Here is a 72,089-nt window from a genome sequence, read left to right as displayed (position 1 = left end):
ATACCAATGCAATCTACTCAATTAACCACCAATGGGAACTGACGGAACACTTGGCTGACCGAATCTGCTTCACTCTTATTGACCAGTGGATGTCTACAGGATTACATTAAGTAAATGAAACAATGGCTGATAGTTGCAGTGTCATAACCAGGAAATGCTCTGGTCTGGGTCCTCTGCTGTGAGGGTTGATGAGGGTAACTGGGAGTAGATACACACACACGCACATGCACACACACACATCACAGTAATTAGGGCAGCAGACTCATCAAGTCTGTGTCCCAGTTCCAAATGGCATTCTAGTCCCAATGGAATGCACTACCTTTGACCAGGGCCCATAGGGTAGTGCCAGTAGTGCACTATATAGGGAATAATGTGCCATTTGGGATGCATGCCAAGCCTTATCCATATTCATGAGGTGTGGGGGTAACGCAACGCATCACCCACCAAGCTTATTTTAATTGCAAATCCAGCTGGACAAAGCAGACTTTAATTGAACTATTCTTCAGTGTGTCGCTACAGACTTATCTGTGACCAGACACAGTTTGCAGTAGGAGGGGCGGGCGGGTGTGTGTGTATGTGTGAGTGTGTGTGTGTACTAATGTTGGAACGTTAGCTGAAACTGTACACTGAACAAAGGGACTGTTTGGGTCCTACAGAGATTGTATAGATTCTCCAGACAGACTCTACGAACAGCATAATGGACAGCAGCCAGCCCTGTTGACTCCAACACCAATCCTAGACAAGAATCTGTCTGTCTGTCTCTCTCAATTCAAGGGGCTTTATTAGCATGGGAAACGTGTTAACATTGCCAAAGCAAGTGAAATAAACAATAAACAAAAGTGAGCAGACACAAAACAATATCAACAAAAAATGATTAGAATTACTCAAAAAGTTTTAAAATGATAGACAAGTGTTATATTATCACCTATGTACGGCATTTTAGAAATGTACCTCTCTCTCTCTCTCTCTCTCTATGTGTATATATATATATATATATATAGTTGTCTTACCGTCTTTGCCCTCGTCTTTGTTGTGTTTCTTCAGCCACTCAATGTTCTTCCTGATGGCTTCCAAGTAGATCTCAGACTTGCCTGGGTGATCTATAACAGAGAGGGAGGTAACAGTTTGAAATGTTCATTCAAATTGTTCAACTGAAATGGTTACTCTGGTAACATGTTCACTGCAAACACAATCCTTCTTGAACTGGCCTCTGGTCTCAGTGGACGGCGCTTCTTCCTTGGTTGAGTCTTTCAGGTTCTCATACTCCTTCTGCATCTTGGCCGCCTCTGCCTTGGTGTTGTCATCGTCCTCTGGGGTCTTCCCTGCAACACAGGCACAACAACAGACAGTTACCACCAACCAAACTCAACCCGACTGAACCCAACTCAACTCAACCCCACCCCACCCCACCCCACTACACCCAACCCAACCACACCCAACACAACCACACCACACACAACCTAACCCACCACACCACACCCGACCCAACCTAATCCCACCCAACCCAACCCAACCTAACCTAACCTAACCTAACCAAACCAAACCTCACCCAACCCCACCCCACCCCAACCCAACCCAACCCAATCCAACCACACCCAACACAACCACACCACACACAACCTAACCTAACCCCACCACACCACGGCCAACCACACCCAACCCAACCTAATCCCACCCAACCTAACCTAACCTAACTCCACCACACCCAACCCAACCCAACCCCACCCCCCCACACCCAACCCAAACCCCACCACACACAACCCAACCACACCACACCCAACAACACCCAACCCTTAAAGGGGAAGTTCAGTATTACACAACCTGTCTGAGCAAAGTACCTTAACCTTACATTTACCTTTACCATAACCATCCATAAAAATAAACACATCCAGAAGGGAATAATGAAAAGTACAGTGACTGTAGATTTACCTGACACTAGTCACAGAACCACCGCAAGGTCAATCAGGTGGAATGATATGAAAATAGTGACTGGGTGATATTTACCTGTAGGAGGGATGATGCCAGGGATCCCCACTGACTGGGTGATATTTACCTGTATGAGGGATGATGCTAGGGATCCCCACTGACTGGGTGATATTTACCTGTAGGAGGGATGATGCCAGGGATCCCCACTGACTGGGTGATATTTACCTGTAGCAGGGATGATGCCAGGGATCCCCACTGACTGGGTGATATTTACCTGTAGGAGGGATGATGCCAGGGATCCCCAGTGTTTTCCCCAGCTTATTCTTGGTCTGCAGAGCGATCATAGCATCCAGGTTCTCTACAGGAGCATAGACATATAGAGGTTAGACAGGTCTCCACAACACCACTCATTCTGTGTACAATCTATATTTTCTATTTATACATTCCACTTTTTCCTTCCTTCTAGCTCTCCCCTGCTCTACCTCTCACCTCTTTTTCCACAGCACTACCCATTATTTACTATATTATCCATTTCTGTTCCTCTCTTTCTTTCCTATCTCTTCTACACTCCCCTTTCTCTACCGTTCCCTCTCTCTTTCCTCTTTTTCATTGAGGAACACCACTCATTATACTATGAGGGTCCTGATTCCAGAACACCACTCATTATAATATGAGGGTCCTGATTCCAGAACACCACTCATTATACTATGAGGGTCCTGATTCCAGAACACCCCTCATTATACTATGAGGGTCCTGATTCCAGAACACCAGTCATTATACTATGAGGGTTCTGATTCCAGAACACCACTCATTATACTATGAGGGTCCTGATTCCAGAACACCACTCATTATACTATGAGGGTCCTGATTCCAGAACACCAGTCATTATACTATGAGGGTTCTGATTCCAGAACACCACTCATTATACTATGAGGGTCCTGATTCCAGAACACCACTCATTATACTATGAGGGTCCTGATTCCAGAACACCACTCATTATACTATGAGGGTCCTGATTCCAGAACACCAGTCATTATACTATGAGGGTACTGATTCCAGAACATTATACTATGAGGGTACTGATTCTATCATTATACTATGAGGGTACTGATTCCAGAACACCAGTCATTCATTATACTATGAGGGTTCTGATTCCAGAACACCAGTCATTAGAATATGAGGGTTCTGATTCCAAAACACCACTCATTATACTATGAGGGTTCTGATTCCAGACTCATTATACTATGAGGGTCCTGATTCCAGAACACCAGTCATTATACTATGAGGGTACTGATTCCAGAACACCAGTCATTATACTATGAGGGTCCTGATTCCAGAACGCCACTCATTATACTATGAGGGTTCTGATTCCAGAACACCACTCATTATACTATGAGGGTCCTGATTCCAGAACACCAGTCATTATACTGTGAGGGCCCTGATTCCAGAACACCACTCATTATACTATGAGGGTCCTGATTCCAGAACACCACTCATTATACTATGAGGGTTCTGATTCCAGAACACCACTCATTATACTATGAGGGTCCTGATTCCAGAACACCACTCATTATACTATGAGGGTCCTGATTCCAGAACACCACTCATTATACTATGAGGGTCCTGATTCCAGAACACCACTCATTATACTATGAGGGCCCTGATTCCAGAACACCACTCATTATACTATGAGGGCCCTGATTCCAGAACACCACTCATTATACTATGAGGGTCCTGATTCCAGAACACCACTCATTATACTGTGAGGGTCCTGATTCCAGAACACCAGTTATTATACTATGAGGGTTCTGATCCATGTTTTGAACAGACTCTGCATGTCTAGGAGCCAGCTGAACTGTCTAGTTGGTACTGAAGACAGCTGTGCTGTTCTGTGAAACTGCCAGTTCAGAGAGCTTTCTCATTGTCTCTTTCACTTCCATCCTCTCACTCCCTCTCCCTCCCTCTCTACTGTAGAGATGACGCCGTGTCCTGCTGTTTGTGACCTTTACCCCCTCCCTCCCTCTATCTCTATCTTTCTTGCTCTCTCACTATTTCTTTATCCCTTATCTCCCTAAGGCAGATCAGTTGTGTGTAATAGAGGTGACTCATCCCTATCCACAATCTCGGGTCACTGAGGACACAATGGCCCGTTGCATGGCAACCCGAAATTCCATCCCCACGTCTCCGCGGAACCTAAACATAATGTCGTCGGGGTTGCCAAGGAAACCCCTGTCTATTATGTCATGTATTCAATTTAGTCGTTATTATCGTTGTGTGTTACACTTACACTTATCTTTGTCCTATTGTCTAAACGATACTAGTCACTGAGCCACCATGAAGTCAATCAAGTGGAAGGATATGAAAAGGACATGTCACTCCATAGCAACACATGTAGATACATCGCAACATGACGCACCAAGGTAAAGTAGAGCCATATATAGCTGGAGATCTCAACACATAACTGGTGATTTTCTGACGAACATTAGCGGTGTAATGAATGTAAAGAGGTCTTCATAAATGTTGTGATGACAGTAAATGAGGTGGTATCTGAGTATTGGTGATGTTGGTGCTGTGTGAGGTTCTCAGCAGGAAGTCAATAGGAAGTATTAATTGGTTATGTTAAATCTTGTATGTATGGAACTGGTTGGTCAGGAGCTGTTATTGTGGTGGGGCACGCACACACACACACGCACAAACCCACACACAGACTCACGCACGAACCCCCCCCCCCCCCCCCCCACACACACACACACACAATCTAGATTATCCTCACTTTTACAGCTTTATGAGGGTCACGCACACACGCAAACACACACACACACACACACACACACACACACACACACACACACACACACACACACATACACACAAACAGACACGCAAACAAACTATCTACCTAGCATTACAAATCACTGAAAGAAAACTTAAATGTCTGTCCGTCTGTAGTAGGTAAATCACAGAATGTCACAGAAAGGTAAGAAAAAGATGGAAACCCCCAGAACATCACTATGCTTCAAGTGTATGTCTGAGCACAGTGGTGTGTGTGTGTGTGTATGTGTGTATGTGTGTGTGTGTGTGTGTGCGTGTGCGTGTGTGTGCGTGTGTGTGCGCGCGCGTGTGTGTGTGCGTGCGTGACCCTCATAAAGCTGTAAAAGTGAGGGTCATCCCTGTGACATTATCTGTCTGAAAAGAAGCACAATGCTCCACTGGACAAACAGATCACACCCCCCCCCCCCCCCCCCCCCCCCCACCACCAGTCACCTCCTGGATATAACCTGTACTATACATAACAAAACAGATAACACCCCCCCCCACCTACCCACCACCAGTCACATCCTGGATATAAACTGTACTATAGATAATAAACTGTGTCTTACCAAGGTAGTATATACATGTTATTATATAGATAATAAACTGTGTCTTATCAAGGTAGTATATACATGTTATTATATAGATAATAAACTGTGTCTTACCAAGGTAGTATATACATGTTATTATATAGATAATAAACTGTGTCTTACCAAGATAGTATATACATGTTATTATATAGATAATAAACTGTGTCTTATCAAGGTAGTATATACATGTTATTATATAGATAATAAACGGTGTCTTACCAAGGTAGTATATACATGTTAATATATAGATAATAAACTGTGTCTTACCAAGGTAGTATATACATGTTATTATATAGATAATAAACTGTGTCTTACCAAGGTAGTATATACATGTTATTAAATCGTTCTGTTAGGTGACCTAAACTGGGATATGCTTAACACACCGGCAGTCCTACAATCTAAGCTAGATGCACTCAATCTCACACAAATCATCAAGGAACCCACCAGGTACAACCCTAAATCCGTAAACATGGGCACCCTCATAGACATTATCCTGACCAACTTGCCCTCCAAATACACCTCCGCTGTCTTCAACCAGGATCTCAGCGATCATTGCCTGTATCCGCTATGGGTCCGCGGTCAAACGACCACCCCTCATCACTGTCAAACGCTCCCTAAAACACTTCTGCGAGCAGGCCTTTCTAATCGACCTGGCCCGGGTATCCTTGAAGGATATTGACCTCATCTCATCAGTCGAGGATGCCTGGTCATTCTTTAAAAGTAATTTCCTCACCATCTTAGATAAGCATGCCCCTTTCAAAAAATGTAGAACTAAGAACAGATATAGCCCTTGGTTCACTCCAGACCTGACTGCCCTTGACCAGCACAAACATATCCTGTGGCGGACTGCCATAGCATCGAATAGTCCCCACGATATGCAACGTAGCACACGTTCCAGCAGGTATATCTCACTGATCATCCCCAAAGCCAACACCTCATTTGGCCACCTTTCCTTCCAGTTCTCTGCTGCCAGTGACTGGAACGAATTGCAAAAATTGCTGAAGTTGGAGACTTTTATTTCCCTCACCCACTTTAAACATCAACTATCTGAGCAGCTAACCAATCACTGCAGCTGTACATAGTCCATCTGTAAATAGCCCACCCAATCTACCTACCTCATCCCCATACTGTTTTTTGTTTTATTTACTTTTCTGCTCTTTTGCACACCAGTATCTCTACTTGCACATCATCATCTGCTCATTTATCACTCCTGTGTTAATCTGCTAAATTGTAATTATTCGCTCCTATGGCCTATTTATTGCCTACCTCAATATGCCTTTTGCACACACTGTATATAGACTTTCTTTTCTCTACTTTGTCACTGACTTGTTTGTGTTATTGGCTTGTTTATTGTGTACTCCATGTGTAACTCTGTGTTGTTGTCTGTGTCACGCTGCTTTGCTTTATCTTTTCAGGTCGCAGTTGCAAATGAGAACTTGATCTCAACTAGCCTACCTGGTTAAATAAAGGTGAAATAAAAATAGATAATAAACTGTGTCTTACCAAGGTAGTATATACATGTTATTATATAGATAATAAACTGTGTCTTATCAAGGTAGTATATACATGTTATTATATAGATAATAAACTGTGTCTTACCAAGGTAGTATATACATGTTATTATATAGATAATAAACTGTGTCTTACCAAGGTAGTATATACATGTTATTATATAGATAATAAACTGTGTCTTACCAAGGTAGTATATACATGTTATTATATAGATAATAAACTGTGTCTTACCAAGGTAGTATATACATGTTATTATATAGATAATAAACTGTGTCTTACCAAGGTAGTATATACATGTTATTATATAGATAATAAACTGTGTCTTACCAAGGTAGTATATACATGTTATTATATAGATAATAAACTGTGTCTTACCAAGGTGGTATATACATGTTATTATATAGATAATAAACTGTGTCTTGCCAAGGTAGGAGACTCCCTCTTCAGGTGTGATGGTTCCATATTTCACCATCATCTTGACAAAGTCAATCAGAGTCTTCATGATAGTGATCAGAGTCTCTCTCTCCTGGGCGTCTTGCTCTGGAAACATCACACACACACACACACGCACACACACAGGTGTTTATTTGTTTGTGTGTGCATGTGATGTGTGTGTGTGTGTGTGTGAGAGAGAGAGCTTGCATGCTTGGATATGTTTGTGTGTGTGTGCATGTGCATGCGTGTGTGCGTGTATGCACGTGTGTGCATGTGTGTGTATGTGTGCATGTGTGTGTGTGTGTATGTGTGTGCGTGTGTATGTGTGTGTATATATATATATGTGTGTGTTTGTGTGTGTGTGTGTGTGGATATGTGTGTGCGTGTGTGTGTATGTGTGTGTATGTGTGTGTGTGCGTGCGTGTGTGTATGTGTGTGCGTGTGTGCGTGTGTGCGCGTGTGTGTGTGTGCGTGTGTACGTGTGTGCATGTGTGTATGTGTGTGTGTGTGTGTGTGTGTGTGTGTGTATTCCTACCTGAGTCTAGACTCTTTAGCAGACGGTAGAAGTTGGGGAAGTACTGAAGGTCCTGAAGACCATCCTCTGGGCTCAACTCGTTTCCCTCATCTCTCTCTCCTTCACTCCTCTCCTCCTCCTCCCCTTCTCCCTCACTCTCTCTATCCCAGGTGTTATCCACTGTGTCATCCCCCTCTCCTCTGTCCACGTCGTCATCAATGGCCGCCTGATCTTCATCATCATCTTCTTCATCGTACCGACGGTTGGGGGAACCAGTAACATCCTGGGAGGAGAGAGGAAGAGAGTGAGACAGCCCCATCATCACCATCATCACCATTGTCATCGTCACCATCGTCATCACCATCATCATCATCATCCTCATCACAGCAGTGTCTGATGGGAGGCATGCAGAGATTTTCATGCTAAGAATCCAAAAATGCTCAAATGTTAAATGTAATTGAATTTAGCCTTCTCCCAGATTGTACCATGCTAGCGTCGGGATTCTGGTCATCCTGGTCACCCCGGGTCACGGGATAGTCCTCTCCCAGGTCCTCGATCTCATTGTTCTTTGCGTTCTTAGTGATGAGGTCCTGAAGAGCTTCGGCTACCTCGTACTCCAGACTGTCTGCCTGGCTGTCTGTTATCTAGTGGAGGGACGGAGGGTGAGAGGGAGGGAGGGATAGAGAGAGAGAGAGCGAGAGAGAGAGGGAGAGGGAAAGAGAGAGAGAGGGAGAGAGTGGGAGAGAAAGAGAGAGACAGAGACAGAGAGAGAGAGAGAGAGAGACACAGAGAGAGAGAGAGAGAGAGAGAGGGGGGGGGGAGCGAGACAGAGAGGGAAAGAGAGAGGAGAGAGGGAGAGAGAAAGAGAGAGAGAGAGAGAGAGAGAGAGAGAGAAAGCGAGAGAGAGGGAGAGAGTGGGAGAGAAAGAGAGAGAGACAGAGAGAGAGAGAGAGGGAGATAGAGAAAGAAAGAAAGAGAGAGAGAGAGAGAGGGAGATAGAGAAAGAAAGAAAGAAAGAGAGAGAGAAAGAAAGAAAGAGAGAGAGAGAGAGAGGGAGATAGAGAAAGAAAGAAAGAAAGAGAGAGAGAAAGAAAGAAAGAGAGAGAGAGAGAGAGGGAGATAGAGAAAGAAAGAAAGAAAGAGAGAGAGAAAGAAAGAAAGAAAGAAAGAGAGAGAGAGAGAGAGAGAGAGAGAGAGAGAGAGAGAGAGAGAGAGAGAGAGAGAGAGAGAGAGAGAGAGAGAGAGAGAGAGAGAGAGAGAGAGAGAGAGAGAGAGAGAGAGAGAGAGAGAGAGAGAGAGAGAGAGAAAAAGGTAAGTGCATCACTCACTATAAGAGGGGAATTCCATGAATCAACCCCACTGTGAACTGTTAATCATGGTCTCTGACTCACACAACTACACAACTACACACAAACACCAGAAACAGGCTGGACAAAGGAAAGTTCAGGATATACCAGTTGGGCTCATCCATCTAAATTGGGTTTTCTTTTGGCATAATTATTATTATTTGACTAATAATGGGGGCCTTGAGGGAAACAATGTGCTATGTTAGTAATGCCCAGGCAGATTTATGGTCCCAGTCTGTCCCTGACTTGCATAGTGTCCATCAGGATTGGGATCATTAAATGTTTTATCCAGTCAATTCAAGCAGTAAACAAAAAAATGTCATTCCAATTCCATTTGGGAGCCATTTCTGTGTTGTGTCTTTACCAGACAGCTGGACCTACCAGGCCCAGTCTGAGCAGCTTGGAGACGATCCTGTCAAATACACCTCTGTCGTCCTCCTCGTATATCTTAGTAGCGATCTTCTGGACGATGTCTTCAGCCGTTAGAGGGGTACCATCCACCTGCCTGAAGCTCTCTGGGTCATCTGCAATCACAACCAAGGACACAACAATGTAACAACACTTGTGTGGTTGTGTGTCCCACTGGGTGTAGCATAGATCATACTCCCCTCCCCTCCCCTCTCCTCCCCTCTCATCTCCTCTCCTCTCCTCTCCTCTCCTCTCCCCCTCTCTTAAATATTTCTCAGCTCACTAGGTTTATCCCTGTGCCAGTATATGACTCTTATGTAACAAACTAAAACGCTGAGACTTAAGGCTGTACACCAGGAGACAGATGGCCAGCACACACACACACACACACACACACACACACACACACACACACATTGTAAATGGTCCAACAGCAACAACTCTCTAGTAATGAAACAGACAATAACTTAACCATGTTCAGCTGAATGGTCAATACGTTAACATCACAGAACCTACTTACCTTAGTTTCACTACAGTACAGTACAGTACAGTACACTACAGAGAATCTGGTCTAACTGATGAGGTGCCTTTGTTTCACTACAGTATTGGCTGCTATTAGCTGCTGCCAAGGCAGCAGATACTCTTCCTGAGGTCCGGCAGAATTAAGGCAGTTATACAATTTAAAAAACATTATAAAACATTTGTTACAGAATTCAAAACAAACTAAGTGTGTGCCCTCAGGCCTATACTCCACTACCACATATCCATAACACAAAATCCAAGTGTACGTTCGTGTATAGTGCGTATGTTATCATGTGTGTGTATTCATGTGTCTGTGCTGTGCCCATGTCTGTGTTACTTGACAGAGCCCGCCGTTCCACAAGGTGTATTTTTACCTGCTTTTTAAATCTGATTCTACTGCTTGCATCAGTTACAGTACACTACAGTAGAGTACAGTAGAGTACAGTACACTAGAGTACAGTAGAGTACAGTACACTAAAGTACAGTAGAGTACAGTACAGTACACTAGAGTACAGTATAGTATAGTACACTACAGTACACTAGAGTACAGTAGAGTACAGTACACAAGAGTACAGCACAGTACACCAGAGTACAGTAGAGTACAGTACACTAGAGTACAGTAGAGTACAGCACAGTACACTAGAGTACAGTACAGTACAGTACAGTACACTAGAGTGCAGTAGAGTACAGCACAGTACACTAGAGTACAGTAGAGTACAATACAGTACAGTAGAGTATGGTAGAGTACAGCACAGTACACTAGAGTACAGTAGAGTACTATGCAGTACAGTACACTAGAGTACAGTAGAGTACAGTACACTAGAGCACAGTGCAGTAGAGTACAGTGCAGTAGAGTACAGTAGAGTACAGAACAGTAGAGTACAGCACAGTACAGTACAGTAGAATACAGTACAATAGAGTACAGTAGAATACAGTGCAGTAGTTGAGTACAGTAGAGTAGAGTACAGTACAATACAGTACAGTAGAGTACAGTAGCATAGAGTACAGTACAATAGCAGAGTACAGTAGAATACAGTGCAGTATAGTTGAGTACAGTACAGTACAGTGCAGTAGAGTACAGTATAGTATAGTACAGTACAGTACAGTAGAGTACATTAGCGTAGAGTACAGTACAGTAGAGCAGAGTACATTACAGTATAGTAGAGTACAGTACAGTAGAGTATAGTAGAGTAAAGTACAGTACTTTAGAGTACAGTAGAGTGCAGTACAGTAGAGTGCAGTAGAGTTGAGTACAGTACAGTATAATACAGTACACAGCTGTAGAGTACAGTACAGTAGAGTTGATTACAGTATAGTAGAATACAGTACAGTACAGTGAAGTGGAGTACAGTACAGTCGAGTTGAGTACAGTACAGTAGAATACAGTGCAGTAGAGTACAGTACAGTACAGTACAGTACAGTACAGTACAGTACAGTAGAGTTGAGTAAAGTACAGTAAAGTACAGTACAGTACAGTACAGTGCAGTACAGTAGAGTACAGTACAGTTCAGTAGAGTACAGTAGAGTACAGTAGCATAGAGTACAGTAGAATACAGTGCAGTAGAGTTGAGTACAGTATAGTACAGTACAGTGCAGTAGAGTTTAATACAGTACAGGGCTGTAGAGTACAGTACAGTAGAGTTGATTACAGTACAGTAGAGTACAGTACAGTGCAGTAGAGTACAGTACAGTACAGTACAGTGCAATAGAGCACAGTACAGTAGAGTTGAGTACAATACAGTTCAGTACAGTGCAGTAAAGTACAGTACAGTGCAGTACAGTGCAATAGAGTACAGTACAGTAGAGTACAGTACAGTAGAGTTGATTACAGTACAGTAGAGTACAGTACAGTGCAGTAAAGTACAGTACAGTGCAGTACAGTGTAGTAGAGTACAGTACAGTGCAGTAGAGTACAGTACAGTACAGAACAGTACATCGGCAGTCATGCAAACACACATACAATCACGCACACAGACACACATAAATATTGAAAGAATTAAACATATATGAGCGGTGTTAGACTGAATGTGTCGTGTCACACAAAGCAATCAATTATTCTCCTGAATAACTCCCTCCGACCATATGGGGATGTTTTTCATACACTAAGAATATAACCTTGACCCAGATCCTGAGAGGAGAGACTTGGCGTCAGACCATAATGCCTCTATTCACTTTATAGTGCGCTACTCTTGACTAGGGCTCATAGGGCTCTGGTCAAAAGTAGTGCACTACATAGGAAATAGGTTGCCATTTGGGACACATCCCATCAGTTCCTCTGAGAGGATCAAGAGGAGCCACCTGATTGAATACTTCACATGAATCCTTCCTTATAGAAACCATGTACTGGGGCCTTTGCTTTCACCTGCCCAGCCATGTTAGATCAGTGATTAGGTCAAGGAAGGGAAGAAGGAAGGATTCAAGATGTATTTGAACAAGACCCTTTTCTTTTTTATGGTACCTGACATTTGACCCCAAGTCTAATACAGCAGTTAACTGTTTCCCTGGAACTAGGTCGAGATGAAATACTGGGTCTGTGAGAGACAGGGGCTGTGTCCCAAATAGCACACTATTCCCTATATAGTGCCCTAGTGGTGAACTAGTAGTCCACTATATAGAGGATAGGGTGCCATTTGTGATGTACTAAGTGTCTATAGTATCTTGTAGGGATGGAGGAAGAGGATTTAAGGCTTGTAGCTTAGCCTTAGCACTTCCACTGTCTCATCCGACCGCCTGAGGAGAGACAATCCCCCCTCTCTCTCTCTCTCTCTCACAGCAGCGCAGGGCCTCAGACCTGACCTCCCTAGAGGGATCAGACACCCCTATCAGACACACAGGCTCAGAGCCAAAAGGCCCGGACAGGACAGGAACAAAGACAGGGACTCTTTGTCTACCTGGAACTACCAGAACAGCTTTGTTTATAAACATTCTGATTTGCTCTATACGTCAACCATAGTTATATACAGTAGAGACAGTCTGTCCAAGAGTTGGTCCAAGAGGCCATTATTGTAACATTCTGTCTGGTTAGTCTGTCCAAGAGTTGGTCCAAGAGGCCATTAATGTAACATTCTGTCTGGTTAGTCTTTCCAAGAGGCCATTATTGTAACATTCTGTCTGGTTAGTCTGTCCAAGAGGCCGTTATTGTAATCAGACTAAAATAGATACCTTGGTACTTGCTGTAGTATAAACAGACTAAACTAAACTCAGCAAAAAAAGAAACGGCCCTTTTTCAGGACCCTGTCTATCAAAGATAATTCCTAAAAATCCAAATAACTTCATAGATCTTATTTTAAAGGGTTTAAACGCTGTTTCCCATGCTTGTTCAATGATCCTTAAACAATTAATGAACATGCACCTGTTAGAATGGTCGTTAAGACACTAACAGCTTACAGACGGTAGTCAATTAAGGTCACAGTTATGAAAACTTAGGACACAAAAGAGGCCTTTCTACTGACTTTGAAAAACACCAACATGAAGATGCCCAGGGTTCCTGTTCATCGCATGAACGTGCTGCAAGGAGGGATGAGGACTGCAGATGTGGTAAGGGCAAAAAATTGCAATGTCTATACTGTGACACGCCCAAGATAGCGCTACAGGGAGACAGGACGGACAGCTAATTGTCCTCGCAGTGGCAGACAACGTGTAACAACACCTGCACAGGATCGGTACGTCCGAACATCACACCTGCGGAATAGGTACAGGATGGCAACAACAACTGGAGTGGGATCGATTTGGAGGTGGATGGTCCGTTATGGTCTGGGGAGGTGTGTCACAGCATCATTGGACTGAGCTGGTTGTCATTGCAGGCAATCTCAACGCTGTGCGTTACAGGGAAGACATCCTCCCTCATGTGATACCTTCCTGCAGGCTCATCCAGACATGACCCTCTAGCATGACAATGCCACCAGCCATACTGCTCGTTCTGTGCGTGATTTCCTGCAAGACAGGAATGTCAGTGTTCTGCCATGGCCAGTGAAGAGCCCGGATCTCAATCCCATTGAGCACGTCTGGGACCTGTTGGATCGGAGGGTGAGGGCTAGGGCCATTCCCATTAGGAAATGTCCGGGAACTTGCAGGTGCCTTGGTAGAAGAGTGGGGTAACATCTCACAGCAAGAACTGGCAAATCTGGTGCAGTCCATGAGGAGGAGATGCACTGCAGGACTTAATGCAGCGGGTGGCCACACCAGATACTGACTGTTACTTTTGATTTTGAACCTCCCTTTGTTCAGGGACACATTATTCAATTTCTGTTAGTCACATGTCCGTGGAACTTTTCAGTTGTTGAATCTTGTTATGTTCATACAAATATTTACACATATTAAGTTTGCTGAAAATAAATGCAGTTGACAGTGAGAGGACATGTATTTTTTTGCTGAGTTTAGATACCTTGGTACTTGCTGTAGTATAAACAGACTAAACTAGATACATTGGTACTTGCTGTAGTATAAACAGACTAAACTAGATACCTTGGTACTTGCCGTTTTCCATCTTTGTTGAGTCATAGTCTTCGACTAGCCGGCGGTTCTTGGTGGAATCTGATTCGTCTGGAAAGTAAGGCTCCTTCTCCAGGCTCTCTCTGACCGGCGTCTCATTGGTCTCTTTTGACCTTTGACCTTCGGCCAGGGACTTGAGCAGAGTGAAGTCATCGTTCTCTTGTTCTGGTTCTGCCTCTTTCACCTCTTTAGGCTCCACAGCAGGTTTGGTGTCTGAGGGGGAGAGGGAAATATTTAAGAGGCTATATGAAGCTTCTGCCTCTGGGGGTGCTCCTCTTGAGCCAAAATGAGTCCACTCTATGGAGAGAAATATTGTCCAGAAAGGGCACACCTACCTTCACCCATAAATTGTTAGCCTAAAACTGAGGATTTGTGTGTTTTCATCAACTAAACTTCCATAGTGTATCTTTAAATAGAGAAGCCAGCCACCAAACCACCTTGTATCACTCTGCTGTCTTTCCTCTGCAGCTAAACAGTGTTGGGCCTGGCTGGTTTTACACTGCAGCTAAATAGCGTTGGGCCTGGCTGGCTTTCCACTGCAGCTAAGGAGGGTTTGGCCTGGCTGATTTTCCTCTGCAGCTAAGCAGGGTTGGGCCTGGCTGATTTTCCTCTGCAGCTAAACAGGGTTGGGCCTGACTGGTTTTCCTCTGCAGCTAAGCAGGGTTTGGCCTGGCTGGTTTTCCTCTGCAGCAAAACAGGGTTGGGCCTGGCTGGTTTTCCTCTGCAGCTAAGCAGGGTTGGGCCTGGCTGGTTTCCCTCTACAGCTAAGCAGGGTTTGGCCTGGCTGGTTTCCCTCTGCAGCTAAGCAGGGTTTGGCCTGGCTGGTTTTCCACTGCAGCTAAGTAGGGTTGGGCCTGGCTGGTTTTCCTCTGCAGCTAAACAGGGTTGGGCCTGGCTGGGTTTCCTCTGCAGCTAAGCAGGGTTTGGCCTGGCTGGTTTTCCACTGCAGCTAAGCAGGGTTTGGCCTGGCTGGTTTTCCTCTGCAGCTAAGCAGGGTTTGGCCTGGCTGGTTTTCCTCTGCAGCTAAGCAGGGTTTGGCCTGGCTGGTTTTCCTCTGCAGCTAAGCAGGGTTTGGCCTGGCTGGTTTTCCACTGCAGCTAAGCAGGGTTGGGCCTGGCTGGTTTTCCACTGCAGCTAAACAGTGTTGGGCCTGGCTGATTTTCCTCTGCAGCTAAACAGTGTTGGGCCTGGCTGGTTTTCCTCTGCAGCTAAACAGTGTTGGGCCTGAGGTGCTTTATGAATACGGAGCCAGAGCCATGGGCTGCAGTAGGTGGTCTTGGAACCGGGGATTTTGTTATGATCCCTATTAGCTGTTGCACATGAAACAGCTACTCTTCCTGGGGTCCACACAAAACATGACACAGCTACTCTTCCTGGGGTCCATACAAAACATGACACAGCTACTCTTCCTGGGATCCATACAAAACATGAAACAGCTACTCTTCCTGGGGTCCATACAAAACATGACACAGCTACTCTTCCTGGGGTCCATACAAAACATGACACAGCTACTCTTCCTGGGATCCACACAAAACATGAAACAGCTACTCTTCCTGGGGTCCATACAAAATATGAAACAGCTACTCTTCCTGGGGTCCACACAAAACATGAAACAGCTACTCTTCCTGGGATCCATACAAAACATGACACAGCTACTCTTCCTGGGGTCCACACAAAACATGAAACAGCTACTCTTCCTGGGATCCATACAAAACATGACACAGCTACTCTTCCTGGGGTCCACACAAAACATGAAACAGCTACTCTTCCTGGGATCCACACAAAACATGAAACAGCTACTCTTCCTGGGGTCCACACAAAACATGAAACAGCTACTCTTCCTGGGATCCATACAAAACATGAAACAGCTACTCTTCCTGGGGTCCACACAAAACATGACACAGCTACTCTTCCTGGGGTCCATACAAAACATGACACAGCTACTCTTCCTGGGATCCATACAAAACATGAAACAGCTACTCTTCCTGGGGTCCATACAAAACATGACACAGCTACTCTTCCTGGGGTCCATACAAAACATGACACAGCTACTCTTCCTGGGATCCACACAAAACATGAAACAGCTACTCTTCCTGGGGTCCATACAAAATATGAAACAGCTACTCTTCCTGGGGTCCACACAAAACATGAAACAGCTACTCTTCCTGGGATCCATACAAAACATGACACAGCTACTCTTCCTGGGGTCCACACAAAACATGAAACAGCTACTCTTCCTGGGATCCATACAAAACATGACACAGCTACTCTTCCTGGGGTCCACACAAAACATGAAACAGCTACTCTTCCTGGGATCCACACAAAACATGAAACAGCTACTCTTCCTGGGGTCCACACAAAACATGAAACAGCTACTCTTCCTGGGATCCATACAAAACATGAAACAGCTACTCTTCCTGGGGTTCACACAAAACACACAATACGTGTATAGGGTGTCCAATCAAAAACACAATTTTTTATATGTTAACTGTAGATAATTGTCTAAGAAAACCAATGGTCCAAACGTCATGTCTCTATAATAATCCTGTAAAAGGTTATTGGAGTTTTTACCCTTGGAGGACGACTAAAATGAGTGTGACTGAAACAATAGAGGCCAGAGAAAGAGGCCAGGAAATGGCATTGTGTCAGCTAGACTGGATTCTGTGCATGAATTAAGGCTACAGGCGACATGACATCTCACTTTACTGTTGAACTAGTCATCTTTCTTCTCCAATCCGCAGGATATAAAATAATATAGAGCTAAGATGATAACGACATGACGTAGTATTTTCATATTTTAGTATACGCTTTTCATATTCATTCAAAATTATTGTTCTTTTTCGAAGATTTCTCACAAAAACAAGCATATCTCTGTGAAATATCAATGAAGCACTGAGCGTATACCAAGCTTTTTCCCCCAAGCCGTTTACAGTGAATTCAGCTCGTGTCGTGTCATGCTAATTTAGCCTTTTGTGACCGATGGAAATAAGTTTCCAGACAACGAACACAAACTGTTAAATACTGTCCGCCCCACAGCTTGGAAACCACTGTGTTAGAGAAAGACCCCACTGAACGAATAATCATATTTGTCATGGTAAAAAAATAAATAATAATTACATAAGGAAGTTACATTTTGTTAGCTAAGTGCGTTTTCACCAACTCTTGGTAGTGTGGGTGGACACCCTACACAGTACAGAACAGTTAAAGACAAGAACAACACAAGACCATACTGCATTGAAATAAGATAAAAACAGTTATATATTGTGAAGACATCCAAGAGACAACAAAAATAATTATTCGACACTATTCACATCCATATTAAAATGTATGTAATAACAATATTGATTGATTGCCTGAGAAGTATCCACTTACCTGCAGACTCCACTGCTGCTTTCACATCATCTGCCTCTGCAATCTGTGGAAAAGAACATGAACAGTGTAAACATTTCTCTGTTAATCATCTTCACCATAATAGCTTTGCTTGTTTACTGTTGCTCCAGTCTGGTTTGATATGATGTGGTTGATGTTTGAGAACTCTCCCTTCCACAAAGTCTATTTGACATGATATTAGTCTGGAGATAGCACAGCGGATAGTTTAGGGAGAGAGAGAGAGAGAAGGAGAGAGAGAGAAAGAAAGAGATAGTTTACCTGCTCCTGGATTGGTCTCTCCTCAGTCAGTCGTCTGTTGTAAACTACAGCTTTATCTGCAGGGAAAATAAAACCACATAATATTAATACTACTAATCACCTTTATTATTATGGTCCGCAGCAATGTCATCGTCATAATCAACATCATCATCCGCATCATCATTGTTATCATCATCCTCATCGTCTTCATCATCATCACCACCATCACCACCATTCACTATCACATCATCTGAGACATCTAAAACGTGTAATTTAGGTAGAAACAAATGTAGGACCAGCTAACCTGACTGTTTCAAATCATAGCCTTAAAAAACTTAAATCAGTTTTAGAATAAACTTTCTCCTATGAACGACAGAGAAAGACATTGACTTGAATTTGAGGGGTCCAACATCATCAGGGTATTTTTAAGATATGCCTGCTTGGTCATGTGGGCCAAGTGTGGTTTTGGTTAATGTGGTTTATTGATGAGAAAGAGGGTAACAGTCTAGGGCTACAGTGAGTCCCAACTCCCGACCCGACGGGACACAGCAGCGTCATAATCGGTTTAACAAACAAAAGATAAACTGCGTTGGAAATAGAACGCAATCGGCCTTACATCGCATGCAAACGACCAACGTCACAAACTATTTGTTTATTTGTTATTTCCTGCTCTATTTTAACTTGAATTGGCTTGTTTTGTATATAATGTTTAAATATATTTTTAAAATGTGAAAAGGGTTATAAATATAGCCTGGCCTAGTTAAAATGTACTTTAAAAGTGGGCTATAGGCCTAGCGAACTAAAACATATTCACACTGAAACCAGTCATCAAAGATGTAGGCTACCAGCAGGCCATGTACTCACCATCCTCGGCAGGTGTGGGAAAAGCAGAAATCTGGGAGACAGTCACAGCAAAAATCCCGAGCAGAAGGAGAACTCCCATTCCTTTGGACGCCATTCTGAAATAAAATATCCACTCAATCGGTGGCTGTAGGCTATTTTCCGCTAGATTACTCCCGGTTATAGCTGTCTTGGGGGTGTTGTGTTGTGTGGATGATCCAACCGAGGATAGCGGTCACAAACTGCTGGATGTTTGGACAGCTCTGCTCTTCCTTGCTGGTGGTGCTGAAACTGACAACAGGGCTGCGCTTGGACTCTACCCGCTCTGGTTGTTAGTTGGGCGGGGAGGGGCTCTTCAAATCTCCGCTCTCCTCTGGTGTTGTTGGAGCTGTTAACAACCTGCAGTGCTGAAACCAGGACACTCGCTATAATTAACTAGAGATAGATAAACTGCCAGGCTCGTAGTCTATAAACTCCGTGTGAGCTGTCGTGAACTCACGATATGCCGATAGTAGCTACCCGAAATAACACGATCTCTCTCTCTCGGACGGAACGAAACCGTGAAGGAGGAGAACAAAACGAATGTCCGCCCCTGATCGTGTGTCCTGTCCTGGACGCCTTAGCTTTTTATAGTCGATACTGTGGGCTGTCCCATTTTGCCTCATTGGAATTAGATACATCCATACATACACAACAAGTCAACATGGTTGTGCCCAGAGCAGTGTTGTGTTTCAGATGTTTTCCATGTTCCTCAGCCACAGTTAATCTCCTGCTTTATGAGCCTTATGCTTCAGATGAATATATCTGCTGATTGGATAGATCTGTCTTAATGGGACTAAAGCTTTGAGTAGAGTGAACATGCTGAGCAGTGTGTTATCAGTTGTCCATTGAGGAACAGCACACACACACTTAGTGAAGAACAATTGCTACATGCTCAGGGCATTGTTCTGGGTCTATCTGACTGTCTGTCATATCACTCAGTGCAGTGGCCCTTATCTCATTCTCTCTCCCCTGCTCTGCCCTTTCACTGTCTCTTCTCTTCTCTTTCAATTTCAATTCAAGAGCTTTATTGGCATGGGAAACTTATGTTTACATACAGGCACCGGTTAGTCGGGCTGATTGAGGTAGTATGTACATGTAGATATGGTTAAAGTGACTATGCATATATGATAAACAGAGAGTAGCAGTAGCATAAAAGAGGGGTTGGCGGGTGGTGGGTGGCGGGACACATGCAGATAGCCTGGTTAGCCAATGTGTGGGGGGCACTGGTTGGTCGGGCCAATTGAGGTAGTATGTACATGAATGTATAGTTAAAGTGACTATGCATATATGATAAACAGAGAGTAGCAGCAGCGTAAAAGAGGGGTTGGGGGGGCACACAATGTAAAAAGTCCGGGTAGCCATTTGATTACCTGTTCAGGAGTCTTAAAACTGTTGGGTAAAAACTGTTGAGAAGCCTTTTTGTCCTAGTCTCTGACCTCCTCCCTATAGGCTGTCTTGTTGTTGTCGGTGATCACTGTTGTGTCGTCTGAAAACTTAATGATGGCGTTGGAGTCGTGCCTGGCCATGCAGTCGTGGGTGAACAGGGAGTACAGGAGGGGACTGTGTTACGGTGCGTGAATGAGGACCCAAAAGCGAATTAACGTAAACAGAGCTTCTTTAATAACAAAACAAACGTAGGCTCAGATGGACCGGCAGATTCCGACAGGACAGGACAAGGTTGCAGCAAACATGACGATAGTCTGGTTCAGGCATGAATAACACAAACAAGAATCCGACAAAGACAGAAGCAGAAACAGAGAGAGATATAGGGACCTAATCAGAGGGAAAAAGGGAACAGGTGGGAAAAGGGGTGAACGAGGTAGTTAGAGAAGACAAGGAACAGCTGGGGGAAAGAGGGGAAGAAAAGGTAACCTAATACGACCAGCAGAGGGAGACAGGGTGAAGAGAAAGAACAGGAACAGGACACAACATGACAATACATGACAGTACCCCCCCACTCACCGAGCGCCTCCTGGCGCACTCGAGGAGGAAACCTGGCGGCAACGGAGGAAATCATCGATCAGCGCACGGTCCAGCACGTCCCGAGAGGGAACCCAACTCCTCTCCTCAGGACCGTACCCCTCCCAATCTACTAGGTACTGATGACCACGGCCCCGAGGACGCATGTCCAAAATCCTACGGACCCTGTAGATGGGTGCGCCCTCGACAAGGATGGGGGGGGGGGGGGGGGGGGAAGACGAGCGGGGGCGCGAAGAACGGGCTTGACACAGGAGACATGGAAGACCGGGTGGACGCGACGAAGATATCGCGGAAGAAGAAGTCGAACTGCGACAGGATTAATGATCTGAGCAATACGGAACGGACCAATGAACCGCGGGGTCAACTTGCGAGAAGCGGTCTTAAGGGGAAGGTTTTGAGTGGAGAGCCAAACTCTCTGACGCGACAATATCTAGGACTCTTAGTTCTACGCTTATTAGCAGCCCTCACAGTCTGCGCCCTATAACGGCAAAGTGCAGACCTGACCCTCTTCCAGGTGCGCTCGCAACGTTGGACAAAAGCCTGAGCGGTTGGGACGCTGGACTCGGCGAACTGAGATGAGAACAGCGGAGGCTGGTACCCGAGGCTTCTCTGAAAAGGAGATAGCCCGGTCGCAGACGAAGGAAGCGAGTTGTGGGCGTATTCTGCCCAGGGGAGCTGTTCTGACCAAGACGCAGGGTTGCGAAAAGAAAGACTGCGTAAGATGCAACCAATAGTCTGATTGGCCCGTTCTGCTTGACCGTTAGACTGGGGGTGAAAGCCGGAAGAGAGACTGACGGAAGCCCCAATCAAACGGCAAAACTCCCTCCAAAATTGAGACGTGAATTGCGGACCTCTGTCCGAAACGACGTCTGACGGAAGGCCATGAATTCTGAAAACATTCTCGATGATGATTTGTGCCGTCTCTTTAGCAGAAGGAAGCTTAGCAAGGGGAATAAAATGAGCCGCCTTAGAGAACCTGTCGACAACCGTAAGAATAACAGTCTTCCCCGCTGACGAAGGCAGTCCGGTGACAAAATCTAAGGCGATGTGAGACCACGGTCGAGAGGGAATGGGAAGCGGCCTGAGACGGCCGGCAGGAGGGGAGTTACCGGACTTAGTCTGCGCGCAGACCGAACAAGCAGCCACGAAGCGACGCTTGTCATGCTCCCGGGTGGGCCACCAAAAACGCTGGCGAATGGAAGCAAGCGTACCCCGAACGCCAGGGTGGCCGGCTAACTTGGCAGAGTGAGCCCACTGAAGAACGGCCAGACGAGTAGGAACGGGAACGAAAAGAAGGTTCCTGGGACAAGCGCGCGGCGACGGAGTTTGAGTGAGTGCTTGCTTTACCTGCCTCTCAATTCCCCAGACAGTCAACCCGACAACACGCCCCTCAGGGAGAATCCCCTCGGGGTCAGTGGAGGCTACTGAAGAACTGAAGAGACGAGATAAAGCATCAGGCTTGGTGTTCTTAGAGCCCGGACGATAAGAAATCACGAACTCGAAACGAGCGAAAAACAGCGCCCAGCGCGCCTGACGCGCATTAAGTCGTTTGGCAGAACGGATGTACTCAAGGTTCCTATGGTCAGTCCAAACGACAAAAGGAACGGTCGCCCCCTCCAGCCACTGTCGCCATTCGCCTAGGGCTAAGCGGATGGCGAGCAGTTCGCGGTTTCCCACATCATAGTTACGTTCCGACGGCGACAGGCGATGAGAAAAATACGCGCAAGGGTGGACCTTGTCGTCAGAGAGGGAGCGCTGAGAAAGAATGGCTCCCACGCCCACCTCTGACGCGTCAACCTCGACAACGAACTGTCTAGTGACGTCAGGTGTAACAAGGATAGGTGCGGATGTAAAACGATTCTTGAGGAGATCAAAAGCTCCCTGGGCGGAAACGGACCACTTAAAGCACGTCTTGACAGAAGTAAGGGCTGTGAGAGGAGCTGCCACCTGACCGAAATTACGGATGAAACGACGATAGAAGTTCGCGAAGCCGAGAAAGCGCTGCAGCTCGACGCGTGACTTAGGGACGGGCCAATCAATGACAGCTTGGACCTTAGCGGGATCCATCTTAATGCCTTCAGCGGAAATAACAGAACCGAGAAATGTGACGGAGGAGGCATGAAAAGAGCACTTCTCAGCCTTCACAAAAAGACAATTCTCTAAAAGGCGCTGGAGGACACGTCGAACGTGCTGAACATGAATCTGGAGTGACGGTGAAAAAATCAGGATATCGTCAAGGTAAACGAAAACAAAGATGTTCAGCATGTCTCTCAGGACATCATTGACTAATGCCTGAAAGACAGCTGGAGCGTTAGCGAGGCCGAAAGGAAGAACCCGGTATTCAAAGTGCCCTAACGGAGTGTTAAACGCCGTCTTCCACTCGTCCCCCTCCCTGATGCGCACGAGATGGTAAGCGTTACGAAGGTCCAACTTAGTGAAAAACCTGGCTCCCTGCAGGATCTCGAAGGCTGAAGACATAAGAGGAAGCGGATAACGATTCTTCACTGTTATGTCATTCAGCCCTCGATAATCTATGCAGGGGCGCAGGGACCCGTCCTTCTTCTTAACAAAAAAAACCCCCGCTCCGGCGGGAGAGGAGGAGGGCGGGTCCCCTGGTACCGGCGGCAAGAGCTACAGACAAATAATCTTCGAGAGCCTTACGTTCGGGAGCCGACAGAGAGTATAGTCTACCCCGGGGGGGAGTGGTTCCCGGAAGGAGATCAATACTACAATCATACGACCGGTGTGGAGGAAGAGAGGTGGCCCTGGACCGACTGAACACCGTGCGCAGATCGTGATATTCCTCCGGCACCCCTGTCAAATCACCAGGCTCCTCCTGTGAAGAAGAGACAGAGGAAACAGGAGGGATAGCAGACATTAAACATTTCACATGACAAGAGACGTTCCAGGAGAGGATAGAATTACTAGACCAATTAATGGAAGGATTATGACAAACTAGCCAGGGATGGCCCAAAACAACAGGTGTAAAAGGTGAACGAAAAATTAAAAAAGAAATGGTTTCGCTATGATTACCAGAAACAGTGAGGGTTAAAGGTAGCGTCTCACGCTGAATCCTGGGGAGAGGACTACCATCCAGGGCGAACAAGGCCGTGGACTCCCTTAACTGTCTGAGAGGAATGTCATGTTCCCGAGCCCAGGTCTCGTCCATAAAACAGCCCTCCGCCCCAGAGTCTATTAAGGCACTGCAGGAAGCTGACGAACCGGTCCAGCGTAGATGGACCGACAAGGTAGTGCAGGATCTTGAAGGAGAGACAGGAGTAGTAGCGCTCACCAGTAGCTCTCCGCTTACTGATGAGCTCTGGCTTTTACTGGACATGAAGTGACAAAATGACCAGCAGAACCGCAATAGAGACAGAGGCGGTTGGTGATTCTCCGTTCCCTCTCCTTAGTCGAGATGCGGATACCTCCCAGCTGCATAGGCTCAGCACCCGAGCCGGCAGAGGAAGATGGTAGTGATGCGGAGAGGGGGGCAACGGAGAACGCGAGCTCCTTTCCACGAGCTCGGTGACGAAGATCAACCCGTCGCTCAATGCGAATAGCGAGTTCAATCAAGGAATCCACGCTGGAAGGAACCTCCCGGGAGAGAATCTCATCCTTTACCTCTGCGCGGAGACCCTCCAGAAAACGAGCGAGCAAAGCCGGCTCGTTCCAGCCACTGGAGGCAGCAAGAGTGCGAAACTCAATAGAGTAGTCTGTTATGGATCGATTACCTTGACATAGGGAAGACAGGACCCTGGAAGCCTCCTCCCCAAAAACAGATCGATCAAAAACCCGTATCATCTCCTCCTTAAAGTCCTGATACTGGTTAGTACACTCAGCCCTTGCCTCCCAGATTGCCGTGCCCCACTCACGAGCCCGTCCAGTAAGGAGAGATATGACGTAGGCGACACGAGCAGTGCTCCTGGAGTAAGTGTTGGGCTGGAGAGAAAACACAATATCACACTGGGTGAGGAACGAGCGGCATTCAGTGGGCTCCCCAGAGTAACACGGCGGGTTATTGATTCTGGGCTCCGGAGATTCGAAAGCCCTGGAAGTGGCCGGTGGATCGAGGCGGAGATGGTGAACCTGTTCTGTGAGGTTGGAGACTTGGGTGGCCAGGGTCTCAACGGCATGTCGAGCAGCAGACAATTCCTGCTCGTGTCTGCCTAGCATCGCTCCCTGGATCTCGACGGCTGAGTGGAGAGGATCCGAAGTCGCTGGGTCCATTCTTGGTCGGATTCTTCTGTTACGGTGCGTGAATGAGGACCCAAAAGCGAATTAACGTAAACAGAGCTTCTTTAATAACAAAACAAACGTAGGCTCAGATGGACCGGCAGATTCCGACAGGACAGGACAAGGTTGCAGCAAACATGACGATAGTCTGGTTCAGGCATGAATAACACAAACAAGAATCCGACAAAGACAGAAGCAGAAACAGAGAGAGATATAGGGACCTAATCAGAGGGAAAAAGGGAACAGGTGGGAAAAGGGGTGAACGAGGTAGTTAGAGAAGACAAGGAACAGCTGGGGGAAAGAGAGGAAGAAAAGGTAACCTAATACGACCAGCAGAGGGAGACAGGGTGAAGAGAAAGAACAGGAACAGGACACAACATGACAATACATGACAGACTGAGCACACACCCCTGGGGTGCTCCAGTGTTGAGGATCAACATGGCAGATGTGTTGCTACCTACCCTCACCACCTGGGGGCGACCGGTCAGGAAGTCCAGCAGGAGTTAGATGAGGAGCAGGAGTTAGATGAGGAGCAGGAGTTAGATGAGGAGCATGAGGCAGATGAGGAGCTGGAGGTAGATGAGGAGCAGGAGGTAGATGAGGAGCAGGAGGCAGATGAGGAGCAGGAGGCAGATGAGGAGCAGGAGGCAGATGAGGAGCAAGAGGCAGATGAAGAGCAGGAGGTAGATGAGAGGAGAAGGTAGATGAGAAGAGATGGTAGAAAAGGACTGGTTCCCAACATGATAATGCTCTTCCTATCTTCAGCACCATACGTATCAAAGCTTAGCTACCACGTCCCTGTGATCAGTGTGTATCTACTGCCCTCTAGTGTGCTTTATATCAGTGTCAGAAGGCCCTGGTTCTCCTGTAGTCCAAGTCAGCAGTCCACATAGTATGGAACTGACACTGTCAATATGGGACATTCAGTATGGATGAGGTACGGAGCATGAGTCACTCAGTGAAAGTCTGCATGCTGTATGTGTGCTGTGGGCTCCTGAGTGGCACAGTGGTCTAAAGCACTGTATCTCAGTGCAAGAGGCATCAGTACAGTCCCTGGTTCAAATCCAGACTCTATCACATCTGGTCGTGATTGGGAGTCCCATAAGGCGGTGCACCATTGGTCCAGCATTGTCCAGGTTTGGCCGGGGTAGGTGGTCATTGTAAATAAGAATTTGTTCTTAACTGACTTGCCTGGTTAAATAAAGGTTAAAAAAAATAATCATACTACTGTATGTAAAAGAAAACTAAATGAGTATGACATGCTGGCATTTTAAAGAATACTCAATGTTAACAAGTTTCACATACTGGTAGTTCTACCTCAAAACGTTCTATTCTCACTGAACCATGCTGCCTACTAACACATGGTAGTTCATCATAGCCCTGCCTTGCAGTAGGTGCACAACTTCCTTCCTGTTTCCTGACGATATTGAAACCATCAAACCTTTCTCATGGTGATCTGAGAGCATCTAATTATAACTATTAGGATATGTAATGTATGTCTTATGGGGTTATACAGATAAATGTTTCAAATGTTGCTCTGGGGTGCCACAGTACATGTAATACTTTATAGGTAGTATGTTATATGTATTGTGATAATGTTTTACATACTTAATACAATATGTTTCCTGTTCCTTTTACTTGTCTGTCTCAGCAGTCAGTTTGTGTCCCAAATGGCACCCTATTCCCTATACAGTTTACTACACAGATCCTTATTGGCCCTTATCAAAAGTAGTAGAACATATAGGCTATGTAACAATTCTCATTGGTGGAAGGAGAGGAGGACCAAAATGCAGCGTGGTAAGTGTTCGTCATATTTTAATAGAAAAACTGAACACTACACAAAATAACAACGAAGAGAAAACGAAACAGTTCTGCCTGGTGAACAGACACTAAACAGAAATTAAACACCCACAACCAAAATGGGGGAAAACAGGCTGCCTAAGTATGATTCTCAATCAGAGACAACGATAGACAGCTGCCTCTGATTGGGAACCATCCCAGGTCAAACACATTGAAATACAAACATAGAACAAAACATAGAATACCCACCCACATCACACCCTGACCAAACTAAAAAAATAGAAACATACAACGCAATCTACAGTCAGGATGTGACAGTAATACACTCCAGTCCATCCACGTAGAGTCAATCTACGGTCAGGGTATGACAGTAATACACTCCAGTCCATCCACGTAGAGTCAATCTACGGTCAGGGTATGACAGTAATACACTCCAGTCCATCCACGTAGAGTCAATCTACGGTCAGGGTATGACAGTAATACACTCCAGTCCATCCACGTAGAGTCAATCTACGGTCAGGGTGTGACGGTAATACACTCCAGTCCATCCACGTAGAGTCAATCTACGGTCAGGGTGTGACGGTAATACTCTCCAGTCCATCCACGTAGAGTCAATCTACGGTCAGGGTGTGACGGTAATACACTCCAGTCCATCCACGTAGAGTCAATCTACGGTCAGGGTGTGACAGTAATACACTCCAGTCCATCCACGTAGAGTCAATCTACGGTCAGGGTGTGACGGTAATACACTCCAGTCCATCCACGTAGAGTCAATCTACGGTCAGGGTGTGACAGTAATACACTCCAGTCCATCCACGTAGAGTCAATCTACGGTCAGGGTGTGACGGTAATACACTCCAGTCCATCCACGTAGAGTCAATCTACAGTCAGGGTGTGACGGTAATACACTCCAGTCCATCCACGTAGAGTCAATCTACGGTCAGGGTGTGACAGTAATACTCTCCAGTCCATCCACGTAGAGTCAATCTACGGTCAGGGTGTGACGGTAATACACTCCAGTCCATCCACGTAGAGTCAATCTACAGTCAGGGCGTGACAGTAATACACTCCAGTCCATCCACGTAGAGTCAATCTACGGTCAGGGTGTGACGGTAATACTCTCCAGTCCATCCACGTAGAGTCAATCTACAGTCAGGGCGTGACAGTAATACTCTCCAGTCCATCCACGTAGAGTTTCACATTAATATTCATATCTTCACATTCCGGTTTAACTTGAAATAACATTATCACACATTCATATCTACAGTATGTTGTTATCAATAACCTATAGACTACATATGTCTACAGTAATGTACTGTGCATTAAGTCCTGCAGTAAATTGCTGTCCCCCAAACTGATGTTCTTTTCTTCTCATTTTTATACAGACAATTTTTGACTTCACTGTGGATGTGACTCTAGACCCTGATACACCACATCTCTACGTTCATGTGTCCTAGAGTAATTTACTGAGCAGTTAAATGTAGTCCTGCATATTGATATGTTTCTCTCAACAGGGGATGTGACTCTAGACCCTGATACACCACATCTCTACGTTCATGTGTCCTAGAGTAATTTACTGAACAGTTAAATGTAGTCCTGCATATTGATATGTTTCTCTCAACAGGGGATGTGACTCTAGACCCTGATACACCACATCTCTATACATTCATGTGTCCTAGAGTAATTTACTGAACAGTTAAATGTAGTCCTGCATATTGATATGTTTCTCTCAACAGGGGATGTGACTCTAGACCCTGATACACCACATCTCTACGTTCATGTGTCCTAGAGTAATTTACTGAGCAGTTAAATGTAGTCCTGCATATTGATATGTTTCTCTCAACAGGGGATGTGACTCTAGACCCTGATACACCACATCTCTACGTTCATGTGTCCTAGAGTAATTTACTGAGCAGTTAAATGTAGTCCTGCATATTGATATGTTTCTCTCAACAGGGGATGTGACTCTAGACCCTGATACACCACATCTCTACGTTCATGTGTCCTAGAGTAATTTACTGAGCAGTTAAATGTAGTCCTGCATATTGATATGTTTCTCTCAACAGGGGATGTGACTCTAGACCCTGATACACCACATCTCTACGTTCATGTGTCCTAGAGTAATTTACTGAGCAGTTAAATGTAGTCCTGCATATTGATATGTTTCTCTCAACAGGGGATGTGACTCTAGACCCTGATACACCACATCTCTATACGTTCATGTGTCCTAGAGTAATTTACTGAGCAGTTAAATGTAGTCCTGCATATTGATATGTTTCTCTCAACAGGGGATGTGACTCTAGATCCTGATACACCACATCTCTACGTTCATGTGTCCTAGAGTAATTTACTGAGCAGTTAAATGCAGTCCCCCGTATTTAAATGTTTATTTAATCATTCTAATAAAGTGTGTGTTTCTCTCAACAGTGGATGTGATTCTAGATCCTGATACAGCACATCCCAGATTCATCCTGTCTGAAGATGGGAAACAAGTGAATTGTGGAGACATAAAACAGGATCTCCCTGACAACCCAGAGAGGTTTATAATGTTCTCTATGTCCTGGGAAAGGAGGGCTTCTCCTCAGGGAGATTCTACTATGAGGTGCAGGTGGAGGAGAAGACTTGGTGGATTGTAGGAGTGGCCAATAAGTCCATCAACAGGAAGAAGGAAATTCACCTGAACCCTGAGAATGGATGTGTGTGCAAGTGTGTGTGTTACTCTCCGTCTGAATGAATTGCAATCTGTTTATCACTATATGATTATTCTAACAGAGGAAATTCACCATGTACAATTGATGCTGAATGTCATCCTATTGAGGTGGCAGAATTTGGGGTGAGCTGTTGTAAATTCTCATGGGACATGTTCTGTGTTGGACTGTGATGTTATGCCTTTCATAGACTCCTGTAATTTCTGCACTCTAACACAAGGCCATTGTGTTCTGGAACTGTTGCTTGTATAAATAACTGTTGTGTAACAATATGATAGTATTATCACCTCCCACTATATAAGGGACATGGAACCATTTACTCTTGGAGTTCTTCACTGTGAAATCAGAGACAGATCTCCCTCACAACTGCTTGATTAAAGATGTTTCTATTATACAACTAAATAGTCTCTGTCTTAGCCTTTGGATGGGGTTTTCCACAACATTTGGTTCCGTGACCCGGATGAGAGCGACCTGACTTTTTGATCCATTTCGCTCGGCTTGGACCCAGACATCCCTCTGGCCACAACAAAACAAGGTAAAAGACCTTATTCAAGATTCTCTGTGAGGGACCGTCTGTTTTCCAGCTGAGCCTTAATGGAGAAAGATCTCTTGTCCTCCTCATTCCCAAAATGTAGGGGTTCCATTTGGCTGAACTATTTCCCTATAATAATGAATCTGTCTTGGGAACGGATTCAGAGGAGCTAAAGAAATTGATCCAAAGAGTAAATCTAAGGAAACTGATTAAGTGTATCTAATAGTAGGAATTTGTTTTCCTATAATCACATGAAAATACTGTTGGATCAGTGCCCTCTACTTATATTGGCACCCTTGGTACATATAAGCAAAACGGGCTGCAAATAAATAAATAAATCCAACCTTTAATTGAAGTAAAATGATTGAAGAAAATAAATGTGAAATAAAGGAAAAAAATATTTTTCTCCAAAACATTCTCCAAAGCACCCCTTGAAATTCTTATGATTCAAATCTAACTGAAGTATATTCCCATTCATATTTTACATTTTAAGTTCACCTGAGTGATTAGGAATACTTAAGTGGTACTGTCTCCACCCTTGCACAGCTATTTTCAGCTTTCGCCAGAGATGTTTAATCGGATTCAAGTCCAGGCTCTGGCTGGGCCACTCAAGGACATTCAGAGACTTGTCTTGAAGCCACTCCTGCTCCTTCAATGTCTCCTCTCTACACTGTAATGTCACCTCTCTAGAGACCTCTTGTCTCTACTCTTTCACTGTCAACCCTCACACTGTCTCCTCTCTTTCTCCATCTCCCAAGATGTACTGTTAGTTGGAATGGTCCCTTATTTTTTATTTAACCTTCATTAACTAGTCAAGTCAGTTAAGAAAAAATTCTTATTTACAATGACAGCCTAGGAACAGTGAGTTAACAGCCTTGTTCAGGGGCAGAACAACAGATTTTTACCTTGTCAGCTCAGGGATTTGATCAAGCAACCTTTCGGTTATTGGCCCAACGCTCTAACCACTACGCTACCTGCCACCCCAGTATTTGATATAATGAAGGCTCCAGATTGCATGACATGGCTAACATATTCCACATTTCACAACTACCCCCTCTATAGTCAATAATTACAATAGAAATGGTAATCATGTTATAATGATTGTTATCTTTATTACATTATTTGTATCATTAAATGATATGTAGACAAACAGTATTACAAGTAAACCTAAATGTTTTCATGTCCTGTCACACACACATGACAAGGTACTTCAGACAGGTCCAAATGTGATTGGTGGTAGAGAATCTACAAAAGGTTGAGAACCTCTGGTATAGAATACAAACCAAACACTGATACAAACCCTACACTCATAAACAGAATGTCTGGTTACACATTTAACATAATTTCTGGAACCGTAATGGACAGGACCATGTGGAAGGTAAATATCAGAGCCAACCAGTACAGTTTGGTTTGGCCCAGTAGTGTTAACAGGGTAATACAGTATTCTGCACTGCTCTGAGACTGGTATGGTGGAACTCTGAGGGTTCATCTCAAACTATACCCTACTACACCTCTTAATATAGTGCACTGCATTTGACCAGGACACATAGCACCATGATGTAGAGCACCGTTTGGTTATAGTATCAGGCAGTTGCTAAATAAACTCAGCAAAAAAAAGAAACATCCTCTCACTGTCAACTGCTTTTATTTTCAGCAAACTTAACATGTGTAAATATTTGTATGAACATAACAAGATTCAACAACTGAGACATAAACTGAACAAGTTCCACAGACATGCCTCCTTGCAGCATGCCTAAGGCACGTTCACGCAGAAGAGCAGGGACCCTGGGCATCTTTCTTTTGGTGTTTTTCAGTCAGTAGAAAGGCCTTAGTGTCCTAGGTTTTCAGAACTGTGACCATAATTGCATACCGTCTGTAAGCTGTTAGTGTCTTATTAACGACCGTTCCACAGGTTCATTAATTGTTTATGGTTCATTGAACAAGCATGGGCAACAGTGTTTAAACCCTTTACAATGAAGATCTGTGAAGTTGTTTGGATTTTTACAAATGATCTTTGAAAGACAGGGTCCTGAAAAAGGGCTGTTTCCTTTTTTGCTGAGTTTATGTAGGTAACATGATATAATAGTCAGTAGTACCACATTATTTCTTATTAATATGAGCTGAAATAGGATAATATAACTAGTACGTATTTCCCTACATGATCACGTGCTTTAACCTCTACAGCACCACAGGCTGTCTGACATGACCAAAGATGGTGGATAAATAAAGATAGTTGACTACCGTCGTTTACAAATTACAAAAAGTTGTCATTTCCGGTCTACTTAAGGGGGCGGCTCTCCCATAGGCTGAGTTCATTGACTTCCATTGGAAAAAAAATGAGGCTGTAGCATATCCCACTTCCTCTTCCATCTCTGCAATGGCATGTCCCTGTGATCAGTGTTTGTCTACTGCCCTCTAGTGTCAACTTGATATCAGTGCAATAAGGCCATAGTTCTCTTGTTTGTATCATTAAATGATATGTAGACAAACAGTATTACAAGTAAACCTAAATGTTTTCATGTCCTGTCACACACACATGACAAGGTACTTCAGACAGGTCCAAATGTGATTGGTGGTAGAGAATCTACAAAAGGTTGAGAACCTCTGGTATAGAATATAAACCAAACACTGATACAAACCCTACACTCATAAACAGAATGTCTGGTTCACATATTGATTGTGGATGCCACAATCAATATGTGACATATGGATGGTAATATAAAGAGGACACAGTTCAAAAATGAAAGGAGAGTAAGAAAAACATCCAGTGAAAGTGAACAAACAACAGGTTTAGGGAAGTGGAGGATCCCTCAGCGATCGCTTGCATCTCTCACAGGTGGCTGCTGGCACGTTCATTTGGGAGGACAGACTCATATTAATGGCTGGAATGGAATTAATAGAATGGTCTCAAACACATGAAAGACCTGGTTTTCATGTTGCTGATACAGTTCCATTTACTCTATTGCAGCCATTATTATGAGCCGTCCTCCCCTTACCAGCCTCCTGTGATCTCTATGTGTGACATCTCATTGTAGCCAGTTTATCAGAGTTTTGTTTCCAGAAACTATGCCACCTCTCACCTACTTCCTCATAAGTTAACTCAAGCTGATTAAAGTGTAGATTCCATCTCATCTACAAGAATAACAAGTTATGTTGAAGCTACTTTCCTGCCTTGCAGTAGACACACCAGATTTATTTTCTCTCCAGTCTTTCCCCACAGGCCAGCGAGCTTTAAGCCAAACTCTTCTCAATTGTGATCTGCGTGTATCTAATCGTAAGTATTATTTGTATATATGTTTAAAGCTGTCAGAGAAAATATAGTTAGAAATGCTTTATACTAATAAATCCCAGCAATTAACATTCAAGTCAATGTTGATGGTTGGCAATAGCTGTGTGTGAGAACCAGACAGGCCTTGATAAAAAGGCCAAGTTTAGCATATTTAACAAAGTCTGTCTTGAGTAGTCTTTGGCCTGAGGTGATTAAATAGTGTGTGTGTGTGTGTGTGTGTGTGTGTGTGTGTGTGTGTGTGTGTGTGTGTGTGTGTGTGTGTGTGTGTGTGTGTGTGTGTGTGTGTTTGTGTCTGTCATATCTCTCAGTGCAGCTTTCAGGGATTATGGAGATAATGGGAGAAAGGTTTTATATTATCAAATAAAAGGACCAAGTTTACATATTTTTGAAAGTCTGTCTTAATTAGTCTTCTGTCTTAGGTCTCAGGTGGTCTCAGGTGATTACATAATACATCCATATCATATGATCCATAACATCGCCTACATTGAATCCCAGTATGTTATCCTCTCTTTCAGAAATGATGTGGACTTGGACAGACTGTCTGTGTGTCAATCTCCTGCTTCTCCTCCAAAGAGCAGGCTCTGGTAGTGACCTCACATGTTCTTTTTGTGTGTGTGTGTGTGTGTGTGTGTGTGTGTGTGTGTGTGTGTGTGTGTGTGAACAATGTGAGGATTTGCATGAACAATGGCTACGGTTTGCACTTTCAGTACTAGGCTATTCCATTGGCAACCAAGCTAAATCAAGCAAACCTTAAGTATTTTGGCCAGGTTTGGTGTTGATCTTTAGTGTGGTCTGTTAAAGTCTGAAAGGGACCAACAGCTGATGATGTGCATGGTCGTTTTTGATATTGATTGGTTGTTTTTCTTTCCAGAGAAGTTTGAGGTTCTTGGTCTGACTCATGCCATTGTTGCTGTGGCTGGTGATGACATCATTCTGCCCTGTTACATCAAACCCAACATCAGCGTTGAGGACATGAGAGTTGACTGGTTCAGAGTCAACCTCCCAGACACTCAGTCAAACATTAGAGTCCATCTCTACCAAGACGGCAGAGACAAATATCATGATCAGATCCCCTCCTACAGGGGAAGGACATCGTTGTTTAAAGAGGAACTGAAGAAGGGCAATACCTCTTTGAAACTGACCAGGGTACAAGGCACTGATGATGGACATTATAAATGTCTTGTTGAGTCTAAGACACATTATGATGATTCCACCATTCAAGTCTACGTCAGAGGTGCATTTCTTAAATACAACAACCCATGTGATGTTCCTCCCAATCTCAGTAGTACTTCATCTCCAGTCTCCCTTTGTGTCTGTAGCTATAGGATCCAAGCCAGAGGTTTCCATTGAGGGACAGAAAGAAGGAGGGATGGCTCTGCTGTGTGTAACTAAAGGCTGGTTCCCTGAGCCTGAGTTGGAGTGGCTGGACAGTGAAGGGGTCACTCTGTCTGCTGGACCGTCAGAGACAGACAGGGACTATGAGGGATTCTACGTAGTCAAACTAAAGACCATCATAAAGGAGACTGACATCAACCGCTTTACCTGTAGACTAAGACAGAGGCAGCAACATGAGGTGATTAAGATGGAGACAGAGTTTCACATCCCTAGTGAGTAACATCATTATTGTTTAGAACTCTAAAGTATTGTAATGTCAAGATGAAACCCCGTTGGTTTTGTAGATCCAGCTATATGCCTCCACCTCAAATGAATAGAAAAGATAAACAACATTAAACCAGGAAATGAGATGATGGTCATCTTTTCCATTAATTTGGCATTGAGGCATATTGCTGGAGCTACACAGCTGATGTCATGGAACGTGGTTTCATTTGAGGTCTGTAAGCGTCTGACAAAACATTCTTTATGAGTGAAATGTCCCTTTAATATTATTATTTGGTAGCATTGGTTACATGTCACTGATCTCAGTTGATTTGTGTCTTGCAGGCGAGCTGATCCTTGTTCACACAGAAACATGGAAAGTGGCCCTTGCAGTGATTGTCTCTCTGGTCATTGTCCTTGTGGCCATATCAGCTTTCAGTGTCTGGTGGTGGAAAAGTTTGTACAATGACTACAGTCATAGAAAACTTATTAAAGGGTTTATTTTACTGAATGTAAATGTTTTACAGTGACATACACAAGGAGTTGGGAACTAGAACCGAATGCTTGTGTAACAGATGTGAAACGGCTAGCTTAGTTAGCGTGGGCGCTAAATAGCGTTTCAATCAGTCACGTCACTTGCTCTGAGACCTTGAAGTAGTAGTTCCCCTCTGCAAGGGCCGTGGCTTTTGTGGAGCGATGGGTAACGATGCTTCGAGGGTGACTGTTGATGTGTGCAGAAGGTCCCTGGTTCGCGCCCGGGTATGGGCGAGGGGACGGTTTAAAATTATACTGTTACACTTGCTAGTTCAATTCCCCGAGCAGACAAGATGAAAAAGATCAGTTAATCTACCCTTGAGCAAGGCACTTAACCCTCATTACTCCAGGGTCGCCGTCAATAATGGCTGATCCCTGGTAGTGACCACACTCGCATGGGGAGTTGGGATATGCAAATAAACACAGTTCCACTTCACAACTCACTCTCGTATAAGTTAAACACTTGTATATACAGTGAAACAGGACAAATATAAGCCCCCCCTGTTTGACCTTTAGAAGTAAAAAGCAGACATTGGTCAGATACTGTACAGGTGTATTTAAGGATTTGTATAAAATTAAATTCAGTTCACAGTATAGGGCAAACATTTCTATTTAAAACAACTTTCTCCACAAAAATAGTAGATGTGTTAATATAAGGTTTATTTAAATCTCAGTGCATGGTTTACCTGAACTACATCAGTGTAACTTCTTCCTTCATGTAAAGGACTTTGTCAGAAAACATCTTGAGTACCAGTAAGTCATTTTGTGGACCTTTCCTCTAACTGTTATCTATTGTCATGTCTGTAGATGCATCCAAAGCTGAACACAGTCAAGAGCTAGGTAAGTAGTGTCTTACTGTCAAACATGCCATTTTCTCCTCCAGAAATGGAACTTTGTCAGAGAAAACACTGTGGTTCTGTGTACATTAACTATGTTCTCTGTTTTTTATTTTATTTCTGCAGAGCAAGTTAAAGATGAACTCAGACTTGAGTTGAGTAAGTAGTGTCCAACAGTCCTATGCATATGTCAAACTCATTCCATGGAGGGCCGAGTGTCTGCGGGTTTTCACTCCTCCCTTGTACTTGATTGATTAAGGTCACTGATTAGTTAGGAACGCCACACACCTGGTTGTCTAGGTCTTAATTGAAAGGAACAACCAAAAACCAGCAGATACCAGGCCCTCCATGGAATGAGTTTGACACTCCTGGTCCTGTGCATTGTGTCATGTTTCCATTTTAATAATTGTCTTCTTCATGGATGTGAGATGTGTTCATTAAGGAAGTTCACTCTAACGGTTCTCTTTTCATGTCTGCAGAGAAAAATCAAACATTGTTTTTTACTGTCCCATCCCCCTGCCACACAAGGAGTTGAATGAATTATTCACCATTAAGAATGCTTTACTTTGACTTTAATTCATCTGTTTGTCTGCAGAGATACTTGCTGATCAGCTGGGTAAGTAGGAGCACGATGCATTACTAGACCCTTATGGTCAATATACAATACAAACAGTGCCTTGCGAAAGTATTCGGCCCCCTTGAACTTTGCGACCTTTTGCCACATTTCAGGCTTCAAACATAAAGATATAAAACTGTATTTTTTTTTGAAGAATCAACAACAAGTGGGACACAATCATGAAGTGGAACGACATTTATTGGATATTTCAAACTTTTTTAACAAATCAAAAACTGAAAAATTGGGCGTGCAAAATTATTCAGCCCCTTTACTTTCAGTGCAGCAAACTCTCTCCAGAAGTTCAGTGAGGATCTCTGAATGATCCAATGTTGACCTAAATGACTAATGATGATAAATACAATCCACCTGTGTGTAATCAAGTCTCCGTATAAATGCACCTGCACTGTGATAGTCTCAGAGGTCCGTCAAAAGCGCAGAGAGCATCATGAAGAACAAGGAACACACCAGGCAGGTCTGAGATACTGTTGTGAAGAAGTTTAAAGGCGGATTTGGATACAAAAAGATTTCCCAAGCTTTAAACATCCCAAGGAGCACTGTGCAAGCGATAATATTGAAATGGAAGGAGTATCAGACCACTGCAAATCTACCAAGACCTGGCCGTCCCTCTAAACTTTCAGCTCATACAAGGAGAAGACTGATCAGAGATGCAGCCAAGAGGCCCATGATCACTCTGGATGAACTGCAGAGTTCTACAGCTGAGGTGGGAGACTCTGTCCATAGGACAACAATCAGTCGTATATTGCACAAATCTGGCCTTTATGGAAGAGTGGCAAGAAGAAAGCCATTTCTTAAAGATATCCATAAAAAGTGTTGGTTAAAGTTTGCCACAAGCCACCTGGGAGACACACCAAACATGTGGAAGAAGGTGCTCGGGTCAGATGAAACCAAAATTGAACTTTTTGGCAACAATGCAAAACATTATGTTTTGGAGTTAAAGCAACACAGCTGAACACACCATCCCCACTGTCAAACATGGTGGTGGCAGCATCATGGTTTGGGCCTGCTTTTCTTCAGCAGGGACAGGGAAGATGGTTAAAATTGATGGGAAGATGGATGGAGCCAAATACAGGACCATTCTGGAAGAAAACCTGATGGAGTCTGCAAAAGACCTGAGACTGGGACGGAGATTTGTCTTCCAACAAGACAATGATCCAAAACATAAAGCAAAATCTACAATGGAATGGTTCAAAAATAAACATATCCAGGTGTTAGAATGGCCAAGTCAAAGTCCAGACCTGAATCCAATCGAGAATCTGTGGAAAGAACTGAAAACTGCTGTTTACAAATGCTCTCTATCCAACCTCACTGAGCTCGAGCTGTTTTGCAAGGAGGAGTGTGAAAAAATGTCAGTCTCTCGATGTGCAAAACTGATAGAGACATATCCCAAGCGACTTACAGCTGTAATCGCAGCAAAAGGTGGCGCTACAAAGTATTAACTTAAGGGGCTGAATAATTTTGCACGCCCAATTTTTCAGTTTTTGATTTGTTAAAAAAGTTTGAAATATCCAATAAATGTCGTTCCACTTCATGATTGTGTCCCACTTGTTGTTGATTCTTCACAAAAAAATACAGTTTTATATCTTTATGTTTGAAGCCTGAAATGTGGCAAAAGGTCGCAAAGTTCAAGGGGGCCGAATACTTTCGCAAGGCACTGTACATGTATATTCTAAGAAAGGGTTCTCCAACCCTGATCCTGTAGTGCTGCCGTCCCGTAGCTTTCAATCCAACCTTAGTTATAACTAACCTGATTCAATTTATCAAACAGCAAGTTATTAGAATCAGGTGCACTAGATTAGGGTTGGAGAGAACACCTACAGGGTGGTTCTCCAGGAACAGGGTTGGAGCAAAAACCTACAGGGGGGTCTCCAGGAACAGGGTTGGAGTTAAAACCTACAGGGGGGTCTCCAGGAACAGGGTTGGAGCAAAAACCTACAGGGTGGTTCTCCAGAGACAGGGTTGGAGCAAAAACCTACAGGGTGGTCTCCAGGAACAGGGTTGGAGCAAAAACCTACAGGGGGGTCTCCAGGAACAGGGTTGGAGTTAAAACCTACAGGGTGGTTCCCCAGGAACAGGGTTGGAGTTAAAACCTACAGGGTGGTCTCCAGGAACAGGGTTGGAGTTAAAACCTACAGGGTGGTTCTCCAGAGACAGGGTTGGAGCAAAAACCTACAGGGTGGTCTCCAGGAACAGGGTTGGAGCAAAAACCTACAGGGGGGTCTCCAGGAACAGGGTTGGAGCAAAAACCTACAGGGTGGTTCTCCAGAGACAGGGTTGGAGCAAAAACCTACAGGGTGGTCTCCAGGAACAGGGTTGGAGCAAAAACCTACAGGGGGGTCTCCAGGAACAGGGTTGGAGTTAAAACCTACAGGGTGGTTCCCCAGGAACAGGGTTGGAGTTAAAACCTACAGGGTGGTCTCCAGGAACAGGGTTGGAGTTAAAACCTACAGGGTGGTTCCCCAGGAACAGGGTTGGAGTTAAAACCTACAGGGTGGTCTCCAGGAACAGGGTTGGAGTTAAAACCTACAGGGGGGTCTCCAGGAACAGGGTTGGAGTTAAAACCTACAGGGTGGTTCCCCAGGAACAGGGTTGGAGTTAAAACCTACAGGGTGGTCTCCAGGAACAGGGTTGGAGTTAAAACCTACAGGGGGGTCTCCAGGAACAGGGTTGGAGCAAAAACCTACAGGGTGGTTCTCCAGAGACAGGGTTGGAGCAAAAACCTACAGGGTGGTCTCCAGGAACAGGGTTGGAGCAAAAACCTACAGGGGGGTCTCCAGGAACAGGGTTGGAGTTAAAACCTACAGGGTGGTTCCCCAGGAACAGGGTTGGAGTTAAAACCTACAGGGTGGTCTCCAGGAACAGGGTTGGAGTTAAAACCTACAGGGTGGTCTCCAGGAACAGGGTTGGAGTTAAAACCTACAGGGTGGTTCTCCAGGAACAGGGTTGGAGAGCCCATTTCCAAGGGCTTACAATTTGCATTGTGCAAATAGCACAAAGATGAGTCAAAATTATGTGGTAAAATATCACTGTATTGGAATTCTTTACTCACTGCGATGGAAATGTTTACACAAAGAATGATATTGTTTTATTAATTTATTTCAAGATGTTCTTATTTTAATTAGCAAAAATTCTAATTAGTTTTATGTTTAATTTACCCACAGATTTAGTAAACATGAAGGGTTGTCCAGGTAAATGAATGATACTGAATTGTATTTCAAATATATTTCATATCATATTTCTGTTGCTTAAGGTATACTATATTATGGTAGAGGGATGTATTTTTACACCATGTCACTTTGGATATGTTTCTGGCCCCGAACCTTATCAATAAGGTTTAGAGATTAAGAGGAGATGTGTCATTGTGTTCCAAGGGCACCACACAGTATACTCTACTGTAATATTACATTACCATAGTTTCTGGTATCCCCTAAATCTGACACTCTCTGTTTATATTGTAGAACTTGAAACCATCAGAAAACATGCAGGTCAGTGTGTTTGTTGTACTCTCCAGTCCACCCACCTAGAGTTTAGGGCTGGGCGGTATACCGTATTTTACACTATTCTGGTATTGATGCACGAAAAAGTTTTTTTTTTTAAAACTTTACTTTCCATAACGGTATTTGACTGTTTGGTTTGTTAAATGTGATACGCCGTGTGTTACGTCCATTTTTATAGTTTACTTCGCTATTTGAGTCATCTCTCTCCGCTCTCTCTCTCCATGTCGCATTCCACACAGACCTAGCCCCGCCCCCTGTCACTCATGGAGCGCATTTGTTGTTCCTCTTACCAAGAGTCAACTGCATTCAGTCTCCGCATCAATGCACTATGTGCAACAATGTTAATGACAACGATGCTGTTTTCACTTTGCTTCTTATTAATATAAATACACTAGCGTTCTATAATTACACCATACGTTTGTTTCTTACATCTGTAAACAGCTAGTTTGTATTTTCTAAGCAAGTTGGGCCTAAATCTTGTTAGCCGCTAATGTTAGCTAGCTAATAAATGTACAGAGTCAGAGCAAACGTAACTAGCTACTGTATACAGACGGATAATCCCAGTAATGGTGTAGAACTACAGTACCAGTCAAAAGTTTGGACACGCCTAATCATTCCAGGGTTTTTCTTTATTTGTACTATTTTCTACATTGTAGAATAATAGTGAAGACGTCAACTATGAAAAACACATGGAATCATGTAGTAACCAAAAAAGTGTTAAACAAATCAAAATGTATTTTATATTGGAGATTCAAGTTTGCCTTTGACAGCTTTGCACACTCTTGGTATTGTGTCAACCAGATTCATGAGGTAGTCACCTGGATAGCATTTCAATTAACAAATGTCCTTTGTTAAAAGTACATTTGTGGAATTTCTTTCCTTTATGCATTTGAGCCAATCAGTTGTGTTGTGACAAGGTAGGAGAGGTATACAGAAAGCCCCATTTGGTAAATTATGAAGTCCATATTATGGCAAGAACAGCTCAAATAAGCAAAGAGAAACGACAGTCCATCATTACTTTAGGACATGCAGGTCAGTTAATCCGGAAAATGTTAACTTTTAAAGTTTCTTTAAGTGCAGTCGCAAAAACCATCAATCGCTATGATGAAACTGGCTCTCATGAGGACCGCCACAGGAAAGGAGGACCCAGAGTTACCTCTGCTGCAGAGGATAAGTACATTAGAGTTACCAGCCTCAGAAATTGCAGCCCAAATAAATGCTTCACAGAGTTCAAGTAACAGACACATCTCAACATCAACTGTTCAGAGGAGAGCGTGAATCTGGCCTTCATGGTCGAATGTGTCCATGTCTTTGTGAGACGCAGAGTATGCAGATGATCTCTGTATGTGTGGTTCCCACCGTGAAGCATGGAGGTGGTGTGAGGGTGCTTTACTGGTGACACTGTCAGTGATTTAGAATTCAAGGCACACTTAACCACAGCATTCTGCAGCAATACTCCATCCCATCTGGTTTGGGTTTTGTGGGACTATCATTTGTTTTACAACAGGACAATGACCCAAAACACACCTCCAGGCTGTGTAAGGGCTATTTGACCAAGAAGGGGAGGGATGGAGTGCTGCATCAGATGACCTGGCCTCCACAATCATCTGACCTCAACCCAATTGAGATAGTTTGGGATGAGTAGGACCGCAGAGTGAAGGAAAATCAGCCAATAAGTGTTCAGCATTTATGGGAACTCCTTCAAGACTGTTGAAAAATCATTCCTCATGAAGCTGGTTGAGAAAGTGTACAAAAAAAGCTGTCATCATGCCAAAGGGTGGCTACTTTGAAGAATCTAAAATACATTTTCATTTTAAACAAAATTTTTGGTTACTCCATGATTCCATAATTGTTATTTCATAGTTTTGATGTCTTTACTATTATTCTACAATGTAGAAAATAGTTAAAATAAAGAAGAACTCTTGAATGAGTAGGTGTGTCACAACTTTTGACCGGTGATGTATATCTGCATGTTTTTTTGCACAACAGTTTCTTCTAAATCAAAGAGGAATAAGCAAAGCAAGAATATGTATGCTACATGAAGTAGCTAACAAAAACATGCAATGTATCCAAAGATTGTAGAGTCCCCTAGGAAACATTTGTCAACACTTTGGTTCCTACCGTGTCACAATAACTCCTCCCTGGCATTTTCATTTGTTGTCATGTCAAACACTGTATTTAAAGTGGCCACTATTATATTCAAACTATTGAATTGGAATAATACGTTTATTTCCTTGATTCCAACAGTTCACCAAAGTATTTTGCTCTAAATCTCTAAGCTCTAAGTATTGTGATATGATATTTTGACCATATTGCCCAGCCCTACTAGAGTTTCACATGAATATTAATATATTCACATACTGGTATTACTTGAAATAGCATGACCACACATTCACATCTACAGTATACTTATGCTGTTATCAATAATAACTTATAGGCTACATATGTCTACAGTAATGTACTGAGCAGTAAAATGCAGTCCCCCATATTGTTATGTTTATTTTGTTTATTCTAATAAAGTGTGTGTTTCTCTTCACAGTGGATGTGACTCTAGATCCTGATACAGCACATCCCAGACTCATCCTGTCTGAAGACAGGAAACAAGTTAGATATGGAGACATAAAACAGAATCTCCCTGATAACCCAAAGAGGTTTGATATTGTTCCCTATGTCCTGGGAAAGGAGGGTTTCTCCTCAGGGAGATTCTACTACGAGGTGCAGGTGGAGGGGAAGAATGGGTGGACTTTAGGAGTGGCCAAAGAGTCCATCAACAGGAAGGAGAAGATTCACCTGAGACCTGAGAATCAATGCTGGACTGTGTGTCTTCTGGATGGAAAGTACAAGGCTTTCACTGGTCCCTCTGTCCCTCTCTCCCTGAGAGAGAAGCCCCAGAAGGTGGGGGTGTTTGTGGATTATGAGGAGGGTCTGGTCTCCTTCTACAATGTGGAGGTCAGGTCTCATATCTACTCATACACTGGCTGCACCTTCACTGAGAAACTCTATCCACTATTTTTTTCTAATACTATTGATAACTCAACCCCACTGGTCATCACTCCTGTAGATATCACTGACTGACTGTTTTATACCAAACATACCTACTGTTAAAGACATTGCAATTCATTCAGACTAACACACACACTTGCACTTATACGCATGTGCAAACACACACACACACACACACACACATTATCACTATATGATTATTCTAACAGAGGAAATGCACCTTGTATAATTGATGTTGAATGTGTCGTGGAAATTTCCTCTATTTACCAAATCATGAGAGCAAACCACACACACAAGTCAGAGTTAGTTATCAAAGTCCATCTTTAATTATATGAGCTCTATCACAGCCGTGTGACTCTCAGATCAATTCAGTGTCTATCAATGAATTCTCTGAGAGTCCCTTCCACATTGCAACTGAGATCCTTTAATAGCAAAAAACACACATAGTCAGACAGCATAGACATAATAAATCGTTCAGCTTTGTCTCCTAAACTATGTTATTTTCTCAAACTCAGAACCATAAACCATTCCTCCATATCAACAGGCATATATCAAATCCATCCCATCTTGACAAGATCAGAGACATTGTGGAGCCAAGAGATACACGCTTGACCTCTCCCCTCTCTCCGGCCCAAGCAACTTAGTCTTGACATAGAACAGAAACTGCAACCCCGCCACAGTATTATACAAACACATTCTGATGAGAATTAACTTACAAACATATGATGAATATAAAACATCTTACCTATGTTACCAACCAATTCTGATTATTCCCCAACAAATGTCATCCTATTGAGGTGGAAGGATTTGGGGTGAGCTGTTGTAACTTCTCAAGGGATATGTTCAGTGTTGGACTGTGATGTTATACATTTCATAGACCCATGTTATGTCTGCACCCGAACACAGGGCCATTGTGTTCAAGAAGCGTTGCTTGTTTAAATAACTGTTGTGTAGGAGGATTTGTATTTTTGTATTGCTTGTAACTGTTTCGGGTAATGCAAGTTATTGTGCTGTTAGTAGAATAACCTGTTAGTAGAATAACCTGTGTGTAAATTAAATCTGTTGTATTATTTTTATTTTTTGTATTATCTGTGATCGTTTTGTTTGTCTTGTGTAGTTTCTTAATCATTGTACCTAAACTGTATGTGTAAATATGTATAAGCAGGGCCCAGCTGTAAAAGAGACCTTGGTCTCAATCTGTGTTCATTGTTGAAATAAAGGTATAATAATAATAATAATAATAATAATAGTCTCTTATCTCTTACACTCCCCTGCAGAGTTCTGTCTCAGTCACACATTTCTCAGACAGTTTCTTTATAAGAGGTAGAGATTAGAAAAGACTGTGGAACTACTTTAAAACTTTATAATGAATATATAGATTGATAATCTGTAGTCTAGGATCCTATAAATGTAAGGAGGTTCCCCTTCCATTAATACAAAATAAGCATAATCAATTATTATAATTGTGGAAGGCTGGGCTCACGGATAGTAGCCCAACCAGGCATGTGAGTCAATGTGACCAGAGGCAATTAAGCACAGCTGACGGTACTAATGACATATTCTCTTTTCCCTACAAGAGGGAGGAGGGAACCAGCGAAGAGGGGGGAAGAAGAAGATAAACTATCTCTGGAGGATGGCCACCAAGAGAGGGGAGCTATCTACGAAGAACCATTAAGACGGTGACAAACCTGTGGTTTTTGTTACAGTTTAAAGATAATCGTCTTGTGTTCCTGTTTCATCTAAAGAAGGTGCCTAAAGACTCTCAGACAATGAGAAACAAGATGGGCCTTTGTCTGATGAAAAAAAGATTGAAATCTTTGGCCTGAATGCCAAGTGTCACATCTAGTGGAAACCTGGCACCATCCCTACGGTGAAGCATGGTGGTGGCAGCATCATGCTGTGGGGATGTTTCTCAGCGGCAGGAACTGGGAGAGTAGTCAGGTGCGAGGGAAAGATGAACGGAGCATGAACATCTCCGGAGAAACCTGAAAATAGCTGTGCAGCGACTCTCCCCATCCAACCTGACAGAGCTTGAGAGGATCTGCAGAGATGAGTGGGAGAAACTCCCCAAATACAGGTTTGCCAAGCTTGTAGCATCATACCCAAGAAGACTTGAGGCTGTAATCGCTGCCAAAGGTGCTTCAACAAAGTACTTAGTAAAGGGTCTGAATACATATGTAAATGTGAAATTTCAGTTTTTTATTTTTAATACATTTCCCAACATTTCTAAAAACCTGTTTTTTCTTTGTCGTTATAGGGTATTGAGGAGGGGGAAAACTATTTGATCCATTTTAGAAAAAGGCTGTAACGTAACAAAATGTGAAAAAAGTCAAGGGGTCTGAATATTTTCCGAAGGCACTGTATGTGTATAATGGGTTACTAGAGAGAAAACAATTAAATAATAAATATATACAACTTGGGAACCCACACGCATGTCAGGGGTGTATAAAGTATTCTGAGAAATGTTCAGAGTGGTCCCCTTACGGATCAATTGATAAAGATCAGGTTACAGCACTGTATGACTGTCTAAAGGTTATGGGAAATAAAGTCTCAGACAAAAATTGTGGCATTTTCTATGCTTGTAAAATACAGTGTGTCTACAGTAATGTACTGGAGTTATACTGTAAGAGTGTGCAAAGCTGTCATCATGGGAAAGGGTGCTACTTTGAAGAATCTCATATAAAATATATTTAGATTTTTTTAACACTTTTTTTGGTTACTACATAATTCCATATGTGTTATATAATAGTGTTAATGTCTTCCCTATTATTCTACAATGTAAAAATAAATAAAAACCCTGGAATGAGTAGGTGTGTCCAAACCTTTGACTGTATGTGTATGTACAGTATGCGTGCAAGCATATGTGAGTCTGTGTACATGCCTGTTTGTCTGCAAGTGCATGTGTGTGTTACTCACAGTTTAAATTAATTATAGCATACCAACAGAGAGGGAATTCACACCTTGTATCGTTTGTGCTGAATGTCATCCTTTCCATGTTGTCTTCATATAGCCCTATTATACAGTATGTAAGCCTAATGTATTGACATATTCTGAACATGAGCCTGCTCATATTAAATCCATATGAACTTACATGGGCTTAATTCAAACTTGAAATAAAATGTAAATACAACTTTTCAACATATAAATGACTTTGTCAACTGTAAAACCCCTTGAATCAAATTATTCTGAAGTATTGCCTGTTGTTGGGGAAGGAGAGTAATTAACTTCTCAAAAAGACCACTCCCGATTGGCTGTGACATACATTGGTCTTTCTCAGAGGGCCTATTAGATCTGTTCTCACTCAGGTCACATAACATAATTGACTAATGCAGGCTGGAGTTAAATCAGGAAGAGACAACATCATAATCAATAAATCACTGATCAATCAACTCTGGTCACATTCCTGGAGTGGGTCTGGGAGGGCTAGTGTGTGTGTATTTATGGACTGTGTCCAATGTGTGGTAAGATACTGAGTGTCAATTCCTCAGCATCTGCGTCAATCCTCATCTGATCATTTAGCAGACACTTTGTTTTAAAGCGACTTACAGTCACACGTGCATACATTTGACATATGGGTGGTCCCAGTAATCAAACCCACTACCCTGGCATTACAAGCACCATGCTACCTATCAACCCCAACCTATAGCTCTGTAGAAAGGCTTGAATAAGTATCAGCAACAAGGTGAAAGATACTCTTTCTTATTTGACCCTAAACACAGAGATCCACAGAACATTTAAACACAGCAGCTACACAGCAATAGAGTACATCAGCCTATAGTACAAGTGGCACCCTATTCCCTACACAGGGCACTATGAGCCCTGGTCAAAAGTAGTACACTACATAGGCAATAGGGTGCAATTTGGAACAAAGACCAAGTATCTGTAGAGCCAGTTTTGATGTTCCACTTTCCTGCCACTAGAGGTCACAGGTCTCTTCCTCTGATATAGGCTGTCCCAAATGGCACCCTATTCCCTGTAGACTCTGGTCAAAGGTAGTGCACTATATAGAGAAAATGGTGCCATTTGGGACTAATAGGAGGAGGAGGAGGGGGGGGGGGGATAGGAGGGGACACAAATGGTACCCTATTCCTTATTGAAGTGGTTCTCAAACCTCTCCTTTGGGACCACAGACATTTCACAATCACCTTCAATCAAACCTACTGCAGTTATCACATTGTATCAACCCTACTGCAGTCATCACCTTTTGGACTACATACTGTAGACAGGCCTATTCTCTTGTTTCGGAGGCTGAAACTGTGTGTTTTCTCCTCTCCTCTTTGCAGTACGTTATGGGATGCGTGCCACCCTCTCCAGGAGACCTAAAGTGTTCCTACTTTCTGTTTCCTGTCTGTCTGTCTCAGCAGTCTCACATCAGAATAGTGGAGGAAGGAAGAGGGTGAGGAATAGGAGGGAGATGAGAGAAAGAAGGCAGAAGAAGAGTTGTAGGAGGTAGATGAGGAGCAGGAGGCAGATGAGGAGCAGGAGGAAGATGAGGAGCAGGAGGCAGATGAGGAGAAGGAGGTAGATGAGGAGCAGGAGGTAGATGCGGAGCAGGAGGTAGATGAGGAGCAGGAGGCAGATGAGGAGCAGGAGGTAGATGAGGAGCAGGAGGCAGATGAGGAGCAGGAGGTAGATGAGGAGCAGGAGGTAGATGAGGAGCAGGAGGCAGATGAGGAGCAGGAGGCAGATGAGAGGAGAAGGTAGATGAGGAGCAGGAGGCAGATGAGAGGAGAAGGTAGATGAGGAGCAGGAGGCAGATGAGGAGCAGGAGGTAGATGAGGAGCAGGAGGCAGATGAGAGGAGAAGGTAGATGAGGAGCAGGAGGCAGATGAGAGGAGAAGGTAGATGAGGAGCACGAAGGCAGATGAGGAGCAGGAGGCAGATGAGGAGCAGGAGGCAGATGAGGAGCAGGAGGCAGATGAGAGGAGAAGGTAGATGAGGAGCAGGAGGCAGATGAGAGGAGAAGGTAGATGAGGAGCAGGAAGGCAGATGAGGAGCAGGAAGGCAGATGAGGAGCAGGAAGGCAGATGAGGAGCAGGAGGCAGATGAGGAGCAGGAGGCAGATGAGGAGCAGGAGGCAGATGAGAGGAGAAGGTAGAGGAGAAGAGATGGTAGAAGAGGACTCGATCCCAACATGATAATGCTCTTCCTCTCTACAGCACCATACATATCAAAGCTTAGCTACCATGTCCCTGTGATCAGTGTGTATCTACTGCCCTCTAGTGTGCTTTATATCAGTGTCAGAAGGGCCTGGTTCTCCTGTAGTCCAAGTCAGTAGTCCACATAGTATGGAACTGACACTGTCATTATGGGACATTCAGTATGGATGAGGTACGGAGCATGAGTCACTCAGTGAAAGTCTGCATGCATACAGCATTGAGATGCAGGGCTTTAGACCGCTGCTCCACTCAGGAGCCCACAGCACACATACAGTGTGCTGTGGGCTCCTGAGAGGAGCAGCGGTCTAAAGCCCTGCATCTCAATGCAAGAGGTTCGAATCCAGGATGTATCACATCTGGCCGTGATTGGGAGTCCCATAAGGCGGTGGATCATTGGCCCAGCATCGTTCAGGTTTGGCCGGGGTAGGCGGTCATTGTAAATAAGAATTAGTTCTTAACTGACTTGCCTGGTTAAATAAAGGTAAAAAATCATACTACTCTATATAAAAGAAAACTAAATGAGTATGACATGCTGGCATTTTAAAGAATACTCAATGTTAACAAGTTTCCCATACTGGTAGTTCTACCTCAAAATGTTCTATTCTCACTGAACCATGCTGCCTACTAACACATGGTGATTCATCATAGCCCTGCCTTGCAGTAGGTGCACAACTTCCTTCCTGTTTCCTGACGATATTGAAACCATCAAACCTTTCTCATGGTGATCTGAGAGCATCTAATTGTAAGTATTATGATATGTAATGTATGTCTTATGATTATGGGGTTATAGAGATACATGTTTCAAATGTTGCTCTAGGTGCCGCAGTACATGTAATACTTTATAGGTAGTATGTTATATGTATTGTGATCATGTTTTACATACTTAATACAATATGTTTCCTGTTCCTTTTACTTGTCTGTCTCAGCAGTCAGTTTGTGTCCCAAATGGCACCCTATTCCCTATACAGTTTACTACACAGATCCCTATTGGCCCTTATCAAAAGTAGTAGAATATATAGGCTAGGGAATAAGATGCCATTAGGGACATAGCCTCATATCACCCCCATGGCCAACATATATGAACTCTGAGGGTTCATCTTAAACTATACCCTTCTACACCTCATAATATAGTCCACTGCTTTGACCAGATCACATAGCACCATGATGTAGAGCACTGTTCTCAACCAGGAAGTTTCAAATGTTGAGGTCTTTGATATAAGCTCCTGAGACCCAGCAATTCATTTGGTCCTCTCTAGTAGACATCTGTTCTTGGTCAGTATCTCTAAGGCCATACAAACCACCTTATTAAGTGTGGAGATGTGACCGTGACAACTTTATCTTCCTGGTTCTTAAAAAAAATGTCTGCCAACAAAATAAGCACATTATGGACATTTGAAAAGTGTATGTAGTTATTAATTATCATTTTTGTGAGTTTGATATTCAAATTGTTTCTAGTAAGTGAATATCTCAGGAATATTTAAGTGAGTTGTCAGGAATGTGTAATATTTTCACATTAAATAAGAGCTAAATAAGAGCAAATCAAGAAATGTCCTCTGTAGAGTATATCCTGATGCTGCAATTATGTTTACACTTACTCTACCTGTAATGTTATTTGTCCATATTTCTGTCCTAATGACCACTACAAAGGACAATTTTGCATGTACAATAAAACATAGAGTAAAAACATTTGTTCAAATACATTTATTGGTAAGATGTTTTTTTCTTCATCACAAAAGCACTTATGTTATGTATTTTTTTTATTACAAAACATTTTCTCCGGGTCTCAGCAGGATATGCATAGAAATATAATTAATCATTTTCTGTCATTTTCTGTAGTACCAGTAGCCGCCACTTGGTAGTAGTCAGTACCACATTATGAAAAAAATACTGCCTTCTAGTGTCAACTTAAAGTCAGTGTGATAGATCAGGGTAGCTAAGAAGTTTCACTTTCACTTTTGGAGACAAAAGAAAAGATTATGATAACTAACCCAAGATAGAAAAGCAGTGTTGTTTACATTGGGAGCCAATAAAGCACAGTGGGCAGAACGGGCAAGTTGCTGGGTAGAGCCAAGTACAAGCTAGCGAGATCCTATTTGCTAATTTTAGGACATACTTGCCTTCAACTTGACTTCCTCTCATCACCATATTTGGTGGTTAGTGGAAGTCCGCACTAGAGGCTTCAGATTTTTACCCAATAGAACCTATTTGATCCCCTTTCATCTGTGACTAAAGTTTACACCCCCTTCCTGCCTTGCAGTGGAACCATGTTATTTTATTCCTCATTCTTCCTGCCTTTCCCCAAAGTCAATCTAGAAACTAGGTCCTTCTCAGTTGTTCTGCGTGCAAGTGAAAGTTAAGAATTGACTGTAAACTTGAGTAGAGGCAGAGTAGAGTTTCAGTTGATCTTTGTTCCTTTCTCCCTTTATGTTTGCATGGATACATTGTCCCAAGCCAATCTGAACTTTCAAATGTTACTCTCTCACTCCAGTCCAGTCTGTGCCACAAGATGACATACTTTAAACTGTATTGTGATAAAGTTTGACATGACAGTCTGTCTGTCTTTGATCTCAGGGTAAAGAGGTCATCATGATTACTGGGACAGGTTGTTGGTGTGTGACTCTCCTGCTTCTCCTGCACAGAGCAGACTCTGGTACAGTACCCTCACATTCTCTCATTGTGTTTGTGGTTGTGTGTATATATGTGTGTGTGTGTCTGTGTGTGATATACTCCTGGCCATCACGTACGTGTAAATGATGATATACAGTTGAAGTCGGAAGTTTACATAAACCTCAGAAAAATACATTTAAACTCAGCTTTTCACAATTCCTGAAATGTAATCCTAGTAAAAAATTCCCTGTCTTAGGTCAGTTAGGAACACAAACTTTTTTTTAAGAATTTGAAATGTCAGAATAATAGTAGAGAAAATTATTGATTTCAGCTTTTATTTCTTTCACCACATTCCCAGTGGGTCTGTCACGTCCTGGCCATAGCGAGGCTTTTTATTCTCTATTTTGGTTAGGCCAGGGTGTGACTAGGGTGGGCATTCTATGTCCTTTTTTCTATGTTTTGTATTTCTATGTCTTGGCCTGGTATGGTTCTCAATCAGGGACAGCTGTCTATCGTTGTCTCTGATTGAGAACCCTACTTAGGTACCCTTTTCCCCCACCTGTTTTGTGGGAAGTTAACTTTGTTCAGGGCACATAGCCCAAAGTGTCACGGTTTTGTTGGCATAATTTTTTATAAAAAGAAAATGTACGCTTACCATGCTGCACCTTGGTCCAGTCCTTCAGCCAGCCGTGACAGGGTCAGAAGTTTACATACACTCAATTAGTATTTGGTAGCATTGCCTTTCATTTTTTTAAACTTGGGTCAAATGTTTTGGGTAGCCTTCCGCAAGCTTCCCATAATAAGTTGAGTGAATTTTGGCCCATTCCTCCTGACAGAGCTGATCTAACTGAGTCAGGTTTGTTGGCATCCTTGCTCACACGCTTTTTCAGTTCTGCTACCTTGACTTTGTTGTCCTTAAGCCATTTTTCCACAACTTTGGAACAATGCTTGGGGTCATTGTCCATTTGGAAGACCCATTTGCGACCAAACTTTAACTTCCTGACTGTCTTAAGATGTTGCCTGTATATCCACATAATTTTCCTACCTCGTGATGCCATCTATTTTGTGAAGTGCACCAGTCCCTCCTGCAGTAAAGCACCGCCACAACATGATGCTGCCACCCCCGTGCTTCACGGTTGCGATGGTGTTCTTCGGCTTGCAAGCCTCCCCCTTTTTCCTCCAAACATAACGATGGTCATTATGGCCAAACAGTTCTATTTTTGTTTCATCAGACCAGAGGACATTTCTCCATAAGTACGATCTTTGTCCCCATGTGCAGTTGCAAACCGTAGTCTGGCTTTTTTTTATGGCGGTTTTGGAGCAGTGACTTCTTCCTTGCTGAGCAGCCATTCAGGTTATGTCGATATAGATACATTTGTACTTGTTTCCTCCAGCATCTTCACAATGTCCTTTGCTGTTGTTCTGGGATTGATTTGCATTTTTCGCACCAAAGTACGTTCATCTCTAGGAAACAGAACTCAGCTCCTTCCTGAGCGGTATGATGGGTGCGTGGTCCCATGGTGTTTATACTTGCGTACTATTGTTTGTACAGATGAACATGGTACCTTCGGGTGTTTGGAAATTGCTCCCAAGGTTGAACCAGACTTGTGGAGGTCTACAATTATTTTTTTGAGGTCTTGGCTGATTTCTTTTGATTTTCCCATGTCAAGCAAAGTTTGAAGGTAGGCCTTTAAATACATCCACAGGTACACCTCCAATTGACTCAAATTATGTCAATTAGCCTATCAGAAGCTTCTAAAGCCATGACATAATTTTCTGGAATTTTCAAAGCTGTTTAAAGGCACAGTCAACTTAGTGTAGGTAAACTTCTGACCCACTGGAATTGTGATACAGTGAATAATCTGTAAACAATTGTTGGAAAAATGACTTGTGTCATGAACAAAGTAGATGTCCTGACCAACTTCCCAAAACTATAGTTTGTTAACAATAAATTTGTGGAGTGGTTGAAAAACTAGTTTTAATGACTTCAACCTAAGTATATGTAAACTTCTGACTTCAACTGTACATGATAGTTGTTGTGGCACATTAGCACCTGAGTATGACTTGAACCAACATGTGTCTTTAGTGAGGCTTGTACAATCTGAATGGTTGATTCTCTCTTCAGAAAGGTTTGAGGTTCTTGGTTTGACTCGTGCCATTGTTGCTGTGGCTGGTGATGACATCATTCTGCCCTGTTACATCAAACCCAACATCAGCGTTGAGGACATGAGAGTTGACTGGTTCAGAGTCAACCTCCCAGACACTCAGTCAAACATTAGAGTCCATCTCTACCAAGATGGCAGAGACAAATACCATGATCAGATCCACTCCTACAGGGGAAGGACATCGTTGTTTAAAGAGGAACTGAAGAAGGGCAACACCTCTTTGAAACTGACCAGGGTACAAGGCACTGATGATGGACATTATAAATGTCTTGTTGAGTCTAAGACACATTATGATGATGCCACCATTCAAGTCTACGTCAGAGGTACATTTCTTAAATACAACAACCCATGTGATGTTCCTCCCAATCTCAGTAGTACTTCATCTCCAGTCTCCCTTTGTGTCTGTAGCTATAGGATCCAAGCCAGAGGTTTCCATTGAGGGACAGAAAGAAGGAGGGATGGCTCTGCTGTGTGTAACTAAAGGCTGGTTCCCTGAGCCTGAGTTGGAGTGGCTGGACAGTGAAGGGGTCACTCTGTCTGCTGGACCGTCAGAGACAGACAGGGACTATGAGGGATTCTACGTAGTCAAACTAAAGACCACCGTAAAGGAGACTGACATCAACCGCTTTACCTGTAGAGTCAGACAGAGGCAGCTCCATGAGGTGATTAAGATGGAGACAGAGTTTCACATCCCTAGTGAGTAACATCATTATTGTTTAACAGATATGATTTAATGTTTTATATACAGTGCCTTGCGAAAGTATTCGGCCCCCTTGAACTTTGCGACCTTTTGCCACATTTCAGGCTTCAAACATAAAGATATAAAACTGTATTTTTCCGTTTTTGATCTGTTAAAAAAGTTTGAAATATCCAATAAATGTCGTTCCACTTCATGATTGTGTCCCACTTGTTGTTGATTCTTCACAAAAAAATACAGTTTTATATCTTTATGTTTGAAGCCTGAAATGTGGCAAAAGGTCGCAAAGTTCAAGGGGGCCAAATACTTTCGCAAGGCACTGTATATACTGTTATACTTTTGTATTACAAAGGCTGAGTAATAATTAAACATAAATAGGACAGTTAGATTCAAGTTTGTCAATATTTTTTGAACTCTAAAGTATTCTAATGTCAAGATAAAACCACATTGGTTTTGTAGATCCAGCTGTATGCCTCCACCTCAAATGAATGGAAAAGATAAGCACACCATTAAACCAGGAAAACCAGGAAATAGATAGATGGTGCTCATGTTTTCCAGTCATTTGGCATTGAGGCATATTGCTGGATCTACACAACTGATGTCATGGGATGTGGTTTAGTTTTTACATTAGTTTACATTTGAGGTCTGTAAGCGTCTGACAAAACATTCTTTATGAGTGAAATGTCCCTTTAATATTATTATTTGGTAGCATTGGTTACATGTCACTGATCTCAGTTGATTTGTGTCTTGCAGGTGAGCTGATCCTTGTTCACACAGAAACATGGAAAGTGGCCCTTGCAGTGATTGTCTCTCTGGTCATTGTCCTTGTGGCCATATCAGCTTTCAGTGTCTGGTGGTGGAAAAGTTTGTACAATGACTACAGTCATAGAAAACTTATTAAAGGGTTTATTTTACTGAATGTAAATGTTTTACAGTGCAGTTTGCAGTGACATACACAAGGAGTTGGGAACTAGAACCGAATGCTTGCTAGTTCAATTCCCCGAACAGACAAGATGAAAAAGATCAGTTAATCTACCCTTGAGCAAGGCACTTAACCCTCATTACTCCAGGGTCGCCGTCAATAATGGCTGATCCCTGGTAGTGACCACACTCGCATGGGGAGTTGGGATATGCAAATAAACACAGTTCCACTTCACAACTCACTCTCGTATAAGTTAAACACTTGTATATACAGTGAAACAGGACAAATATAAGCCCCCCCTGTTTGACCTTTAGAAGTAAAAAGCAGACATTGGTCAGATACTGTACAGGTGTATTTAAGGATTTGTATAAAATAAAATTCAGTTCACAGTATAGGGCAAACATTTCTATTTAAAACAACTTTCTCCACAAAAATAGTAGATGTGTTAATATAAGGTTTATTTAAATCTCAGTGCATGGTTTACCTGAACTACATCAGTGTAACTTCCTTCATGTAAAGAACTTTGTCAGAAAACATCTTGAGTAGGTCATTTTTTGGACCTTTCCTCAAACTGTTATCTATTGTCATGTCTGTAGATGCATCCAAAGCTGAACACAGTCAAGAGCTAGGTAAGTAGTGTCTTACTGTCAAACATGCCATTTTCTCCTCCAGAAATGGAACTTTGTCAGAGAAAACACTGTGGTTCTGTGTTCATTAACGATGTGCTCTGTTTTTTATTTTATTTCTGCAGAGCAAGTTAAAGATGAACTCAGACTTGAGTTGAGTAAGTAGTGTCCAACAGTCCTATGCATGTGTCAAACTCATTCCATGGAGGGCTGAGTGTCTGCGGGTTTTCACTCCTTCCTTGTACTTGATTGATTAAGGTCACTGATTAGTTAGGAACGCCACACACCTGGTTGTCTAGCTGTTAATTGAAAGGAACAACCAAAAACCAGCAGATACCAGGCCCTCCATGGAATGAGTTTGACACTCCTGGTCCTGTGCATTGTGTCATGTTTCCATTTTAATAATTGTCTTCTTCATGGATGTGAGATGTGTTCATTAAGGATGTTCACTCTAACTGTTCTCTTTTCATGTCTGCAGAGAAAAATCAAGATCACAACACTCATAAGCTGAGTAAGTTGTGTCCAACAGTCCTATGCATCAATGTGTCATTTTTTTTTACTCCCAATGTGATTGTTATACCAAACAATAATTGAAGACAAATAATTCCCATTACATGAATGTGTAACAGAACTGAATAGTGTACAACAGCTAGTTTCATGGATTTAAAATCCTCACATATTTGACATTAATACTTTTCATCACATTGTTTTTACTGTGCCCATCCCCCTGCCACACAAGGAGTTGAATGAATTATTCACCATTAAGAATGCTTTACTTTGACTTTAATTCATCTGTTTGTCTGCAGAGATACTTGCTGATCAGCTGGGTAAGTAGGAGCACGATGCATTACTAGACCCTTATGGTCAATACACAATACATACATGTATATTCTAAGCCAGGGTTCTCCAACCCTGATCCTGTAGCGCTGCCGTCCCGTAGCTTTCAATCCAACCTTAGTTATAACTAACCTGATTCAATTTATCAACCAGCAAGTTATTAGAATCAGGTGCACTAGATTAGGGTTGGAGAGAACACCTACAGGGTGGTCTCCAGGAACAGGGTTGGAGAGAACACCTACAGGGTGGTCTCCAGGAACAGGGTTGGAGCAAAAACCTACAGGGTGGTCTCCAGGAACAGGGTTGGAGCAAAAACCTACAGGGGGGTCTCCAGGAACAGGATTGGAGAGCCCATTTCCAAGGGCTTACAATTTGCATTGTGCAAATAGCACAAAGATGAGTCAAAATTATGTGGTAAAATATCACTGTATTGGAATATTTTACTCACTGCTATGGAAATGTTTACACAAAGAATGATATTGTTTTATTAATTTATTTCAAGATGTTCTTATTTTAATTAGCAAAAATGATAATTAGTTTAATGTTTAATTTACCCACAGATTTAGTAAACATGAAGGGCTGTCCAGGTAAATGAATGATACTGAATTGTATTTCAAATATATTTCATATCATATTTCTGTTGCTTAAGGTATACTATATTATGGTAGAGGGATGTATTTTTACACCATGTCACTTTGGATATGTTTCTGGTCCCGAACCTTATCAATAAGGTTTAGAGATTAAGAGGAGATGTGTCATTGTGTTCCAAGGGCACCACACAGTATACTCTACTGTAATATTACATTACCATAGTTTCTGGTATCCCCTAAATCTGACACTCTCTGTTTATATTGTAGAACTTGAAACCATCAGAAAACATGCAGGTCAGTGTGTTTGTTGTACTCTCCAGTCCACCCACCTAAAGTTTAGGGCTGGGCTGTATACCGTATTTTACAATATTCTGGTATTGATGCACGAAACGTTTTGTTTTTTTAAACTTTACTTTCATAACGGTATTTGACTGTTTGGTTTGTTAAATGTGATACGCCGTGTGTTACGTCCATTTTTATAGTTTACTTCGCTATTTGAGTCATCTCTCTCCGCTCTCTCTCTCCATGTCGCATTCCACACAGACCTAGCCCCGCCCCCTGTCACTCATGGAGCGCATTTGTTGTTCCTCTTACCAAGAGACAACTGCATTCAGTCTCCGCATCAATGCACTATGTGCAACAATGTTAATGACAACGATGCTGTTTTCACTTTGCTTCTTATTAATATAAATCCACTAGCGTTCTATAATTACACTATAAGTTTGTGTTTCTTACATCTGTAAACAGCTAGTTTGTATTTTCTAAGCAAGTTGGGCCTAAATCTTGTTAGCCGCTAATCGTTAGCTAGCTAATAAATGTACAGAGTCAGAGCAAACGTAACTAGCTACTGTATACAGACTGATAATCCCAGTAATGGTGTAGAACTACAGTACCAGTCAAAAGTTTGGACACGCCTAATCATTCCAGGGTTTTTCTTTATTTGTACTATTTTCTACATTGTAGAATAATAGTGAAGACGTCAACTATGAAAAACACATGGAATCATGTAGTAACCAAAAAAGTGTTAAACAAATCAAAATGTATTTTATATTGGAGATTCAAGTTTGCCTTTGACAGCTTTGCACACTCTTGGTATTGTGTCAACCAGATTCATGAGGTAGTCACCTGGATAGCATTTCAATTAACAAATGTCCTTTGTTAAAAGTACATTTGTGGAATTTCTTTCCTTTATGCATTTGAGCCAATCAGTTGTGTTGTGACAAGGTAGGAGAGGTATACAGAAAGCCCCATTTGGTAAATTATGAAGTCCATATTATGGCAAGAACAGCTCAAATAAGCAAAGAGAAACGACAGTCCATCATTACTTTAGGACATGCAGGTCAGTTAATCCGGAAAATGTTAACTTTTAAAGTTTCTTTAAGTGCAGTCGCAAAAACCATCAATCGCTATGATGAAACTGGCTCTCATGAGGACCGCCACAGGAAAGGAGGACCCAGAGTTACCTCTGCTGCAGAGGATAAGTACATTAGAGTTACCAGCCTCAGAAATTGCAGCCCAAATAAATGCTTCACAGAGTTCAAGTAACAGACACATCTCAACATCAACTGTTCAGAGGAGAGCGTGAATCTGGCCTTCATGGTCGAATGTGTCCATGTCTTTGTGAGACGCAGAGTATGCAGATGATCTCTGTATGTGTGGTTCCCACCGTGAAGCATGGAGGTGGTGTGAGGGTGCTTTACTGGTGACACTGTCAGTGATTTAGAATTCAAGGCACACTTAACCACAGCATTCTGCAGCAATACTCCATCCCATCTGGTTTGGGTTTTGTGGGACTATCATTTGTTTTACAACAGGACAATGACCCAAAACACACCTCCAGGCTGTGTAAGGGCTATTTGACCAAGAAGGGGAGGGATGGAGTGCTGCATCAGATGACCTGGCCTCCACAATCATCTGACCTCAACCCAATTGAGATAGTTTGGGATGAGTAGGACCGCAGAGTGAAGGAAAATCAGCCAATAAGTGTTCAGCATTTATGGGAACTCCTTCAAGACTGTTGAAAAATCATTCCTCATGAAGCTGGTTGAGAAAGTGTACAAAAAAAGCTGTCATCATGCCAAAGGGTGGCTACTTTGAAGAATCTAAAATACATTTTCATTTTAAACAATTTTTGGTTACTCCATGATTCCATAATTGTTATTTCATAGTTTTGATGTCTTTACTATTATTCTACAATGTAGAAAATAGTTAAAATAAAGAAGAACTCTTGAATGAGTAGGTGTGTCACAACTTTTGACCGGTGATGTATATCTGCATGTTTTTTTGCACAACAGTTTCTTCTAAATCAAAGAGGAATAAGCAAAGCAAGAATATGTATGCTACATGAAGTAGCTAACAAAAACATGCAATGTATCCAAAGATTGTAGAGTCCCCTAGGAAACATTTGTCAACACTTTGGTTCCTACCGTGTCACAATAACTCCTCCCTGGCATTTTCATTTGTTGTCATGTCAAACACTGTATTTAAAGTGGCCACTATTATATTCAAACTATTGAATTGGAATAATACGTTTATTTCCTTGATTCCAACAGTTCACCAAAGTATTTTGCTCTAAATCTCTAAGCTCTAAGTATTGTGATATGATATTTTGACCATATTGCCCAGCCCTACTAGAGTTTCACATGAATATTAATATATTCACATACTGGTATTACTTGAAATAGCATGACCACACATTCACATCTACAGTATACTTATGCTGTTATCAATAATAACTTATAGGCTACATATGTCTACAGTAATGTACTGTGCAGTAAGTCCTGCAGTAAAATGTCCTCCCACATATTGATGTTCTTATTTTTTTTACTTCACAGTGGATGTGACTCTAGACCCTGATACAGCATTCATGTGTCCCATAGCAATGTACTGAGCAGTAGAATGCAGTCCCCCATATTGTTATGTTTATTTTGTTTATTCTAATAAAGTGTGTGTTTCTCTCCACAGTGGATGTGACTCTAGATCCTGATACAGCACATCCCAAACTCATCCTGTCTGAAGACAGGAAACAAGTTAGATATGGAGACATAAAACAGAATCTCCCTGATAACCCAAAGAGGTTTGATATTGTTCCCTATGTCCTGGGAAAGGAGGGTTTCTCCTCAGGGAGATTCTACTACGAGGTGCAGGTGGAGGGGAAGAATGGGTGGACTTTAGGAGTGGCCAGAGAGTCCATCAACAGGAAGAAGTATATTCGCCTGAAACCTGAGAATGGATGCTGGACTGTTTGGCTGAGGTATGAAGAATACAAGGCTTTCACTGACCCCTCTGTCGTCCTCTCCCTGAGAGAGAAGCCCCAGAAGGTGGGGGTGTTTGTGGATTATGAGAAGGGTCAGGTCTCATTCTACAATGTAGAGGCCAGGTCTCATATCTACTCCTTCACTGGCTACACCTTCACTGAGAAACTCTATCCATTATTTTATTCTGGTGCTACTGGTAACTCAGTCCCACAGGTCATCACTCCTGTAGGTGTCACTGACTAACTGTTTTATATCAAACATTGAAATACTGGTTGTGTGTGTGTGTGTGTTACTGTCATGACGTTGCCCTGTTGGGTGAGGTTTATGACCCCCCCATAAATACCTGTCCCCCTTTTCTCTCCACTCTACAGAATGGACTCTTGGAAAGCCCTGTGTTACCACAGAGAAAGTATGGTAATATAAAAAGGCAGGGGAATGGAACAATAGTTCCCTTTCTAAACCAGTTGAAGTGTTCGTTGGTACTTAAAGAATATGATGTCAGATCAGTTGTTGTCTGGGACATTATATCTGATATAATATTATATCTGACATTATATCAGACATTATATCTGATATATATATATATATCTGATAGGATGACATAACTAGAATGTGTAGACTTTCCAAGATACAATTTATCAGATTCACATGGAATTAAATATGAAACTATTTGTGAAAATATGAAATGTAATTTTAACTTCTAAATGAGAGAATTGTTTTCATAAGTAACCTATGCTCACTAAGTGGCCACGCCCAAGTGAACAGACATTGGTTGAGAACTATGAAACACACCCTTCTCTCCCCCAGTACAAAAGTCAGTTGACGGAAGTTAACCTTAGTTCCCTATGACGCGAGGACTGGTGTCCGTACGTTTATAAGGGCTAATTTCAATATGGAGGTGATGATCACGTCACTGAAATTGTGTATTTCGACTAGACCAGCATAAGCTGATTATGGCAACTTAGTATGAACATTGAACGATTATTTAGTAAAGAAGTGATACATCCTAGACTTCGAGTTTTCAGCTGCAGCTGTAAACGTATGTGGCCTAGGAAAGGACAGACAATCTCCTAAGAACGACAGGGTACTTTAACGTACCCGCTCTACAACACTACGACCAGAAATATTATTCAAAGGACAATGGTGATCTCTGCTGGGCAAACCAGTCTTCCATCTTCGACCCATCTATCGAAGGGCAGCTCAGAGTAAATATATATGTTGCATTTTTCTTCACCGAATGGGCGGTTATTAGAATGCATAAGATTCTGTATTTACGGTAGAATAGCTTTTCAAGGTCCGATAGAGACCCAATCCCTTTGTCACTCCATCTTCCCGCTCTTTCATTCAAACCCAACCCCCTTCTTTTGTGTAACGAGCTGTCATATTGGGTTAGCCCACTAGGGGATTTTCATGACATGATTAGTAATCGATGTATTATTGATCCTGTGTATATATATGTAATTCTGTGTGATTATTTTGGTATTTAGTAAATACACCAATTTGTGTATTGCTAATTCAACTTGTTAGCCAGGGTTCGTGCAGTACTTTATGACCATCCGAATGAGACTGAATAAGTTGACGATTAATGATTGACTGCTATTGATATTAAAGATCTTCAGATTTTCAAGAGATTGGATTCTGGAGATAACTGCTCTATATAAATGAATGCTTCCGTGGTGCCCCAGGTTATTAATGGTTTAATTGTTGCATGGTTTAATTCAATCACATAATCAATTAAACGTTAGGTAATCGATTTGATAAAATAGCATGTCATATAATTTAATCAGTCAGACACAACATAATTGGTACCCCCTGTGAGGGATCTAAAATAGAATGACACTTCTATTTTGATTCAGCCTATATGCATTACTCAAAGTAACAATGTTCTCCTCGAAATGCTGCAGACCAAAGACGATCAGTTAATGAACACAATGACTAAGTTGGATGACAAATCAGCAGAACTCATTGAAGTCGCTGACCAAATGAATGATGAGAGAACTCAGGTGATGAAGATGGAAATATTGATTTCTAAGCAAGCGGAGGAAATCTCATCACCGAATCTCTCGCTCCATACTCAAGACCTCTATCTGCAAACAATGACAGATACGTTTGAGACCGAAAGGAGCAAGTGCAACACTCACATGTCCAAAATCAGTACTCTAAACTTTTTCTGTCTTTGGACCCAAATGAGAAATTCTGTGTTCTCCTGGGACCCAAGATTAGGAAAATATGCAACTATACATAAATATCAGTACTGTAAGGGGTGCGTGGCAGGGAAGTCAGATGCAGGAGAGCAGAATTTGGTAATAGCCTGAGCAGTTTAATAGCAAAACCAACAGCATGAAAATAACAAGGTATGGGTACAAAAACCTGTTGCGTACCAATCAACACGTGCACAAGCACTTACAATAAACAATACCACACAGAGACATGGGGGGAAACGAGGGTTAAATACACAACAAGTGATTGAGGGAATTGAAACCAGGTGTGAGAAAAAACGAGAAAAAACACATGGAAAATGAAAAGTGGATCGATGATGGCTAGAAGACCGCCGACGCCGCCCGAACAAGGAGTGGACCTGACTTTGGCGGAAGTCGCGTCAAGTACATTTCATTGCCCTTATTGCCTAAAACAAATGCAACATAGACAAAAACAAATAACAATGAAATTAAATATCCATATAAATATGTATTAATGTTTAGTTTCCCCCATTAAAAACATACATGTTTCTGGAACTACTGAACGTAACGTGCCAATGTAAACTCAGATTTCTTGATATAAATATGAACTTTCTCAAACAAACATACATGTATTGTGTAACATGAAGTCCTGTGAGTGTCATCTGATGAAGATCATCAAAGGTTAGTGATTAATTTGACCTCTATTTGTGCTTTTTGTGACTCCTATCTTTGGCTGGAAAAATGGCTGTTTTTCTGTGGCTTGGTGGTGACCTAACATTATCTTTTGTGGTGCTTTCACTGTAAAGCCTTTTTGAAATCAGACACTGTGGCTGGATTAATGAGAATTTTATCTTTAAAACGGTATAAGACGCGCCCTGCACTTTCACTGGCCGTTGTCATATCGATCCCGTTAACGGGATTTCAGCCCTAAGAAGTTTTAAAATACAATAAATAATTTTCATTCTGAACTGGAATAAACTGATTGATCACATCACACAGATGAATAACAGATCACACACAGGCCTTTTGATTAAGAATAACAATTATTATTGTATTATAAAAGCAACAGTTCCAACCTAGACTAGTTTTCAACAATAATTTCTATAGGAAAATGTACAATAGGCCTGATCATTTTCATCTTCATCTGTACTGTTTCCCTACCTTTGACCCCATTCCTGGTCAGCCAAACGATACTGCGATACTACGGGTTCTGACAGGGTTGACCTGTTGAAGCGAACGTCGAATAGACACTTGATGAGGTTAATTCGTCTACAACAGCGATTACGCTAAACTTGCCACAGCTTTGAAATTAGAATTCAGTGGCTCTGCGAATCGCAAACACGATAGCTCTCTGGCTAACACTGTCAAACAAGCTTGTATGGAACACCCACAAGCTTACTGTCATAGGCTTTGTTCAGCTTACTTTGGCCTACTCACTGAAACAGGAATGGAAGAGCTGTTTCCATTCAAACAAATGTTTCTGTCGAACATGTATCCCACCTTCCTACTTGGGCCCTATAGCCTATGTTGGCCTGTCTATCTTACAACTCAGAGAGCTTGCAAGCACAGCTTTTTATGTTTCAAAAGAACAATGCTAAGAGCCCTGACCACTCGGTTTTGAAGTTTGACCAGGAGCACTCACTCCAGTTAGAGGGTGCATTATCAGGTATTGGAGCGTTGAAAGATGATGCACAACAATGGCTTCTACCACGAAACCACAAATCCAATAACCACCGCGGTCAAAATAACTGTGAAGTATGTCGCCATCGAAACAACTACCGCTACAATCGACCTGTTCGCTACGTTCCTGCACCCAACCCACACAGTGTCAGAGCACAAGGGTAACAAAGGGTTAAAGGACGATCAAAACGTAGACCAATCTTCTCCTGCAGTTCCACTATGTGAAGAACGAAGGCGAGAAACATTTGAGAAAAGGGTAAAAGATAAGTCACAAAGACTAGATGGGGATTTGCCAGACACCAGGTCCGCAGGAATTAACACCCTTAGCAAGGACATTGAAAATCGTATTTCTCCCGCTCTCCCTCGAGAACCTATCCAGGGCCCGCTTGATTAAGAAACAAGCCCACAGGCTTTATCTATAGACTTTGATACAAAGGTTGCGAAGAAAAAGGTCCAACGCTTCGTTAAAACCAAGCCCACTCAAAATACAAAAAGTAAATCTGCTTTCACCTTGAACAGAAATCTTTTTATCCATCCTACTGCAGTTATCACCTTTTATACATCCTACTGGAGTTATCACCTTTTATCCATCCTATTGGAGTTATCACCTTTTGGATGACATACTGTAGATATGCCTATTCTCTTGTTTTGGAGGCTGGGACAGAGTGGGTGTGTTTTCTCCTCTCCTCTTTGCAGTGTGTAATGGGATGTGTGCCACCCTTTCCAGGAGGACTATGGTGTTTCCTGTTTCTGTTTCCTGCCTGTCCCAGCAGTCTAACATCACCACTAACCACAGCCAACACATAGACCCAGAGACACACATTTAGAATATAGCTCATATACCCTTTCACACTACTGACTGAACATGTAAGGGGTGAGTACTGGCGGCAGAGAAGTCAGACGCAGGAAAGCAAAAACTGTGTTTCCAACAGCGCAGTTTAATAATAAAAACCCACCGGAAAACAGAACAATCAATAAATGGGTACAAAATCCGACGCACACCAGACATAACGTGCACAAGCACTTACAATAAACAATTCCGGACAAGGACATGGGGGGAACAGAGGGTTAAATACACAACATGTAATGAATGGAATTGGAACCAGGTGTGTGGGAAGACAAGACAAAACAAATGGAAAATGAAAAGGTGGATTGGTGATGGCTAGAAGACCGGTGACGTCGACCGCCGAACGTCGCCCGAACAAGGAGAGGGACCGACTTCGGAGGAAGTCGTGACAGAACAGGCTGAACAGAGCTGTACTGGACTGGCCTGGTTACGTATTTAACATAGCTGCAGGAACCATGATGGACAGGACCATGTGGAAGGTAAATATCAGAGCCAGCCAGTACAGTTTGGTTTGGCCCAGTAGTGTTAAAAGGGGGATACAGTATACAGCACTGCTCTAAGACTGGTATGGTGGAACTTTGTTGGTTATTCTCAAATGATAATGTACTACACCTCATAATACAGTGCACTGCATTTGACCAGTGCACCACAATGTAGAGCACTGTTTAGTTACCGTATCAGGCAGTTGTCAAATATGTAGGTACCATGATATACTAGTCAGTACATTATTTCTTATTAATACAAGCTGAAATAGAATGAAATAACTAGTTTGTATTTCCCAACATGATCAAGTGCTTTCATCTCTACAGCACAACAGGCACACTGCCATGGCCAAAGATGGTGGATAAATGAAGACAGTTGACTCCTGCCGTTTACCAATGAAAAAAAGTTGTCAGTATTGGGTCTACTTAAGCGGGCGGCTCTCCCATAGACAACAATGCGATAGCAGCTGGATGTGGCCTACCTAGTTCATTGACTCCATTACCCGCAGTATTAGACTTAAAACAAATCATCCAGCGATCATACACTGTTTACCAGGCTGGCTAAAGCAAAAACTGGCGAGTGTAGAGAGTATAGAGATATTGTTATCCACATCGGCACCAACGATGTTAGGATGAAACAGTCAGAGGTCACCAAGTGCAACATGGCTTCTGCGTGTAAATCAGCTAGAAAGATGTGTCGGCATTGAGTAATTGTCTCTGGCCCCCTCCCAGTTAGGGGGAGTGATGAGCTCTACAGCAGAGTCTCACAACTCAATCGCTGGTTGAAAACTGTTTTCTGCCCCTCCCAAAAGATAGAATTTGTAGATAATTGGCTCTCTTTGTCATGTACTGTCATGTTGTGTCTTGTCTCTGTCCTTTCCCTTCACCCTGTCTCCCTCTGCTGGTCGTTGTTAGGTTACCTTTTCTCCTCCTCTTTCCCCCAGCTGTGCCTTGTCTCCTCCTAACTACCCATTCACCCCGTTTCCCACCTGTTCCCTTTTTCCCTCTGATTAGGTCCCTATATCGCTCTCTGTTTTTGTTCCTGTCCTTGTCGGATTCTTGTTTGTTGTGTTTCATGCCTGAACCAGACTGTCGTCATGTTTGCTGTAACCTTGTCTTGTCCTGTCGGAATCTGCCGGTCCGTCTGAGCCTACCTATGTTTGGTAATTAAAGAAGCTCTGTCTAAGTTAATTCGCTTTTGGGTCCTCATTCACGCACCGTAACAGAAGAATCCGACCAAGAATGGACCCAGCGACTTCGGATCCTCTCCACTCAGCCGTCGGGATCCAGGGAGCGATGCTAGGCAGACACGAGCAGGAAGTGTCTGCTGCTCGACATGCCGTTGACACCCTGGCCACCCAAGTCTCCAACCTCACAGAACAGGTTCACCATCTCCGCCTCGATCCACCGGCCACTTCCAGGGCTTTCGAATCTCCGGAGCCCAGAATCAATAACCCGCCGTGTTACTCTGGGGAGCCCACTGAATGCCGCTCGTTCCTCACCCAGTGTGATATTGTGTTTTCTCTCCAGCCCAACACTTACTCCAGGAGCACTGCTCGTGTCGCCTACGTCATATCTCTCCTTATTGGACGGGCTCGTGAGTGGGGCACGGCAATCTGGGAGGCAAGGGCTGAGTGTACTAACCAGTATCAGGACTTTAAGGAGGAGATGATACGGGTTTTTGATCGATCTGTTTTTGGGGAGGAGGCTTCCAGGGCCCTGTCTTCCCTATGTCAAGGCAATCGATCCATAACAGACTACTCTATTGAGTTTCGCACTCTTGCTGTCTCCAGTGGCTGGAACGAGCCGGCCTTGCTCGCTCGTCTTCTGGAGGGTCTCCGCGCAGAGGTAAAGGATGAGATTCTCTCCCGGGAGGTTCCTTCCAGCGTGGATTCCTTGATTGAACTCGCTATTCGCATTGAGCGACGGGTTGATCTTCGTCACCGAGCTCGTGGAAAGGAGCTCGCGCTCTCCGTCGCCCCCCTCTCCGCATCACTACCATCTTCCTCTGCCGGCTCGGGTGCTGAGCCCATGCAGCTGGGAGGTATCCGCATCTCGACTAAGGAGAGGGAACGGAGAATCACCAACCGCCTCTGTCTCTATTGCGGTTCCGCTGGTCATTTTGTCACTTCATGTCCAGTAAAAGGCCAGAGCTCGTCAGTAAGCGGAGGGCTACTGGTGAGCGCTACTACTCCTGTCTCTCCTTCAAGATCCTGCACTACCTTGTCGGTCCATCTACGCTGGACCGGTTCGTCAGCTTCCTGCAGTGCCTTAATAGACTCTGGGGCGGAGGGCTGTTTTATGGACGAGACCTGGGCTCGGGAACATGACATTCCTCTCAGACAGTTAAAGGAGCCCACGGCCTTGTTCGCCCTGGATGGTAGTCCTCTCCCCAGGATTCAGCGTGAGACGCTACCTTTAACCCTCACTGTTTCTGGTAATCATAGTGAAACCATTTCTTTTTTAATTTTTCGTTCACCTTTTACACCTGTTGTTTTGGGCCATCCCTGGCTAGTTTGTCATAATCCTTCCATTAATTGGTCTAGTAATTCTATCCTCTCCTGGAACGTCTCTTGTCATGTGAAATGTTTAATGTCTGCTATCCCTCCTGTTTCCTCTGTCTCTTCTTCACAGGAGGAGCCTGGTGATTTGACAGGGGTGCCGGAGGAATATCACGATCTGCGCACGGTGTTCAGTCGGTCCAGGGCCACCTCTCTTCCTCCACACCGGTCGTATGATTGTAGTATTGATCTCCTTCCGGGAACCACCCCCCCCCGGGGTAGACTATACTCTCTGTCGGCTCCCGAACGTAAGGCTCTCGAAGATTATTTGTCTGTAGCTCTTGACGCCGGTACCATAGTCCCCTCCTCCTCTCCCGCCGGAGCGGGGGTTTTTTTTGTCAAGAAGAAGGACGGGTCTCTGCGCCCCTGCATAGATTATCGAGGGCTGAATGACATAACAGTGAAGAATCGTTATCCGCTTCCTCTTATGTCTTCAGCCTTCGAGATCCTGCAGGGAGCCAGGTTTTTCACTAAGTTGGACCTTCGTAACGCTTACCATCTCGTGCGCATCAGGGAGGGGGACGAGTGGAAGACGGCGTTTAACACTCCGTTAGGGCACTTTGAATACCGGGTTCTTCCTTTCGGCCTCGCTAACGCTCCAGCTGTCTTTCAGGCATTAGTCAATGATGTCCTGAGAGACATGCTGAACATCTTTGTTTTCGTTTACCTTGACGATATCCTGATTTTTTCACCGTCACTCCAGATTCATGTTCAGCACGTTCGACGTGTCCTCCAGCGCCTTTTAGAGAATTGTCTTTTTGTGAAGGCTGAGAAGTGCACTTTTCATGCCTCCTCCGTCACATTTCTCGGTTCTGTTATTTCCGCTGAAGGCATTAAGATGGATCCCGCTAAGGTCCAAGCTGTCATTGATTGGCCCGTCCCTAAGTCACGCGTCGAGCTGCAGCGCTTTCTCGGCTTCGCGAACTTCTATCGTCGTTTCATCCGTAATTTCGGTCAGGTGGCAGCTCCTCTCACAGCCCTTACTTCTGTCAAGACGTGCTTTAAGTGGTCCGTTTCCGCCCAGGGAGCTTTTGATCTCCTCAAGAATCGTTTTACATCCGCTCCTATCCTTGTTACACCTGACGTCTCTAGACAGTTCGTTGTCGAGGTTGACGCGTCAGAGGTGGGCGTGGGAGCCATTCTTTCTCAGCGCTCCCTCTCTGACGACAAGGTCCACCCATGCGCGTATTTTTCTCATCGCCTGTCGCCGTCGGAACGTAACTATGATGTGGGTAACCGCGAACTGCTCGCCATCCGGTTAGCCCTAGGCGAATGGCGACAGTGGTTGGAGGGGGCGACCGTTCCTTTTGTCGTTTGGACTGACCATAGGAACCTTGAGTACATCCGTTCTGCCAAACGACTTAATGCGCGTCAGGCGCGTTGGGCGCTGTTTTTCGCTCGTTTCGAGTTCGTGATTTCTTATCGTCCGGGCTCTAAGAACACCAAGCCTGATGCTTTGTCTCGTCTCTTCAGTTCTTCAGTAGCCTCCACTGACCCCGAGGGGATTCTCCCTGAGGGGCGTGTTGTCGGGTTGACTGTCTGGGGAATTGAGAGGCAGGTAAAACAAGCGCTCACTCACACTCCGTCGCCGCGCGCTTGTCCTAGGAACCTTCTTTTCGTTCCCGTTCCTACTCGTCTGGCCGTTCTTCAGTGGGCTCACTCTGCCAAGTTAGCCGGCCACCCTGGCGTTCGGGGTACGCTTGCTTCCATTCGCCAGCGTTTTTGGTGGCCCACCCAGGAGCATGACACGCGTCGTTTCGTGGCTGCTTGTTCGGTCTGCGCGCAGACTAAGTCCGGTAACTCTCCTCCTGCCGGCCGTCTCAGGCCGCTTCCTATTCCCTCTCGACCGTGGTCTCACATCGCCTTAGATTTTGTCACCGGACTGCCTTCGTCAGCGGGGAAGACTGTTATTCTTACGGTTGTCGATAGGTTCTCTAAGGCGGCTCATTTCATTCCCCTTGCTAAGCTTCCTTCTGCTAAAGAGACGGCACAAATCATCATCGAGAATGTTTTCAGAATTCATGGCCTTCCGTCAGACGTCGTTTCGGACAGAGGTCCGCAATTCACGTCTCAATTTTGGAGGGAGTTTTGCCGTTTGATTGGGGCTTCCGTCAGTCTCTCTTCCGGCTTTCACCCCCAGTCTAACGGTCAAGCAGAACGGGCCAATCAGACTATTGGTCGCATCTTACGCAGTCTTTCTTTTCGTAACCCTGCGTCTTGGTCAGAACAGCTCCCCTGGGCAGAATACGCCCACAACTCGCTTCCTTCGTCTGCGACCGGGCTATCTCCTTTTCAGAGTAGCCTCGGGTACCAGCCTCCGCTGTTCTCATCTCAGTTCGCCGAGTCCAGCGTCCCCTCCGCTCAGGCTTTTGTCCAACGTTGCGAGCGCACCTGGAAGAGGGTCAGGTCTGCACTTTGCCGTTATAGGACGCAGACTGTGAGGGCTGCTAATAAGCGTAGAACTAAGAGTCCTAGATATTGTCGCGGTCAGAGAGTTTGGCTCTCCACTCAGAACCTTCTCCTTAAGACGGCTTCTCGCAAGTTGACCCCGCGGTTCATTGGTCCGTTCCGTATTTCTCGGGTCATTAATCCTGTCGCAGTTCGACTTCTTCTTCCGCGATACCTTCGTCGCGTCCACCCGGTCTTCCATGTCTCCTGCATCAAGCCCGTCCTTCGCGCCCCCGCTCGTCTCCCCCCCCCCCCCCCCCATCCTTGTCGAGGGCGCACCCATCTACAGGGTCCGTAGAATTTTGGACATGCGTCCTCGGGGCCGTGGTCACCAGTACCTCGTAGATTGGGAGGGGTACGGTCCTGAGGAGAGGAGTTGGGTTCCCTCTCGGGACGTGCTGGACCGTGCGCTGATCGAGGATTTCCTCCGTTGCCGCCAGGTTTCCTCCTCGAGTGCGCCAGGAGGCGCTCGGTGAGTGGGGGGGTACTGTCATGTACTGTCATGTTGTGTCTTGTCTCTGTCCTTTCCCTTCACCCTGTCTCCCTCTGCTGGTCGTTGTTAGGTTACCTTTTCTCCTCCTCTTTCCCCCAGCTGTGCCTTGTCTCCTCCTAACTACCCATTCACCCCGTTTCCCACCTGTTCCCTTTTTCCCTCTGATTAGGTCCCTATATCTCTCTCTGTTTTTGTTCCTGTCCTTGTCGGATTCTTGTTTGTTGTGTTTCATGCCTGAACCAGACTGTCGTCATGTTTGCTGTAACCTTGTCTTGTCCTGTCGGAATCTGCCGGTCCGTCTGAGCCTACCTATGTTTGGTAATTAAAGAAGCTCTGTCTAAGTTAATTCGCTTTTGGGTCCTCATTCACGCACCGTAACACTCTTTCTGGGACTTACCCACAAACAGGACCAAGGAGGAGGGACAGACTCCATCCTAGCTAGAGGGGTGCTCACATTTTATCTATGAACATAGACAGGGCTCTAACTCCCCTAGGTCCACAATGAAATAGGGTGCAGGCCAGGCAGCAGGCTGTTAACCAACCTGCCAGCTTAGTGGAGTCTGCCACTAGCACAGTCAGTGTAGTCAGCTCAGCTATCCCCATCAAGACCGTGTCTGTGCCTCGATCTAGGTTGGGCAAAACTAAACATGGCGGTGTTCGCCTTAGCAATCTCATTGGAATAAAGACCTCCTCCATTCCTGCCATTATTGAAAGAGACTGTGATATCTCAAAATAGGGCTACTTAATGTTAGATCCCTCACTTCCAAGGCATTTACAGTCAATTAACTAATCACTGATCATAATCTTGATGTGATTGGCCTGACTGAAACAT

The 72,089-nt window shown here is 43.5% G+C and overlaps 2 protein-coding genes across 3 annotated transcripts in view; one reads left to right on the top strand and one right to left on the bottom strand.

The window, feature by feature from the left end:
* Positions 1-19,798, bottom strand: part of LOC110526107 (secretogranin-3-like) — a 31,105-nt gene extending 11,307 nt beyond the window's left edge. Inside the window, exons 1-11 of one of the 2 annotated variants that reach the window (XM_036981109.1) lie at positions 19,047-19,798; positions 18,204-18,259; positions 17,928-17,970; positions 14,529-14,768; positions 9,516-9,658; positions 8,274-8,432; positions 7,810-8,071; positions 7,263-7,379; positions 2,201-2,284; positions 1,209-1,322; positions 1,011-1,100 (exon numbers count right to left, since the gene is read on the bottom strand). In XM_036981109.1, the coding sequence (XP_036837004.1) occupies positions 1,011-1,100; positions 1,209-1,322; positions 2,201-2,284; positions 7,263-7,379; positions 7,810-8,071; positions 8,274-8,432; positions 9,516-9,658; positions 14,529-14,768; positions 17,928-17,970; positions 18,204-18,259; positions 19,047-19,140 (1,402 nt within the window). In that variant the 5' untranslated portion in view covers positions 19,141-19,798. The remainder of the gene's footprint in view (positions 1-1,010; positions 1,101-1,208; positions 1,323-2,200; positions 2,285-7,262; positions 7,380-7,809; positions 8,072-8,273; positions 8,433-9,515; positions 9,659-14,528; positions 14,769-17,927; positions 17,971-18,203; positions 18,260-19,046) is intronic. The other variant, XM_036981110.1, reaches the window with a different exon arrangement.
* A 13,703-nt stretch (positions 19,799-33,501) lies between these two features.
* Positions 33,502-62,059, top strand: LOC110526108. The gene is made up of 23 exons (XM_036981787.1): positions 33,502-33,591; positions 34,122-34,190; positions 34,478-34,840; positions 34,926-35,213; positions 35,548-35,658; positions 36,544-36,576; positions 36,699-36,731; positions 37,168-37,188; positions 40,368-40,394; positions 40,665-40,691; positions 43,243-43,772; positions 49,599-49,607; positions 51,437-51,515; positions 53,598-53,960; positions 54,046-54,333; positions 55,088-55,198; positions 55,853-55,885; positions 56,008-56,040; positions 56,361-56,393; positions 56,689-56,709; positions 57,280-57,306; positions 57,577-57,603; positions 60,274-62,059. The coding sequence occupies exons 2-23, from the start codon at positions 34,124-34,126 to the stop codon at positions 60,807-60,809; spliced, it is 3,060 nt and encodes a 1,019-aa protein (XP_036837682.1). The 5' UTR covers positions 33,502-33,591; positions 34,122-34,123; the 3' UTR covers positions 60,810-62,059.
* The last annotated feature ends 10,030 nt before the right edge of the window (positions 62,060-72,089 follow it).

The sequence above is a fragment of the Oncorhynchus mykiss genome, chromosome 6 (genome assembly GCF_013265735.2).
Source record: "Oncorhynchus mykiss isolate Arlee chromosome 6, USDA_OmykA_1.1, whole genome shotgun sequence".
In the NCBI taxonomy this organism is placed as follows: domain Eukaryota; kingdom Metazoa; phylum Chordata; class Actinopteri; order Salmoniformes; family Salmonidae; genus Oncorhynchus; species Oncorhynchus mykiss.
Note: the sequence above shows the minus strand (reverse complement) of the source record. Positions and strands in the feature narration are given on the sequence as shown.

Bases quoted from the DNA above. Each gene is read 5' to 3' on its own strand.
- LOC110526108 (XM_036981787.1), top strand. From the start codon at position 34,124: ATGATGTGGACTTGGACAGACTGTCTGTGTGTCAATCTCCTGCTTCTC. The intron at 35,659-36,543 runs GTTTGTACAATG...TCATGTCTGTAG, and splicing joins CAGTGTCTGGTGGTGGAAAA to ATGCATCCAAAGCTGAACAC. The intron at 40,692-43,242 runs GTCAGTGTGTTT...TTCTCTTCACAG, and splicing joins AACCATCAGAAAACATGCAG to TGGATGTGACTCTAGATCCT.